This window comes from Bubalus bubalis, chromosome 14 (assembly GCF_019923935.1).
Source record: "Bubalus bubalis isolate 160015118507 breed Murrah chromosome 14, NDDB_SH_1, whole genome shotgun sequence".
Taxonomy (NCBI): Eukaryota; Metazoa; Chordata; class Mammalia; order Artiodactyla; family Bovidae; genus Bubalus; species Bubalus bubalis.
This window is the reverse complement of record NC_059170.1, coordinates 22,602,201-22,674,289: the sequence shown is the minus strand read 5'-3', so window position 1 is coordinate 22,674,289 and position 72,089 is coordinate 22,602,201. Positions and strand designations below refer to the sequence as shown.

General features: G+C 40.3%; 2 protein-coding genes across 3 annotated transcripts; both read right to left on the bottom strand.

The window, feature by feature from the left end:
• Positions 1-42,633: 42,633 nt before the first annotated feature.
• LOC102413260 (beta-defensin 119) lies at positions 42,634-52,962 on the bottom strand. 2 transcript variants are annotated; one of them, XM_006060677.4, is made up of 2 exons: positions 52,749-52,928; positions 42,634-42,884 (listed from the first exon to the last, which is right to left on the bottom strand). In XM_006060677.4, the coding sequence occupies exons 1-2, from the start codon at positions 52,804-52,806 to the stop codon at positions 42,691-42,693; spliced, it is 252 nt and encodes an 83-aa protein (XP_006060739.1). In that variant the 5' UTR covers positions 52,807-52,928; the 3' UTR covers positions 42,634-42,690. The 2 variants fall into 2 exon arrangements, with proteins under 2 accessions (XP_006060739.1, XP_025120495.1); XM_025264710.3 differs by lacking the exon at positions 42,634-42,884 and adding an exon at positions 51,305-51,573 and having other exon boundaries at positions 52,749-52,962.
• A 17,073-nt stretch (positions 52,963-70,035) lies between these two features.
• DEFB121 (defensin beta 121) lies at positions 70,036-71,328 on the bottom strand. Its single transcript, XM_006060700.1, has 2 exons — positions 71,274-71,328; positions 70,036-70,163 (listed from the first exon to the last, which is right to left on the bottom strand). Exons 1-2 carry the CDS (start codon positions 71,326-71,328, stop codon positions 70,036-70,038), a joined length of 183 nt encoding a protein of 60 aa, XP_006060762.1.
• Between the last annotated feature and the right edge of the window lie 761 nt (positions 71,329-72,089).

Genomic DNA, 72,089 nt, shown 5'->3' with positions numbered 1-72,089 from the left:
AATCATTCACTTTGTGGTTTTAATGCTAATTTTAGTCCTTGACGGAGTCAATAGTTTCTTTAGAATTTGCAAGATAAAACTCAGTAAAATAGAACTTTCCCTTATGAACTAGAGCTATTTGTTTACTAGAAATACAGCTCCTATTAGAGAGGCAGGATAAACACATAATTCATTCAAATTAGTTACCAGTTTCCAAAGAAGTTTGCTTCGTGGTTGCTTCAAATCATAACATATGAGCTTTCCTGGTTATCTATCTTTGGGCATCACTAGGCATTCATGTCTCTTCATTGATAAAATGTATTTCAACCCATTATATTTGGCTTTATTTTTGAAGCTCAAATCATCATAATTTTAACAAGTAAAATTTCTTCCAGCTGACTCCTGTGTCCCCTTAAATGATCCCTTTACTTTTTTATTGAAATAAAATTATAAATATTTATTAGTGTCTTAAATAAGTCCAAACAGTAAGTCTAATAAGTAGTGCAATTTCAAAATAGTGGTGAACATAAATGATATCTCAAGGTATATGCAATATTTTTAATATGATATAAAATTATTTTTCTTTTGGTGATAGAGTCAAGAGAATAAATAATAACTAAAAAAATTGTTGACCATATTTATAAATCAAGGAAATGCTCATATTGTAATTAGAGATTAGTGATAATAAAGACATCATTTCTCCATTCATGTACATAACTCTTAACTTATGAAAATGTACTAGTGGGAAAAACTTTGGTCTCGGCGTGAAAAAAAAAAACTTAGTTAGGCAATCTAGTGCTGCACATTCTCTCTCCGCCCCCACCCCCCACCCCGTCATTTTTGTTTAGATTCAATTGACATACAACATTGCATTAGTTTAAGGTGTTCAACATAATGCAGGCTTCCCTGGTGGCTCATGGATAAAGAATCCGCCTGCCAATGTAGGAGATAGGTTCAATTCCTGAGTTGGGAAGATCCCCTTGTTGTTCAGATGCTAAACTGTGTCTGACCCCAGGCTTCCCTGTCCATCAGCAACTTCCGGAGTTTGCTCAAACTCATGTTCATTGAATCAGTGATGCCATCCAACCATCTCATCCTCTGTCATCCCCTTCTCCTGCCTTCAATCTAGCTCCAATTCAACCCACTACCCTGCCTAATCCTTATGAAACCGTTTACCATAGACTGGGACTTGAATACACAGTGCCTGGTTTCAGGACCTAATGAAGCTCAAGTTCTTGATGTCTCATCGCAGAAAGAATTCAGTGAGAGACACAGTGATAGGTAAGGAGTGGATTTATTCAGACACAGAGAGAAGCACACTCCACAGACAGAGTGTGGGCCATCACAGAGAGCGAGTGCGGCCCTGAAGTTTGGCATGGTTAGTTTTAATAGGCTGTGTAATTTCATATGCTAATGAGTGGGAGGATTAATCCAACTATTTTGGAGAAGGGGTGGAGATTTCCAGGATTTGGGCCACCACCCACTCCTTGGTCTTTTTAACAGTGCCTTGGAACTGTCCTGGTACCTCTGGGTGTGTCATTTCACTTGCTGATTGAGGATCAAGGTCTTGTCTTGTCTGCCATCTTGGTCCCATTTGATTCTAACGGGTTTTATGTTGTGTCCTTGGGCTATGTCATTCTTTCCAAAGTTGTGCCCCGCCCCTTTCCCTCCTGTTACACCTACACCCAGATTCATTTGTCCTAAAATTCCATCCTTTCTCCAGACCACCCCACCCAATCCTATCTTCCCTAATACAGCTCCCCACCTAAGAATCATCCTGACTCTATCTCCCTTAACTGTAAGCTCCTCCACCCACTGTCCACCCCAATTCATCCCTTAATATACAATATCATCTCTCAGAGATCCCTCCCCTTTGAAACCTGGACAAAATTTCTTGCCCCTAACCATAAATCAAATTAAATTTTAAATCAGTCAAAGTCCTATCTGTTATTTTGACAGAGAAAATGTAATACTTAAATAGAACATTAATATTAACTAATTTAATTTTAAATGTAATATACATAATTGCTAACTAGGCATTTAAAAATTGAAAAAAATTAAAAAGATAAAATTTTGCAGAGACAGTAACTGCAGGAATCAGCTACCACTCCCAGGGATGAGATAACAAGAAAGGAGATTGGAAGCATTGAAGCTTTGAAACTTGGAGGAGAAACTGAAACTTGGAGCAGAGCTGAAACTCAAACCTCTAAGGCAAGAGCTCTGCTCAGCTAGAGGTGATATCTCTGTGAAGCATAAGGCTGGCTTTGTAAATGTTGGAAATTACAAACTGAGTCCAGCTGCTGCTGAGGGAATGCCCTGCCAGTGTTGGGGTGAAGAAGCAAGGCTAGGGTAATGCCAGTGGCAACAGGAAATAGATAGGAAGCCCTGAGGAAGCAAAGAGGATGGAGCAAGTCCTTCTTCCTTCTCCCACCTGGTAGTGTCCCTCTAGCAACCCCTCCTGGCAGAGCTTCAAGAAGTGACTAGCAAAGGAGAAAAATGGTTTGCAGCATGCTACCCTCCGCAATGCAGAGCAGACACACCAGTGCTAGCCTTGACTCTGACACATGCTCAAACCTTCAACCATTCCACCACTGCAGCTGCACCAATAAATCTAATTTGGCAGGAAAGAATCAGAAAGAGATGCTAACATGTAATGAATATGGGGGGAAATTCATCAAGATGCCTAAAACCGGGCTTCAGTTGCTTGCCATCCTAATATAAGACTAGTATCTTAAAACAGATCAGGACTACAGCACTACTGAGCGAGTCCCGTATTATTTGAGTTTCATGGGCAATTTTCCATGACAAAAATGACTTTCCATGACTTTTCCATGACAAAAATCAGGACATGAAATTCCATGACTGCAGGACCCCAGAAGTAGTTGGCTGATTCATGAAGGATGGAAAATTGTTTCAGTGGCAAAGCTGAACTCTAGCATTATTAACTGCTGAAGCAAGCTGGGTTTGTGTCAGTGAAGTACAGAGAGGGAGAAAACTTATCTGAGGCTGACTAGCAGACAGACAACATTTAATATATGTCCTTGCTAGATCCCATTTGGAAAGAGCTGGACATTGGCCAACATCCCTAACAAAAGGAGGCTCTCCCTCTTATTAAAGCAAACTGAGAAATGGAAACCATCTGTCCTTTATGTGAGACACAAATAATCATGGAAGTATTTTTTAAAGAAAAGAATTTTAAGTATTAATAATAAATTGTCTTTGTCCACCTGAAAGGAGAGAGTTATGGAGGACTTCATATGTACTCAGGCTCATGCTAGGCACTGAAGGAGCCAAGAAGACAGAGGGGCAATTAAAACTGTGGGAAAAAGGAAAGAAAGGAAAGGGGGAAAGTGAGAAGGTCAATTAATATTTATCAAGCAGTTATTTTTTGTCAGGTTTTGTTCTAAACAACAACATGTTCAGTAGATACAGATAAGGGAGGGGATGTTCAGAGATGGGTGTTAACTTTCCCAAGGTCATCAGCTCCTGAGAACAATGATGAGAATGCAGATATTTCTGAAGTCTTAAACAATGTATATTTTCTTCATAGAGATAGGGTGAAAGAGATATTTATAAAATGATACTGCTGAATCAATTATTTTATTAATGTGTGTGTTAGTAGCTCAGTCATGTCTGACCCTTTGTGATCCCATAGACTATAGCCCACCAGGCTCCTCTGTCCATGGGATTCTCCAGGCAAGAATACTGGAGTAGGTACCCATTTCCCTCTCCAGGGTACCTTCCTGACCCAGGGATCAAACCCAGATATTCCAACTTGCAGGCAGATTCTTTACCGTCTAAGCCAATTTTTCTTAATAGCCATCATTAATTCAAATATATCCAACTTTGGGTTTAGTAAGAAACCAGTGGGGTCACTTTATTTTTTTTGTTTCATTGTATGAGAGGAGTTGGAAGATCCAGTGATCCCCTTCTGACTTTTTATCTTTAAGAAAATATAAAATAGAACTCTTTTGTGACCCCATGGACTGTAGCCCACCAGGTTCCTCTGTCAATGAGATTTCCCAGGCAAGAGTGGGTTGCCATTTCCTTTTCCAGGGGATATTCCCCAACCCAGGGATCAAACCTGCATTTCCTACATTGCAGGTGGATTCTTTACCACTGAGCCACCCAGGTCTCCCAAATTGCAGGTGGATTCTTTACCAGCTGAGCCACAGGGAAGCCCAAGAATACTGGAGCAGCCTATCCCTTCTCCAGAGGATCTTCCTGACCCAGATATCAAACCGGGGTCTCCTGCATTGCAGGTGGATTCTTTACCAACTGAGCCACCAGGGAAGCTATGACAAGTATCATCAGTTCAGTTCAGTTCAGTTCAGTCGCTCAGTTGTGTCCGACTCTTTGAGACCCCATGAATCGCAGCACGCTAGGCCTCACTGTCCATCACCAACTCCTGGAGTTCACTCAAACTCATGTCCATCGAGTTGGTGATGCCATCCAGCCATCTCATCCTCTGTTGTCTCCTTCTCCTCCTGTTGCCAATCCCTCCCAGCATCAGAGTCTTTTCTAATGAGTCAACTCTTCGCATGAGGTGGCCACAGTATTGGAGTTTCAGCTTTAGCATCATTCCTTCCAATGAACACCCAGGACTGATCTCCTTTAGAATGGACTGGTTGGATCTCCTTGCAGTCCAAGGGACTCGCAAGAGTCTTCTCCAACACCACAGTTCAAAAGCATCAATTCTTCGGCGCTCAGCTTTCTTCACAGTCCAACTCTCACATCCATACATGACCACTGGAAAAACCATAGCCTTGACTAAACAGACCTTTGTTGGCAAAGTAATGTCTCTGCTTTTTAATATGCTATCTAGTTTGGTCATAACTTTCCTTCCAAGGAGTAAGCATCTTTTAATTTCATGGCTGCAATCACCATCTGCAGTGATTTTGGAGCCCAGAAAAATAAAGTCTGACACTGTTTCCCCATCTATTTCCCGTGAAGTGATGGGACCAGATGCCACGATCTTCGTTTTCTGAATGTTGAACTTTAAGCCAACTTTTTCACTCTCCACTTTCACTTTCATCAAGAGGTTTTTTAGTTCCTCTTCACTTTCTGCCATAAGGGTAGTGTCATCTGCATATCTGAGGTTATTGATATTTCTCCCGGAAATCTTGATTTCAGCTTGTGCTTCTTCCAGCCCAGCATTTCTCATGATGTAATCTACATATAAGTTAAATAAGCAGGGTGACAATATACAGCCTTGACGTACTCCTTTTCCTATTTGGAGCCAGTCTGTTGTTCCATGTCCAGTTCTAACTGTTTCTTCCTGACCTACATATAGGTTTCTCAAGAGGCAGGTCAGGTGGTCTGGTATTCCCATCTCTTTCAGAATTTTCCACAGTTTATTGTGATCCACACACTCAAAAGCATAGTCAATAAAGCAGAAATAGATGTTTTTCTGGAACTCTTTTGCTTTTTCCATGATCCAGTGGATGTTGGCAATTTGATCTATGGTTTCTCTGCCTTTTCTAAAGCCAGATTGAACATCTGGAAGTTCACGGTTCACGTATTGCTGAAGCCTGCCTTGGAGAATTTTGAGCATTACTTTACTAGCGTGTGAGATGAGTGCAATTGTGCAGTAATTTGAGCATTCTTTGGCATTGCCTTTCTTTGGGATTGGAATGAAAACCGACCTTTTCCAGTCCTGTGGCCACTGCTGAGTTTTCCAAATTTGCTGGCATATGGAGTGCAGCACTTTCACAGCATCATCTTTCAGGATTTGAAATGGCTCACTGGAATTCCATCATAAATGTAACCAATTGGAACTACAGACCTCATGGAGGTTAAGGTTAATTTCACAGGACATAGCAACAAACTTAGAAGTCTGGGTGGTTTACAAAACTTCTTTGTTAGCATTAATCCTCATAAGAATAGCTTTATCAAACTGGATATTATCTGCTTTCCTAGTAGACTGTGAGGGAGGAAGGAACATTTTCTTCTTATTTTGTTGAAATTTATTTCACCAACAGTGAGTAGGATTTACAGTTGCCAGGACAAGTGCTGGAACCTCAGTGATTACTGAGGAAGGGAGGGAAAAGCAAGTTTAAAACTTACAGACAGAGACAAAAGAAGTTTTTTAATAAGTAAAATATGGAGCATATAATGTTTTACATTCACAATTCCATTCTCTGTTGCCACGACAATTTACCCTAGCCTTGAATTTGCAGTAAATGCCTTAGCATCTTTTTACTGGCCTTCTTTTTCTAGAATGTATTGGAATCCATGTGAAAACATTTGTTACCTATTAGTTAAGGTTGCAAATAATGCAACATTCCATAAATGTCATTGCTTAATATAAAGTGTTTCTCCTAGCACCATTACCATCCTTCAAGTATTGGGTCCTTTTTTTGTTTGTTTTTTTAAGGAATTACCCTCTGTATATACTTTCCTTTTACCAGACTTCCAGATATCCTCACTCAGGCTCCCTTACACTTCTTTTCCTCCTCCACTTTCCCTTTTATACACTCAAACATTTCTGAAAATGTCTTAATTGTCTCTTAACCAAATGATAAGAGTCATTGCTATCTATCATTTATACATGAATTTGTACAAGAAATCAATGAATGGCAAGCCTCAATTCTGCTTCAAGAAACCCATTTTGAGTAAGAATTTATAAATTAAGGCTTCAAAGCTAACTCTTACCTGCAAGACTGATACCTCAGTCCAGCCAATAAATTATTACCTAATAAATTACTGTTTGCCTTTGAAAAGAAAATAGAGTTTAATCTTTGAGAATCAATTTCTCCTCTTAGTCTTCTTTCAGGCTCCTGGACAACACAAGTCTAGCACTCTGGTTACCCACAGCCTTTTTGATTTAACTGGTCAACATACAGAGGTGTCCAGAAAGATCTCAAAGCATACATCTCTTGGTGTATACTCTGTTGCACCATCTAGAATCCCCATCAAGACTGAAGCCATAATTCCCCTAGCTTCCAAGATGTTGGCTGCCAACAGCTGAGTCTCTCTCTGTCCTTATCCGCTATGGAAAGAAGCTGCCATACCCAAGGTAAGGTTATATGTCAATTATACCTCAATAAAATTGATTGATTGATTGATTAAAGGGAAAATAGAAAGCTATTCTAACAAAGAGACTTTTGTACAATTAAAAAAATGTTTATCTGGGCCACACTTCATGTATACATTTTAAAAAATCTGTCTAAATATTAACAATAGGCCTTCAAATGTAGGGGCTCCCCTGGTGCCGCAGATGGTAAAGAATCCACCTGCAATGCAGAAGACATAGGTTTGATCCCTGGGTTTGGAAGATCCCCTGGAGAAGGGAATGGCTACCCACTCCAGTATTTTGGCCTGGAGAATTCCATGGACAGAGGAGCCTGGTAGGCTACAGTCCATGGGGTCACTAAGAGTCAGACATGACTGAGAGACTTTCACTTCAAATGTAGGTATGAACTGCTTTCTTTACCTGAACACTATAAAAATAACCACGTTTTAAATAAAATAAATATACAATACGGTTGAGCAATTCTGAAAGAAATCTGAAACATACTAATCAAGACTAAGTGCTAAGATATTCTTTCTCTGTGTGTATCAATGTTATAGATTACATAAGCAAAGTGAGAGAGTAAATCTTTGGTGCAAACAAGCTTACTTATGAATACCAAAGCTGATGTGCATACAAAAGATGCCTGTCAGTTTCTGAAGGTCTGAATTGAGTCCTGATTTGGGCAAGGGTAATATCTGTGAGCACTGTCACAGGAGGTTTGTTAGTTGAACGTAAAAGCATAGGTTTTTAAGAGAAGGATCTTTGGAAATTTCAACTTCACCAGAAGTGAGGGACTCTTTATTATTTTTACAGTTGTCTAAGTCATAAAATGCTCTGAATCATAATGAGTCATTGCTCTTTTGAAATCAGAGAAAACACATTTGATGAAGGGAGAAAGGCTGTCACCTATATAAAACACCCAGGTAGCAAAATTTGCTAACTCATATTCGGAATAGACTATGGATGTGGAGTTCAATTTTCTCTTCTCAAGTCTACCAGTCTTCCTCCTTTATTGAATTCAAATGTCTTTTTTCATTAGTTTTAATATACCTTAATATATACTTATGTGTAGATATACAGTATATACCTAACCAAACAATGCATTACATGACAATGTGTACTCTAATGTTAAAACAAACTATCTTATCAAGTATATTCTACAACAATGTATATAATACTTTGATTATGACATCCACCCCAACTTGAATGGTTTGAAGAACAAATTTATTTATATCAGTAAAAATACATAAGTTTTAAAAGATTAGAACTGTGTGATAACTATAGACTCTATTTCCTCTCTCTCCAAATGTTAACTTTTTTTTAAGTATCAAGATAAACAAGGGTACCTACCCAATTGCCATAATTCTAAAGATCCTAATTCAATAACAGATTTCAGGAAACATATTTAAGTTAACTTTAAATCATAGTTCATAATTTGACAAAGGAATAAGGACATCATAAACTATACCCAGATGCTATAAGTGGTGAAACTATCAATCCACATAAATGGAATGTTATCTTAAGTTTACAAAAGACAAATTTATAAACACTATATGCTTAAATGAGTAAGAAAGTATTAGTCACTCAGTCATGTCCGACTCTTTGCAATCCCATGGACTGTAGCCCACAGGTTCCTCTGTCCAGGGACTTCTCAAGGCAAGAATACTGGAGTGGGTAGCCATTTCCTTCTCCAGGGAATCTTCTTCATCCAGGGATCAAACCCAGGTCTCCCACATTTTGGGCAGATTCTTTACTGTCTATGACTTATTTAATTGAAGACCAAGGTTTACATTTCATATCTTTAAATGTTATTATAATTAATAAAAACTGATCTACAAAGTATAAGGAATTTAGGTATTTAGTAAAATAATAAAAAGTCTTAGATAAACTAAAAATTTCATGTTTGTATTTTCATTTCCCACTGAGACAATTCAGAGAGAATAAGTATTGAGTTCTTTTAAACCAAAACTTATCAAAAAATAAAAATATTTTCCTGGCTTGGGAGTATTGATGGGAACTGGATGTAGCTATAAAAATCTCTCTCTTAACTAAGCAGTGTTAAAAACTTTACAGATGGATGAATCTTGTAATGCTGAGGGAGGAGGGAAGCAAATTGTTTATGATTTCTTTATACAAATATAATAGATATTTTTCTCACAGCATAGTTCTTAAACATAGGCAAGCTACTTCAACTGATTTCAGCTGAAAACAGCAAACTCTTCCACATTACAAAATATCCTTGGTTGTGTTGGATTTATTGCAAGATAGTATACTACTGTACTTTGTGGATAATTCAAAGTACTCCCAATGTTATTTTGAATTGATGTGATTTTTTGCTTTTAATGAGATTAGAATCTCTTGGAAAAAAGACTCTTTAGCTAAACTAAAAAAAAAAAAAAACTTTACAGAAGGTTTCATAATGCCTTTTTATGGTTACTCATTATTAGGCTAAAGTCAATTTGCATATCTTTTGTTCCTAATATTGTACTCAGCAGGAACACTTAGATCATTTAACTAAAATTAGATTTCCCCTTTTCTCATCCAAAAACATAGCTAAGTGAAAGTATTTATATTAGAACACAAGAAAACCATTTAAATCATTTTTAAGAACTTTGTGATTTTGCACATTTCTTTATACATTTTTATTTGTGTTTTTTTTAAATTTATTCCTGAAACAGTATATTATCCTTGGCCAAAATATTTTAAACAACTCAGTGATTTAATTTCTTCACTTGCAAAGAACATTTTCAAGAAGAAATCCATTATGAGATTCAGTCCTCAAAGATAGATTTCTTAATTATTTAATGTACTTAATGTATACCCACATGTTATAGGTTTAACTGATGTCTCAGTTCCTCAAGCACTTGCCACTTTCTCCTAGGCTGGAGAGCTTTATCTTGAAGTGCTAGCAGATTTAACACATTAGATTTTTCCTCCCCAGTGTTAACAAAAACCTTTATACCCTTTCCAATAACTTCCTTGGGCAACTTCACCTATCTAATGTCTAACATTTTAAAGGAAACTTCCTTCTTTTCTCAGTCATATCATATCTACGTCAACATTCAAATATATGTGGCTTCTACAACTGTGCATACTGAGGTAGCATCAGAAAGTATCAGAAAGACTCTAAAATTAAAGAATCTTATTGGATTCTCCACTCCTGGTCTCTCAATTCACATCATCTCACATATGGGGGAAAAAAATCTCACGAACAACAGAAGAAGATACAAATTATTGGCAAGCTGGATGTTGTAGAGCAACTCCTGTTTTTCAAGGAAAAGGGGAAAAAATGAACATCTATTCAGAAGAAAAAACACACAAAGCTGCTTTGAGCTTCAGTTCAGTTAATTTCAGTTCAGACGCTCAGTCATGTCCAGCTCTTTGCGACCCCATGGACTGCAGCACATCAGGCCTCCCTGTCCATCACCAACTCCCGGAGTTTACTCAAACTCATGTCCATTGAGTTGGTGATGTCATCCAGCCATCTCATCTTCTGTCATCCCCTTCTCCTCCCACCTTCAATCTTTCCCAGCATCGGGGTCTTTTCAAATGAGTCAGTTCTTTGCATCAGGTGGCCAGAGTATTGAAGTTTCAGCTTCATCATCAGTCCTTCCAATGAACATTCAGGATTGATCTCCTTTAGGATGGACTGGTTGGACCTCCTTGCAGTCCAAGGGACTCTCAAGAGTCTTCTCCAACACCACAGTTCAAAAGCATCAATTCTTCGGCACTCAGCTTTCTTTACAGTCCAACTCTCACATCCATACATGACTACTGGAAAAACCATAGCCTTCAGTAGACGGACCTTTGTTGATAAAGTAATGTCTCTGCTTTTTAATATGCTGTCTAGGTTGGTCATAACTTTTCTTCCAAGGAGCAAGCATCTTTTAATTTCATGGCTGTAGTCAATGGCACCCCACTCCAGTACTCTTGCCTGGAAAATCCCACGGACGGAGGAGCCTGGTAGGCTGCAGCCCATGGGGTCGCTAAGAGTCGGACACGACTGAGCGACTTCCCTTTCACTTTTCACTTTCATGCATTGGAGAAGGAAATGGCAACCCACTCCAGTGTTCTTGCCTGGAGAATCCCGGTGGGCTGCCGTCTATGGGGTCGCACAGAGTCGGACACGACTGAAGTGACTTAGAAGCAGCAACAGTCACTATCTGCAGTGATTTTGGAGCCCCCCAAAATTAAATCTGTCACTGTTTCCATTGTTTCCCCATCTATTTGCCATAAAGTGATGGGACCAGATGCCATGATCTTAGTTTTCTGAATGCTAGTTTTAAGCCAACTTTTTTACTCGCCTCTTTCACTTTCATCAACAGGCTCTTTAGTTCTTCACTTTCTGCTTTGAGCTTCCTGTGAATTAAAACTTGACCTCTAGGGGGCAGCAGTTCCCTAATACTGAGGACAGGCGACATTTCAGGTTGAGGGCTTCATTGCTGGGATGGTCCATACTCCAACCCTTGTTTCCCAACAGTAGAGGTGTATTCTCACAAAGTAAGAAAACTTATTTGCTTGGAGGAAAATAAAATGCAACACTAATCCGTGCTCAAACTTACAAACATTCACTGCAGGAGAACAGAAACAGGGAATCCTTCTCTAAGGCCATTGTTGATGGCTTCTCATGTAAAACTCTACCTATATGCCACAAACAAACGTGTGGCAAAAGTCATAAACCCGCAATCAGCAACAATTACAACATTTTAAAAAACTTTCCAGTGACTTTATAGATTCTCGGGAAATGGTTCTTTACAGTGTTTGTAAGACCCAAGTGGAAATAAATCTTACCTCTCTTTAGACAGCTTATGAAAGTGAAGCTTAGTCACTCAGTCATGTCTGACTCTTTGCAACCCCGAGGACTGAAGCCAACCAGGCTCCTCTGTCCATGGAATTCTCCAGGAAGGAATACTGAAGTGGGTAGCCATTCCCTTCTCCAATCTTGGATGAATATAGATACAAAAATCCTCAACAAAATTCTAGCAAGCTGAATTCAACAACACATTAAAAAGATCACACACCATGATCAACTCGGGTTTGTTCCAGGGATACAAGGATTCTTCAATATACACAAATCAATCAATGTGACGTGCATGCATGTGTGCGTGCTAAGTCATTTCAGTCATGTCTGACTCTGTGCAACGCTGTGGACTGTAGCCTGCCAGGCTCCTCTGTCCATGGGATTCTCCAGGGAAGAATATTGGAGTGGAGTGCGTTGCCATGCCCTCCTTCCTGACCCAGAGATCGAAACTGTATCTCTTACATCTACTTGCATTGGCATAAAAACAGATGCATAAGCCAATGGAACAGAATCAAAAGTCCAGAAATAAACCTTTGCATATACAGTCAACTAATATTGAACAGGGAGCCAAGAAGAGCCAATGGTGAAAATACAGACTCTTCAATAAATGTTGCTGGGAAAATTGAATATTCACTTGCAAAAGAATGCAACTACACCCTATCTTACACCACTCAAAAAATTAACTCAAAATGGATTAAAGACTCAAATGTATAATCTGAAAACATAAAACTCCTAGAAAAAGAATATAGGGGGAAAAACTCCTTGACATTGGTGTTGAGAAAGATTTTTTGGAATTGACCCCAAAGATATAGGCAACAAAAGCAAAAATAAGGAAATGGGACTACATCAAACTAAAAGGTTTCTGCAGAGCACAGAGGATATTCTCTTTTTAAAAGAATGAGTGTTTCACAGCAAGAATACTGTAGGGATTAAGACCGAAACCAAACAGACCTGGGTCTGAATCTGACTCTGACATTTATTACATGAGGGGCAGTATGGTCATTCATCTGTTTTAGATGCCTGAAATCTGCATTGACTTATATTTGAGTAATTTCCTACCATATGAGACAAGGTGAGAAAATACCTCTCTCTCTCTGCAGCTGGGAAGATCACAGTTTTGTTTCTTAGTCCCGCTAGGGTAAGGGCATGTGATCTCTAGCGCCAGTGTTCTCTTTGCTTAAGATCCTAGTTCCACTCAGAAGATCAATTCACCAGTTATTGGGTTATGGTTTTGTGGTTAGCGGGTCCAAGGGAGGCAGTTCGTCAGAGGGACATGCTGTACAGACAAAAAACAGTTTACTTCTACAACATTCTCTTTGAAGCAAAACTAATAGAAGAATCAGGTGAAATTTTAATTTTTTGACATAATGAAGACTTTCAAGGAAATAAAAATGGAACACAAAAAGAACCCTCTAGAACTCAAAGCAATATGATCGATTTAAAATTGTATCAAAGTAAGTAAAGAATGGTCACAAGAACTGAATTGGTGATCTGTATTGATGAAATAGAAGAAATATTTCACAATGCAAAACAAAATACAGTGAAATGAACATTGTTAGCTGGGGGATGCTTCCTGCACTTTGCTCATGCTTTCATGAAAAGACTTCTGCTACACACTCCGAGAGGGAAAAGTACCTCTCCAAATAATGAGCTCAAGAATTAGAAGGAGGACATGTACAAGTTATAATTGTTATAATTAGAAATTTCTCAAAACTGAAGAGAAATATGAATTTTTACATCAAAAGTATTCACCAAATCCCAGGCATATCCATGAGAGAAAACATTTATGTAGACACAAAATGGTAGAACAACAAAAAATTCCCAGGATAGAAAGGCATTATTAGGAAATCTAGGCAAAGATACAAGTTCCAACAAACGAAAGAGTATCAAGCTAACATTAGACTCTCAAACTAACATCTGATGTTAGTATCAAACTAATATCTGCAATTCTGGAAACTGGGAATGCAATACAATAACTTTTTTTCTTTTGCTGCGCTGAGTCTTCGTTGCTCTGACATGGCTTTCTCTAGTTGCGGGGAGCCAAGGCTACTCTGCATTATGGTGCACAGGCTTCTCATTGCTATGGCTTCTCTTGCTGTGAAGCCTAGGCTCTAGGGAGGCAGGATTCAGTATTTGCAACCCACAGGCTCAGTAGCTGCAGCATGCGGGTACAACAATTTTTATAAACTTTTGAAGCAACTTCAACTTCTGAATCAGATTCACAGACAGAGTGCAATTTCTATGTTAACACAAAAATTAAAGTGTAATTCAAGGGCAAGATGAAGTAAAATAGCCTGAAAAGGAAATGTCACAATCTACAGAGAAGCTGTAATGACTGATGCCATAAAATAAACCAACAAAATGGATTTTAGTGTTAAATTTAATATAAAAAGAATTTGATTAAATGCTTAATCATACTTTGGGGATTTTACTGCAATTATCTGAGTCTTTCACAGTTCATGTAAGTAGAAATTAAGTAAGAATATTGGAAATTGATTAAGAGAGCAAAAACTTAATTTAGTAGGGAACATGGTCCTAGATTATACCCCCTAAACCCCCAGTTCATTAGCAAAAGGAAACCTTTACAACAGTCCCCAAATTAAAGAATAGCAGGCCCTGGTTTCTGACCATGATCCATTGAGACCAGCAATAAACTACAAAAATAATAATAATAACCAAAAGAAATAAACCGCCTGGAACATTCAGAACAAGAATATTAGACACTTCCTATGAAGATTTATTAGAACTTCTGTGGCCAAGCAGGCATGTGGTCATAAAGTTATATGACTGTTTCTCCAAGGGCTGGCACAGGGCAAAAATAAAGCCTAAGAAAGACACGATTGAGCTGGATCCAGTATGTCAGCTGGGTCCAAAGCCAGAACTTTAGGTCAAAGTATTCAGGGAAGTTTCTGCGCTTTCCCAGGATGCCCGTGTCACAAGCAGTGTGGTGATTACACGTCACCCACTCTGTGCGTCTGTGTGTGTTAGCCCCTCAGTCGTGTCTGTCTCTTTGCAACCCCATGGGGTGTAGCCTGCCAAGCTCCTCAGTCCATGGGATTTTCCAGGTAAGAATACTGGAGTGGGTTGGCATTTCCTTCTTCCTGACCCAGGAATCAAACTGGGTCTCCTGCGTTGCAGGCAAACTCTTTACCATCTGAGCCACCAGAGAAGCCCTCATCCACCCTGGGAATAGTGAATTTCTGATCATATCGGGCCCTCTGGAAGGGGGCCAGGTATACAGTTGGAAGAGTCCTCTCTGCAACTCCTCTCTTGACCTCAGTGTTCCATGGATAAAATAAATAATTCTGACTACTTGATTCCAAAGATCCTAATTGTAAGAGTCTTTAGGATGTTATAATTTGTACTAAAAATATGTTTACTTACTTCATGAAACCATTGTTTTCTGTGTCCCTCTTAATCTAAGACCCTGGCCCTGGGAATGCAGTCGAGTCAGTTTCTGCCCACAATGCATTTTCAGTTGGTTTAATGCAGTGTGATGAGGACCCAGATAGTGGAGGAGGGTCTAGGAACAGAGACTATAACACTCCAATGAGCAGGGTGAGACGGGGGCAAGGAAGACTTCCTAGTGTGTGAATCCTCTTGTTATATACTGCCGTGATATTTTAGCTTTTTCTTCTGTTCTTCTGCCTTTCCTCAGAGTGCCTAGGATAAGGTTCTGAGTTGCAAGTAATCAGTTAGTGCTACTGACTAAAGTATCCATGTTCCTCTGTGCCTCTTATTTCACTGCCAGTGCCCCAGCCCCGAGCCCCGCCCCATGGAGGCAAATAAAAATCTGTATCCAGAGCTCCATCCGAGAAGTTCTGGACTCTTGGATCTGACACTTCTTTCTCAAAGACCATGAAATTCTTGCTCCTTACTGTCTTTCTGATCCTGTTCCAGATGTTTTCAGGTAACCAGAACCAGGAAAGAAGGAAAAGAGCACTAGGGTGGGGAACTGCCCATGAAAAGGATAATATCTTTCTGTCCATTCAGACAGGGTTTTCAGAGGCTTCTGAAATCTGCTTGACCTTATCAGAATATACCTTTCCCAGGACAAGCCTGAGGTTCCATATTAAGAATATGTGTTTGGCCAGAATCCCCAGACCCATGGAAAAGGGTTGGCTGGTACCACATAGTCCTTCGGTACTCAGGTGTAACCTTCGCAGGCAAAATTGACTTTGATACTTTGCACCAATCAATGTCCCAAGGGCCCGACTGAGCAGCTGTCTGGTTTCAGCTGTCTTTACGTTCTCTGCCAGATCATGGGTCCTGGAGCGTATCTTAGACATTAAGTTCTATTATCCCTTCATATGAAAGCCTGGGATGATAATAATGGAGCAGTCATGTGGAAGTGAGCACAGGTCCTTTCTGCTCCTTTCCAACTACTAAAGTCTATAATTTTGTTAATGATCTATAATGAGATTATACAAACACATGGCCAGAACTTTAAACTCCTGTTTATGAAGGTCTGAATAATTTTTAAGCAAGGTACCATTCACTTCATCTGTCTGATATTTGTAACCTTTTTTCTGTATATTTATAAATTTATATAAATACGTATGTACCTATAGTTCTTTATTAGCCAAAAAAAGTAGCTATATATTGCTCTAAAATTTTTTTATTCAACAGTACAAGGTGAATGTCTTTCTTGTCAGCACATAAAAATTGACCTGATTGCTCCTAGAAGTCTCTTAGTCCATCTTATAAAGAAATCATAATTTGTACATCTAACCCCTCCGAAGGGTAAAATGTGATTTTTTTCCCCCAGATCTTTGATAAGACTAACAAAACTGCAACTGACTTCTTGCACATGTATTTTTACTTACTTAGACAAAAGTTTCTAAATAAGTTCCTAGAGGTTAACTTGCTAGGTAGAATAAAAACAAGCTCTTAATTTAATTGATCTTGTCTGTTGCTTTTAATCTCCATTTTACTTCCTCATTGATCTTTATGTTCTTCCTTCGATGGGGTATGTTTTTGTCTGTTCTTCTTTTTCTAATTTTTTAGGTAATAGTTTAGGTTGTTTATTTGAGATTTTTCTTAATTCTTATAAAAGGCCTGCACCACTATGAACTTCCCTATTAGGAAGGAACTTCCTCTTAGGGAATTTCCTCTTAGGGAACCTTTTAGGGAAGGTTCTATTTTCATTTTCATTTGTCTCCAAGTATTTTCTGGTTTCTTCTTTGATTTCATTTTTGACCCATTGTTTTTTTAATAGCATGTTGGTTGGTCTCCATGTGTTCATTCTCTTCTGCTTTTCTTTCTCTGATTGATTTCTAGTTTCATACAATTGTGGTCAGACTTCCCTGGTGGCTCAGTGGGAAAGAATCTGCCTGCAATGCAGGAGGCACAGGAGATGTGGGTTCAGTCCCTGGGTTGGGAAGATCCCCTGGAGGAGAGCATGGCAACTGACTCCAGTATTCTTGCCTAGAAAATCTCATGGACAGAGGAGCCTGGGAGACTACAGTCCATAGGGTTGCAAAGAGCTGGACATGACCGAGAGACTGAGCATGCCTGCACAGTTGTGGTCAGAAAAGATGCTCGAGCCAATAAACACATGAAAAGATGCTCAACATCGCTTATTATTAGAGAAATGTAAATCAAAACTACAATGAGGTATCACCTCACATCAGTCAAAACGACCATCATCAAAAACTCTACAAATAATAAATATTGGAAAGGGTGTGGAGAACAAGGAACCCTCCTGCACTGTTGGTGGGAATGTAAACAAATACAGTCTTTTTGAGAACAGTATGGAGATTCCTTAAAAAACTAGGAATAAATCTTTAACATATGATCCAGTAAACCCACTGCTAAGTCGATTCAGTCGTGTCTGACTCTGTGCGACCCCATAGAGGGCAGCCCACCAGGCTTCCCCGTCCCTGGGATTCTCCAGGCAAGAACCCTGGAGTGGGTTGCCATTTCCTTCTCCAATGCATAAAAGTGAAAAGTGAAAGTGAAGTCGCTCAGTCATGTCTGACTCCTAGCGACCCCATGGACTGCAGCCTACCAGGCTCCTCCATCCATGGATTTTCCAAGCAAGAGTACTGGAGTGGGGTGCCATTGCCTTCTCCGGTAAACCCACTACTGGGCATATACTCTGAGAAAACCATAATTGAAAAAGACACATGTGCCCCCCAATATTCATTGCAGCACTATTTACAGTAGCTAGGACATGTTGATGTCCATCAACAGATGGATGGATAAAGAATATGTGGTACATATTATACAATGGAATATTACTCAACCATAAAAAGTAACAAATTTGAGTCAGTTGTAGTGAAGTGGATGAACCTAGAGCCTCTTATACAGAGTGAAGTAAATCAGAAAGATTAAAGCAAATATCATATATTAACACGTATATGTGGAATCCAGAAAAATAGTACTGACAAACCTATTTGCAGGGACAACATGGAGACGCAGATGTAGAGAACGGTCTTGTAGACAAAGAAGGGGAAGGAGAGAGTGGACAAATTGAGAAAATAGCATCAACATATATACACTATCATGTGTAAAATAGATAGTAAATCAACTATACTCCAATATAATATAAAAAGTCTTTAAAAAGAAAAAAAACAAAAATATAGCATGTACAGTACCTTGCTTTGCTTACAGAATCTCCTTTAATAGGGTTATTATGAAGCTTACAGACATGGTTGCTCTAACTGTTATGACTATCTTCCTCAGTATCTGGAGATAATTGCCCTCTTTTCACTCTTTTTAGTCTGCAGGGGCCGAAAATCTTGTTGGATCATTAAAGGACACTGCAGGAAAGACTGCAAATCTGGTGAACAGGTTAAAAAGCCATGTAGAAATGGTGACTATTGCTGTGTTCCAAGCAAAACAGATTCTCAACCACACAGACCAACTCAAGCAACTGCCAGAAAGTATCAAACTTTTACTGATAAGATGATAAGTAATGCTCTTTTGGAGCAAATACCAGTAATCTTCCAATAGAAAGCAGAAAGTAGAATAAATGGGGGACTTCTCAGACCAGGGATTGTTAACTTCAGTCTCTTTTACATGAGTCCATTAAAGCACATGAAAAACTCCCTGCTATCATCTCTGTCCTCACACGGCTGAATTTAATGGAAGAATCAATGCAAGTACAGCAAATGATATGTAAATGATATGTAAAATTGAGTAGAGAGGTTTTTACTTTTTTCTTTATAGTTATTGTCATCACCTTTTCCTAGAATGGCGTGAGGATGGTGAAGCATTCAGCAGTCACTTCCATCCATCTGCAGCAATACAGTTTTATGTCAAACAGTTTATGCTCAAGTCTGAAATGAATTATATTCTATGCCTGGGATTTAATAAAATGTTTTTGATCATTCAAAAGAAAACAAGATGTGAAGGTGTCCAAAACACTGAAAATACCCTGATGTCCCACTCCCACTAATAAATAATTCTAAACCAAACAATGATAAACGAATTAGTTAGAAGGAAATTCAGAAAACTTCCAATATTTCCCATGAAAACTTCTTCAAAGAATTCTTTTAAAAAGATCAAGCATCAAATTACTTCAGCCAATAAAAACACGTTCCATTTCTTTTGCACCTGCTTTGGTAGTGCCCCATGTCAGTGGCGCTATTCTCTCCATTTGGGCCTTGCTTTCCCAAAACAAGTTTGGGAAGCCTCAGGGAAATTTCTTGTTTTATGCTTGCCTTCTGGTCCAACATTAATACCTCCTAAGTTTTATTTTATTTTGCCAATAGCTACCAGGACACTAAGAGTTTTTTTCATAAGTTAAAAGACACCTCAGATAAATGCATCCTGTTTATCACTCAACTTTGGTTGTAAACTTCTATCTGACACAGGCTAACAGAGAAGAATACAGAGCCAAGAATTAAAACCCCTCACATATGATTAACTAATAATTCCACAATGGGGCCAAGAATAGTATATGCGGAAAGGATAAGTCTCTTCAATAAAAGAATGGTATTGGGAAAACTGGATAACCACATGCAAAAGAATGAAATTGGACCCCTCTCTTACACCACTCACAAAAATTAACTCAAAATTGATTGAAGATTTAAATGTTAAGAGCTGAAACTTTCGGAGAAGGCAATGGTACCCCCACTCCAGTACTCTTGCCTGGAAAATCCCATGGACGGGGGAGCCTGGTAGGCTGCAGTCCATGGGGTCGCTCAGAGTCGGACACGACTGAGGGACTTCACTTTCACTTTTCACTTTCATGCACTGGAGAAGGAAATGGCAACCCACTCCAGTGTTCTTGCCTGGAGAATCCCAGGGACGGGGGAGCCTGGTGGGCTGCCGTCTGTGGGGTCACACAGAGTCAGACACGACTGAAGTGACTTAGCATAGCATAGCTGAAACTTTAAAATTTCTAGAGGAAAAGCTGATTGGTCTTGGCAATTTTCTTTTGTGATATGATACCAAAAGCCCAAAAAACAAAAGTGAAAATAAACAAGTGTAAGTACCCCCAACTAAAAATCTTCCACACTGCCAAAGAAACCATCAACAAAATGAAAAGGCAACCTATAAAATGGGAGAAAATATTTGCAAATCATGTATTTCACAGGGGTTAAAATTATAAGGGACACATACAGTTCAATAGCAAAAAAAAAAAAAAAATCTGTACCTGGAAACGTGGCCAACATCACTAATAATCAGGGAAATTCAAATCAAAATCATGAGATATTACCTCACACCTATTAGAATGGGTATCACCAAGAAGATAAGAGAAAAAAAATGTTGATGAGGATGTAGAGAAAAGTGAATTTTTATGCACTGTTGTGGGAGTGTAAACTGGTTCAACCACTATGGATATATACCTAAAGGAAATGAAAACAAGGTATCTAAGAGCTATTTGCTCTCCCAAGTTTATTCCAGCGTTAGTCACAATAGCCAAGATACAGAAACAACCTAAGTGTCCCTCAAGGATAAATGGATAAAGATGTGGTATCAGATCAGATCAGATCAGTCGCTCAGTCGTGTCTGACTTTTTGCGACCCCATGAATCGCAGCATGCCAGGCCTCCCTGTCCATCACCAACTCCCGGAGTTCACTCAAACTCACATCCATCGAGTCGGTGATGCCATCCAGCCATCTCATCCTCTGTCGTCCCCTTCTCCTCCTGCCCCCAATCCCTCCCAGCATCAGAGTCTTTTCCGATGAGTCAACTCTTCACATGAGGTGGCCAAAGTACTGGAGTTTCAGCTTCAGCATCATTCCTTCCAAAGAAATCCCAGGGCTGATCTCCTTCAGAATGGACTGGTTGGATCTGCTTGCAGTCCAAGGGACTCTAAAGAGTCTTCTCCAACACCACAGTTCAAAAGCATCAATTCTTCGGCACTCAGCCTTCTTCACAGTCCAGCTCTCACATCCATACATGACCACAGGAAAAACCATAGCCTTGACTAGACGAACCTTTGTTGGCAAAGTAATGTCTCCGCTTTTGAACATGCTATCTAGGTTGGTCATAACTTTCCTTCCAAGGGGTAAGTGTCTTTTAATTTCATGGCTGCAGTCACCATCTGCTGTGATTTTGGAGCCCAGAAAAATAAAGTCTGACACTGTTTCCACTGTTTCCCCATCTATTTCCCATGAAGTGGTGGGACCGGATGCCATGATCTTCATTTTCTGAATGTTGAGCTTTAAGCCAACTTTTTTACTCTCCACTTTCACTCTCATCAAGAGGCTTTTTAGTTCCTCTTCACTTTCTGCCATAAGGGTGGTGTCATCTGCATATCTGAGGTTATTGATATTTCTCCCGGCAATCTTGATTCCAGTTTGTGTTTCTTCCAGGCCAGTGTTTCTCATGTTGTACTCTGCATATAAGTTAAATAAACACGGTGACAAGAGCCTTGATGAACTCCTTTTCCTATTTGGAACCAGTCTGTTGTTCCATACATATATAATGAAAAAGAAAAAAACTCCTGTCACTTAGGACCTCATGGATGGACCTTGAGGACATCATGCTAAGTAGATAAGTTATATAGAAAGAATGTGTTAGTCACTCAGTCATGTCCAACTCTTTGTGATCCCATAGACTGTACACCACCAGGTTCCTCTGCCTATGGGATTCTCCAGACAAGAATACTGGAGTGGGTTGCCATTCCCTTCTCCAGGGAATCTTCCTGACCCAGGGATCAAACCCAGGTCTCCCTCATTGTAGGTAGCTTCTTTACCATCTGAACTACCAGGGGAACCCTCAGATAAGTCATAAAGAGAAAGATAAATACTGGAGGATATCACCTATATGTGGAAACTAAAAAAAGTCAGACTCATAAAAACAGAGAATAAATTGGAGGTTACCAGGGGCTGGGGGTTGGGAGAATAGGAGAGATGTTGTTTAAGGGTGCAAATTTGCAACTAGGAGACAAATAAGTTGGAGAAGGAAATGGCAACCCACTCCAGTGTTCTTGCCTGGAGAATCCCAGGGACGGGGGAGCCTGGTGGGCTGCCGTCTCTGGGGTCGCACAGAGTCGGACACAACTGAAGCAACTTACCACTTAGCAGTAGCAGACAAATTAGTCCTAATGTATAGTATAATTAATATAGATAACAGTAGTGTGACGCTTACTCCTTGGAAGGAAAGTTATGACCAACCTAGATAGCATATTCAAAAGCAGAGACCTTTGCCAACAAAGGTCTGTCTAGTCAAGGCTATGGTTTTTCCTGTGGTCTTGTATGGATGTGAGAGTTGGACTGTGAAGAAAGCTGAGTGTCAAAGAATTCATGCTTTTGAACTGTGGTGTTGGAGAAGACTGTTGAGAGTTCCTTGGATTGCAAGGAGATCCAACCAGTCCATTCTGAAGGAGATCAGCCCTGGGATTTCTTTGGAAGGAATGATGCTGAAGCTGAAACTCCAGTACTTTGGCCACCTCATGTGAAGAGTTGACTCATTGGAAAAGACTCTGATGCTGGGAGGGATTGGGGGCAGGAAGAAAAGGGGACAACAGAGGATGAGATGGCTGGATGGCATCACCGACTCGATGGATGTGAGTTTGAGTGAACTCCGGGAGTTGGTGATGGACAGGGAGGCCTGGCGTACTGCGATTCATGGGGTCGCAAAGAGTCGGACATGATTGAGCGACTGAACTGAACTGAACTGAGTGTATTATAATTATCAAACTTGATGAAAGACTAGATCTTAAATGTCCCCATTACCAAAAAAAAATGGTAATTATGTAACATGACAGAGGTGCTAACTATCACTATGATGGCAATCATATTACAGTATAGAAAGGGATCAAATCAACATGATGTATACCTTAAATGTGTGCAGTTTTACATGTCAAATACATTTCAGTTAAAAGATAAAGTTAAAATCTCCCTAAATAAATAAGTAACTTCTGTCTGATGTCCTGCCCTAGAAAGAGGTGAGCCAGGGGTATGCGATCCTTCTGTCTCCTTTGCTTAAGGACCAGACAACAAAAACAGCCTTGTTGGTTTACAGGCTCCAAGGCCTTATTTCTTGACCCAAGCTCTAGCCATATTTGGCAATCCAAGAACCTATACGGGAAGTAGCTAACCCTGTATGATACTTGCTTTCATGAAGACATACGCGTTAGGGAAAGAGGACTCAGAAAAGAACCAAAAGAAGTTCTAATTTATGTTCCAGCGTAAGCACCAAAGGGAGGAGAAGGCTCAATATCAGTTTTATTGTGTACTTTTTGTTACCTCTGTTAAGAAGTTCATTCCCCAGGTCCATGCCTCAAGGATTCTGGATTGGTTTTGATCTCTGCACATGTCTGTTTTCTTGGAGACTCAACAAAGTGAGAAGCCTTGAGTTCCCCTTCATGGTCTGAATATGTGATAATCTCACATTATGGGAAATTGTAGGAAAATCTTATCCTGAATAAAACGAGTTTATTTATGGCTGCTCCACATGAGGTTAAGCCCAGGTGTGCTGGCCACAGTCTCGCAAACATTTCCTAGCCCAGTAGCCCTCATTGAACCAGTCCTTGTTAAATCATTATAAACTCCCAGCTGATGTGATTCTTTCTAAACTTCAGATGTTAAAACATTAGGAGCTCTATTTCCCTTTTGAATTTAACAACAATTAAATATGAGTTCTAAGAACAAATCACTACTCAAACATAGCAGCACTAAAAAAAATTTTGTTTTTAAACTGTGACCTAGAAAATTAACACTATTACACTTTATAGATGAGAAAACTAAGGCCCAAAAAGTTTCATTTGGTTAACTTATTTAACAAATGTTTTGAAAACATTAACAAATGTTTTTATCTATCATTTTGAAAGACATTGTGGTTGACACTGGAGCTACGGTATTGCATATGCCAGGCTTGTTATCTGATCTTGTAAAACTTGCTTTCTAGTAAAAAAAAAGTGGAAAGTAAACAAGTGAAAAATAAATATTTTGTGATTGCTGCTATCAATGAGATAAGAATGGGACTCATACCAAATAACAACTTAAATAAGATTGCTGACTTTAGATGGAGTATTCAGAGAAATCCCTTCTGAGAATGTGACAGTCAAGACAAAACCTGAAGCAAACACCCACAAAAAAATATTGTAGGAACAATGTTCTAAGAAAAGAATATAAATATATATATATATATAATAGATGGTATATAGTCAGGATAGGATAGATTCTATTGCAATAGCAAATAAACCCTGAAATCTCAGTGGCTTAACGATAGCAATTTATTATGCAAAGTTTAATGTGGTTCACTCAGACCTTCTCCTCTCAGTTACTAATGGCATCTGAAAAATGTGGCATCTAAGATAAACACAGCAAAGAAAAAGGGGGCTGGATAACCATATAAAGTGTCTTTAAGTAAGACAGGAAGGCTTACATCATTTTTCTTGTTATTCCATTGGTCAGAGCCCAGTCACATGACACCAACTTAGCTGCAAGAATGTCTCTAAAATGAAGAAGCCCATAGAAATTCAATGAGTCTACCATGGTCTCAAATGGTCAGATCCTCTTAATCTCTTCTTCCTGCATATGGAACACATTCAGTTCCTTTCCAAGAGGCACAATTCAAAGTTCAATCCAGCTCAAAGCCCAGTATTCTTGAGTGATGCATGGCTCTCACCATCAGATCTGAAAGTGAGTTTTCTCAATCTGACAGCCTACGAACTAAAAAGACAATCTGTATGCCAATTCACACATATAAATGTTAGATCAGAAATAAAGTAACTAGACTTCCCTGGTGGCACAGTGGATAATAATCCTCCTGCCAACGCAGGGGACACAGGTTCAATCCCTGGTCTGGGAAGATTCCATATGCCGTGGAGCAACTAAGCCCGTGTGCCACAACTACAGATCCTGCACTCTAGAGCCCAAAAGCTGCTACTACTGAGCCCCCACGCCACAACTACTGAAGCCTGCACACCCTAGAACCAGCAAACTACAACTACTGAGCTGGCACGCTACAACTACTGAAACCCATGAACCCAGAGCCTGTGCTCCACGCAAGAGAAGCCACCTCCATGAGAAGCCCATGCACCACAAATAGAGAGTAGCCCTCACTCTCAGCGACTAGAGAGAGCCCATGTGCAGCAATGAAGATCCAGCACAGCCAAAAATAAATTTTAAAAAGTTTTTAAAGAAATAAAGTAACTATAATAAATATTCTCTGTTAGAAAAGACCAGCAGCCTTTGGTTCATACCAATGCTGAAATGCCTTTAGGCCTAAATTGTAAGGCTCTCACCCTGTGCCTAAGGGAAAGTCCTTGCCAACGCCATAATTCTGTACTCTGAGATGAATTCCCTTGCCCTTCATTCTCTGTGATTCCCAAATCCATTTCTTGGGAGCTTCCTTCACAACTACACATAATTCTTGTACATTCTTCCTCCTGGTGCATAATTCTTGGTCATGTCCCAAACTGTGTTTGAAAACTTGCCTTTGAAGCCTGCCTCCTTCAAGGAGATCAATGGAATCACTGAAGATCAGGATCTTCAGTGGAAGATCAGAGAATCAAAGATTGTTTGCCAGCTCAGACAGAGGCTTTGTTGATCTGGGGTTAATGGTTTCTTTGGCAATATGGCAGTATTAGAGATTTAGTAGCTTCCTAATCCATTTGCTTCCAGTCAGTTCTATCTGCAGCTAACCGAGTTCAATGTCGCTTCTAAACTTATGCTTCTTTGTGCTATTGTCTCTTTCTCTTTCTCCCTCTCTCTCTCTCCTTCATTGAGTGGCAGCTACCTTGAGACTCTCCGGCTTCAGTTGCAAGTCCACATCCCTAACCTAATTGTTTCTCTCACTTCATCCAGAAATGAAACATTTTGCTAGATTTAGTTGTTCAGTATCTTTTTAAATTCTATCCCTAAATATTTGGGAACCCAAGATAAGTCTACTTTTCTAACCCTTCAAGGCCCTCAATTTCTGGACTCCCTTTATTCCAGATTATTTTCTATTTGCAAACTGGCCAGTTCTTTCTTGAAGTTGTCCTCTGGGAATACCATACCAAACACAGACACTATCACTATGTACCAGCATACACCACAAGATGTGTTTGTTCTCCATATTTTTCCCCTGCTGCTGCTAAGTCGCGTCAGTCATGTCCAACTCTGTGCAACCCCACAGATGGCAGCCCACCAGGCTCCCCTGTCCCTGGGATTCTCCAGGCAAGAACACTGGAGTGGGTTGCCATTTCCTTCTCCAATGCATGAAAGGGAAAAGTGAAAGTCAAGTCGCTCAGTCGTGTCCAACTCTTCATGACCCAATGGACTGCAGCCCACCAGGCTCCTCCATCCATGGGGTTTTCCAGGCAAGAGTACTGGAGTGGGGTGCCATTTTTCCCCTAGAGGTGGGAGATTAGCAGACATGTGATCTCCAGCCCTTGTTACAGGTAACAGCTTTACCAAATATTCTGCCATGTCACAGTATGGATAACCACCTTTCCAGCCTCCAATGTCAGTTCTCTCCCTGCCTACTGCTGGACTATTGAGCCAAAGCAAATATTTTGAGTTCCTGTTAGGGTATCAACTTATTTCTTATAACAATTCCTAAATTAGTTAGGACAGGAAAACCTCTACCATGGTAACAAATAAACCCTCAAAATCTCAAATAAAGTTTTATTCTCATTAATGCAGAGTCCAGTGGGCCTTAGGAAGCATCACTATGAACAAAGCTAGTGGAGGTGATGGAATTCCAGTTGAGTTATTTCAAATCCTAGAAGATGAAAGAATCCTAGAAGAGGGCTGTGAAAGTGCTGCCCTCAATATGCTAGCAAATTTGGAAAACTCAGCAGTGGCCACAGGACTGGAAAAGGTCAGTTTTCATTCCAATCCCAAAGAAAGGCATGCCAAAGAATGCTCAAACCTCCACACAATTGCACTCATCTCACACGCTAGTAAAATAATGCTTAAAATTCTCCAAGCCAGGCTTCAGCAATATGTGAACGGTGAACTTCCTGATGTTCAAGCTGGTTTTAGAAAAGGCACAGGAGCCAGAGATCAAATTGCTGACATCCGCTGGATCATGGAAAAAGCAAGAGAGTTCCAGAAAAACATCTATTTCTGCTTTATTGACTATGCCAAAGCCTTTGACTGTGTGGATCACAATAAACTGGAAAATTCTGAAAAAGATGGGAATACCAGACCACCTGACCTGCCTCTCGAGAAACCTGTATGCAGGTCGGGAAGCAACAGTTAGAACTGGACATGGAACAACAGACTGGTTCCAGATAGGAAAAGGAGTATGTCAAGGCTGTATATTGTCACCCTGCTTATTTCTTATATGCAGAATACATCATGAGAAACACTGGGCTGGAAGAAGCACAAGCTGGAATCAAGATTTCTGGGAGAAATATCAATAACCTCAGATATGCAGATGACACCACCCTTATGGCAGAAAGTGAAGAAGAACTAAAGAGCCTCTTGATGAAAGTGAAAGAGGAGAGTGAAAAAGTTGCCTTAAAGCTCAACATTCAGAAAACAAAGATCATGGCAGCCGGTCCCATCACTTCATGGCAAATAGATGGGGAAACAGTGGAAACAGTGGCTGACTTTATTTTTCTGGGCTCCAAAATCATTGCAGATTTTGGTGATTGCAGCCATGAAATTAAAAGACGCTTACTCCTTGGAAGGAAAGTTATGGCCGACCTAGACAGCATATTAAAAAGCAGAGACATTACTTTGCTGACAAAAGTCCATCTAGTCAAAGCTATGGTTTTTCCAGTGGTCATGTATGGATGTGTGAGTTAAACTAAAAAGAAAGCTGAGCATGGAAGAATTGATGCTTTTGAACTGTGGTGTTGGATAAGACTCTTGAGAGATCTGCAAGGAGATTCAATCACTCCATCCTAAAGGAGATCAGTCCTGGGAGTTCATTGGTAGGACTGATTTTGAAGCTGAAACTCCAATACTTTGGCCACCTGATGCAAAGAGCTGACTCATTTGAAAAGACCCTGATGCTGGGGAAAATTGAGGGCAGGAGGAGAAGGGGACAACAGAGGATGAAATGGTTGGATGGCATCACCGACTCAATGGACATGGGTTTGGCTGGACCCCGGGAGTTGGTGATGGACAGGGAGGCCTGGTGTGCTGCGGTTCATGGGGTTGCAAAGAGTCAGACACGACTGAGCGACTGGACTGAACTGAATGCAGAGTCCCACGTAGATCAAATGGTCCGTTCACAACTTGTAGCTATATGTGGAACACAGGGCCCCCAAGTTCACCACGGCAGGGGGAATGAAGACTGACTAGACACATGGAATGTGCCACATGCCAGGCCTGGAAGTGACACACAGCACTTATATGAATCCTATCAGCCACAGCCCAGTCAAATGGTCCCATGAGAAGCTGAGGAGTGCAGAGGAGCACTTGAATATTTGGTGAACTCTAACAATTTCTGCTCTAGTAGGAACGAGATTTTGTGTAGCTATTGTGATGACTAAATTAAAGTTGGGAAACATGGAAAAAGAAAGATGATTTAGGAGGCATTTGAGGTGGCCTGATCAGGATGTTCATGGTAGAGAAAAAAAAAAGTATGTAATTGTGATATCTATTTTATTTCATTTTTTAATTTTTATTTTGTATTGGAGCATAGTTTATTAACAATATTGTGTTAGTTTCAGGTTTACAGCATTTACATATTACATGTACATATATCTATTCTTTTTCAAATTCATTTCCCACTTAGGTTATTATTCAACAGCATTCCCTGTGCTATATAGCAGTGTGTACATATCAATTCCAAACTCCCAATCTATTCATTCCCCTTACTCTTTCCCTCCGGTAACCAAAAATTCATTCTCTAAGTCTATTTCTGTTTTGTAAATAAGTTCATTTGTAGGTTTTTTTTTTTTTAGATTTCACATGTAAGCAATATGTTTTGGAGGTGGAGGCACAAAAGGAATGATTTGCTAATAGACTAGGTGTGAAAAGTGAAAGTGAAGTTGCTCAGTCGTGTCTGACTGTTTACGACCCCATGGACTGTAGCCTACTAGGCTTCTCCATCCATGGAATTTTTCAGGCAAGAGTAGCAGAGCAGGTTGTCATTTCCTTCTCCAGGGAATCTTCCCAACCCAGGGATCAAACCCAGGTCTCCCGCATTGCAGGCAGTCGCTTTACCCTCTGAGCCACCAGGGAAGCCTTGTGTGGATTAGGTGTAGTTAGAAAAAATGAGGCAGAGAAATGTCAGGATCAATAATGACTCTGAAGATTTAAGCACTAATGTGAACAGTGATGCCATTTACTGAAATGGGGAAGACAGAAATGGAAGCAAGTAGAATGGGTTTAGGGACAGAACTATAACAAATCCAAGTGGAGTTGACCCACATACAATTTGATATGCGAGACAGTAACTCAAAGCAAATTTGAAGCAAAGGATATAAATTTAGAACTTTTCAGAACACATAGCTCATCAGAAATGTAACTACAGGATTCCTCCTGAAACCCTTAATAAGTTAACATGTTTGCAGTTTGTCACTTAATTGCTAGGTATATTTTGCAGTAAAAATTTCCAATATAAACTTAAGTATTTGTTCTACCTATCTTTTCCTTGAAATCTGGTCTGAGTTTCATACTTGGAAGGTGTTTTCCCCACTGAAAGATTATAAAAATAGCTATGTATATGTTCTAGTACACTTGTGGGTCCTAAGAGAATGAGCTTTCATTTGCAAGATAGTTGACTTGGATAAGGTTATTATGTTGTTGTTCAGTCGCTCAGTTGTGTCCAACTCTTTGTGACCCGATGGACTGCGGCACGCCAGGCTTCCCTGTCCTTCACCATCTCCTGGAGTTTGCTCAAAATCATTTCCATTGAGTCGGTGATGCCATCCAACCATCTTATCCTCTGTAGTCCCCTTCTGTCTTCAATCTTTCCCAGCATCAGGGTCTTTACTAATAAGTCAGCTCTTCAAATCAGGTGGCCAAAGTATTGGACCTTCAACTTCAGCATCAGTCCTTCCAAAGAATATTCAGAGTTGATTTCCTTTAGGATTGACTGGTTTGATCTCCTTGCAGTCCAAGGGACTCTCATGAGTCTTCTCCAGCACCGCAATTCGAAAGCATCAATTCTTTGGTGCTCAACCTTCTTTATGGTGCAACTCTCACATCTGTACATGACTATTGGAAAAACCATAGCTTTGACTATATAGACCTTTGTTAGCAAAGTGATGTCTGCTTTATAATATGCTATCTAGGTTTGTCATAGCTTTCCTTCCAAGGAGCAAGTGTCTTAATTTTATGGCTTCAGTCACCATCTGCAGTGATTTTGGAGTCCAAGAAAATAAAGTCTGTCACTGTTTCCATGAGTACCTATATGTCAAAATTATCAAATTGTATACTTTAAATATGTACAATTATGGTTTGTTAATTATAACTCAATAAAGCTTTCACAGGTAACTCTGTCAATGGCCTTTAGGGTGGCCTTGTCAAAAGTAACATCCCAAGCTACCATGGAGCATTTCTGGTGACACTGGGTAACATCCCCCTTTTAGCCCTGTTTTAAACAATCTCCCCAAACTCTGCAGCAAATCAGCTTTACTATCTTAGACAAGTAACTTCCCCAGGTAGGCACATATGTGAGGGACTAGAAATTGACACATGTTCACTATGTTTTATTCCACAAACCTTTACTGAGAATGTGGTTTGTATCTTAAGAGTTCAAAAATGAGAGACACAGTCCTTATTCTCAGGAATCTCACAATCCAGCTGGGAGACAGACACAACTAAATAGTGTAAAAGCAGGTTTATCCTGGAGTGAGAGGGACTGGGACCAGAGAAGGCAGGACCCTGATGAGAGGTCTGCGAAAGCCAGGGACAATGTCTTGGTGTGCAATTCCTCTGTCTCCATTTCTCCAAACACTTCTTAAAAGCCTATAACTTATTAAACCTCTGCATGCCCTCCCCGTGTCTGTAACAGATGCTTGATTGATGTACCAGCCAACAGACTAATGTTCTGCATGGATTAACATTTACGTATCTGTCCAGTTCAGTGCCCCATCCATCTGCCCCCACTCCAGAGAGGCCAATAAAACTCTATTTCAAATTCATACTGCACAAAGTGTTCTTGACTCCTGGATCCACTGCCTCCAACTTCCTAAGGACCATGAGACTCCTGCTCCTGACTTTTACTGTCCTTGTGTTCCTACCACAAGTGACCCCAGGTAATCAGAACCCAGGGAAGCTGCAAAAACGGAGGTAGACTAGGTTCCGGCCCATGTAAATTTCCAATGTGGCATGGTACTCCCCCAACCTGAGCAGCTCCGTGGTCCCCATGTCGGAACCATGTCCCTGGCAAGGGTAGACCCTAAGGGTAAGACAGGTTGTCTGCTGTAGACAGGGGTGATCCCAACCTCCAGAGTTGTCCTTGGTTCTGTGTCCCAAGTTGCTACCTAAGGAACCAGGTGGCAGCTTGACTCAGTTCAGTTGTCCTTCCAGTTTGTGCCAGCTCTTGAAAATAATTCCCCAAGCCCACTTTCCTGTTTTCCTGACCCTAAAATTCCTGTTATAGCTTTAAATGAGTTTATTTTTTTCTTTTCATAGTCTGGAATTTGGCAAACAGGTCAGAAAGTATCTGCAGAGCTGTTATTCAAAAAATAATACTGACTTTCATTCTCTCTTCTATGATTAAAGTCTAGGCTTTTAATAATTACTGCTTTAAGATATAGAGAACAGACTTGTGGACACAGCAGAGGAAAGAGAGGCTGGGACAAATTGAGAGAGTAGCACTGAAATATATATATTACATATGTAAAATAGATAGCTAGCGGGAAGTTGCTATATAACACAAAGCTCAACCCCGTGCACTAGGTGTCAATCTAGAGGAATGAGATGGGGGGTGGGGGGCTGGGGGTGGGAGGAAGGTTCAAGAGGTGGGAGATATATGTACACTTGTGGATGATTCACATTGTCATATGGCAGAAACCAATACAATATTGTAAAGCAATTATCCTTCAATTAAAAATAAAAACTTTTAAATAAAAAAATAATTACTGCTTTATTAAGTATATCTAAAGTCTGACCAAAACTTAGAAATTGTGACTGAAGGGTTTTTTTTAAATTAATTTATTTATTTTAATTGGAGGCTAATTACTTTAGAATATTGTAGTGGTTTTTGCCATACATTGACATGAATCAGCCATGGGTGTTTGTGTGTCCCCCATCCTGAACCCCCTTCCACCTCCCTCCCCACCCCATTCATCAGGGTCACCCCAGTGCACCAGCCCTGAGAACCCTGTCTCATGCATCGAACCTAAACTGGTCATCTATTTCATATATGGTAATATACATGTTTCAATGCTATTCTCTCAAATCATCCCATCCTTGCCTTCTCCCACAGAGTCCAAAAGTCTGTTCTTTACATCTGTGTCTCTTTTGCTGTCTTGCATATAGGGTCATTGTTACCACCTTTCTAAATTCCATATATATGTGTTAATATACTGTATTGTTATTTTTATTTCTGACTTACTTCACTGTGTATAATAGGCTCCAGTTTCATCCACCTCATTAGAACGGATTCAAATGCATCCTTTTTAATAGCTGAATAATATTCCATTGTATATATGTACCACAGCTTTCTTATCCATCCATCTGCTGATGGACATCTAGGTTGCTTCCATGTCCTGGCTATTGTAAACAGTGCTGCAATGAACATTGGGGTACACGTGTCTCTTTCAATTCTGGTTTCCTCAGAGTGTATGCCCAGCAGTGGGATTTCTGGGTCATATGGAAGTTCTATTTCCAATTTGAAATTGTGACTGAAGAGTTTTTATACAAAGTACACTACTTTCTACTTTATTGTATATCTCTCAAGATATACATGTATATCTTGTATACATGTATACACAAAGCTTTGTATACACAAAGCTTTGTATAAACAAAGCTTTATAAAAGTTAATCCATATATTTATTTTTATTAAAAAAGCTAACACACTATATGTATAGTTACGTGGTGTTCATCTTTCATTAACAATATTTTGTGACCATCTTTCCCTGTCACCACCTAAAGATCTGCCTCATTCTTTGCAATGTTGTAAAATTCCACTGTGAGATAAGCCATAATTGTTGAACGGTTATTTGGGAATTTCCTAACTTTGTAATGAACACATCATGAACATACTTGTATACATATCTTTACATATTTGGATCAGGATTATACAAAATAGATTCCCTGATGTCAAATGACCTAGAAGTCAAAAGTGTAAAAGATCTTATTCCATTAATTCCTTCCTTATATGCGTGGGGGGTGTTAAGACCAGGAAGGAGACAGAGGTGAAAGATTTTGTGAAAGCAATCCATAAATCTTGGAAACTTAGAGCACGTGGGGAGTGAAGGAAATATTACATGTTCTGAGGTTTTAAGTCTGAGTGTTCTGGTAAGAGATATAAATTTAACACCATCCCTTTAGACAGAACAGTTGAGATGATAAAGGAAGCATGAGGTCTTCATGTTTTATCTTGGACAGCCCCTATGTTTAAGAAAGAAGAATAAAAATCAGTGACATTTATAGGAACAGGAAAATCCTTCTACCTCTCACCAACATTGTACAAGGGTCACCATATCACCATAATCCCTCCAGCACTCAGCATTACTTTTATCTGAGTATTAGCACTCTGTTGGGTTTTTATGGGTTTTTTTTTTTTTTTGCACTTCTCTTATCCACATCACCAGATGGTCAACACTGAAATCAGATTGATTATATTCTTTGCAGCCAAAGATGGAGAAGCTCTACACAGTCAGCAAAAACAAGACCAGGAGCTGACTGTAGCTCAGATCATGAACTCCTTATTGCCAAATTCAGACTTTAATTGAAGAAAGTGGGGGAAACCACTAGACCATTCAGGTATGACCTAAATCAAATCCCTTATGACTATACAGTGGAAGTGAGAAACAGATTTAAGGGACTAGATCTGATAGATAGAGTGCCTGATGCACTATGGATGTAGGTTCATGACATTGTACAGGAGACAGGAATCAAGATCATCCCCAAGAAAAAGAAATGCAAAAAGGCAAAATGGCTGTCTGGGGAGGCCTTACAAATAGCTGTGAAAATAAGGGAAGTGAAAAGCAAAGGAGAAAAGGAAAGATATACCCATTTGAATGCAGAGTTCTAAAGAATAGCAAGGAAAGATAAGAAAGCCTTCCTCAGCGATCAATGCAAAGAAATAGAGGAAAACAACAGAATGGGAAAGACTAGAGATCTCTTCAAGAAAATTAGAGATACCAAGGGAACATTTCATGCAAAGATGGGCTCAATAAAGGACAGAAATGGTAGGGACCTAACAGAAGCAGAAGATATTAAGAAGAAGTAGCAAGAATACACAGAAGAACTGTACAAAAACGATCTCACAACCCAGATAATCACGATGGTGTGATCACTGACCTAGAGCCAGACATCCTGGAATGCAAAGTCAAGTGGGCCTTAGGAAGCATCACTACGAACAAAGCTAGTGGAGGTGATGGAATTCCAGTTGAGCTATTTCAAATCCTAAAAGATGATGCTGTGAAAGTGCTGCACTCGATATGCTAGCAAATTTGGAAAACTCAGCAGTGGCCACAGGACTGGAAAAGGTCAGTTTTCATTCCAATCTCAAAGAAAGGCAATACCAAATAATGCTCAAACCACCGCACAATTGCACTCATCTCACACGCTAGTAAAGTGATGCTTAAAATTCTCCAAGGCAGGCTTCAGCAATATGTGAACAGTGAACTTTCAGATGTTCAAGATGGCTTTAGAAAAGACAGAGGAACCAGAGATCAAATTGCCAACATCCGCTGGATCATGGAAAAAGCAAAAGAGTTCCAGAAAAACATCTATTTCTGCTTTATTGATTATGCCAAAGCCTTTGACTGTGTGGGTCACAATAAACTGTGGAAAATTCTGAAAAAGATGGGAATACCAGATCACCTGACCTGCCTCTTGAGAAACCTATATGTAGGTCAGGAAGCAACAGTTAGAACTGGACATGGAACAACAGACTGGTTCCAAATAGGAAAAGGAGTACGTCAAGGCTGTTTATTGTCACCCTGCTTATTTAACTTCTATGCAGAGTACATCATGAGAAATGCTGCGCTGAAAGAAGCACAAGCTGAAATCAAGATTGCCAGGAGAAATATCAAACCTCAGATATGCAGATGACACCACCCTTATGGCAGAAAGTAAAGAAGAACTAAAGAGCCTCTTGATGAAAGTGAAAGAGGAGAGTGGAAAAGTTGCCTTAAAGCTCAACATTCAGAAAACTAAGATCATGGCAGCCAGTCCCATCACTTCATGGCAAATAGATGGGGAAACAGTGGAAACAGTGGCTGACTTTATTTTTCTGGGCTCCAAAATCATTGCAGATGATGATTGCAGCCATGAAATTAAAAGACACTTACTCCTTGGAAGGAAAGTTATGGCCGACCTAGACAGCATATTAAAAAGCAGAGACATTACTTTGCTGACAAAAGTCCATCTAGTCAAGGCTATGGTTTTTCCAGTGGTCATGTATGGATGTGTGAGTTGGACTATAAAGAAAGCTGAGCACGGAAGAATTGATACTTTTGAACTGTGGTGTTGGAGAAGACTCTTGAGAGTCCCTTGGACTGCAAGGAGATCCAACCAGTCCATTCTGAAGGAGATCAGTCCTGGGTGTTCATTGGTAGGACTGATTTTGAAGCTGAAACTCCAATACTTTGGCCACCTGATGCAAAGAGCTGACTCATTTGAAAAGACCCTGATGCTGGGAAAGATTGAGGGCAGGAGGAGAAGGGGACGACAGAGGATAAGATGGTTGGATGGCATCACTGACTCAATGGACATAGGTTTGGCTGGACTCCAGGAGTTGGTGATGGACAGGGAGGCCTGGAGTGCTGTGGTTCATGGGGTCGCAAAGAGTCAGACATGACTGAGTGACTGAACTGAACTGAAATGAACTATCCTGTATATATCCAAATATTTATGAACAGCCTGCTTTCAAAGACCTGTAAGACCCCGTGAGATCTCAACCTCCATTACATTTCTCCATTACTCTCCACCTAATTTATTCTACAGTCACCATGACAACCTTGTCTTCAAAAACTGTCTTCAAAAACTTTGAGATAAATCCTGCCTCTTGGCCTTTGTTCTTGCAGCTTCCTCTGTCTGGTACACTCTTCCTCCAGTTAGTATCAAAAGCTCACTTTCTCACTTCCTTCTCAATGAGGTCTTTTACTACTTCTCTTCCAAACACATGCTTCCTGTTCCTCTTTCCCTGTTACAATGCTCTTCAGAATACTTTTCATCTATATCTAATGGCATCTTAAATAAAGAACATTTTACTTTCTCTCTTACTTACAGTCTCATTGTTTCTCGAAAAGACAAATCTCCATGAGAGCAGAAAGCTTAGTTTATTTTGCTAACAGATATATCTTCCTGTATCCTGAATGGTGCCTTCAACATTTGTTGAATAAATAAACAAGTTACATTTGTTGAAAGAATAATCAGATTCCACTTCTGTTAATTGCCTATTTATATCCTTTACTCATTGTTTCTATTTGGCAGGTGATGCTTTCTTGTTGATAGGCAGATCTTTATCTATTTTTTATATTATTCCCTAGTCAGGTTTAGTCACTGAGTATTATTCCTTATTCTGTCATCTACATGTCTATGAACTTTGCCCATTACATGTCCTTCAACTGAACGGAAAATTTAATTCTGGTCTAATCAAATCCAACAATATTCTGCCTTGTGAGTCGTGCTTGGTGATTTTCTTCAAGTTTTTCCTCTTCTTAGGTCTCAAAGGAAATCTCTGATGTTATCTTCTAATAACTTTTCAGCCTTGCCTTTCACATTTAAATCTTTAAGCCACAAGAGGAATGTGTAAACCCACTTTTATTTTTCTCATGGAGTTGACCAGTTTTCCCAGTACTGTATGCTAAATAATGTATGCCTCTTCATTGATTCACAATGTCATTGTTAGAGCGTATTAAGCTCTCCATGGATCTATTGCAAACTGTCTCCTCTGTTCTATTGGTTTATTTGTTCTGGTGACAAGCTGCTATGTATTTTTTATTACAATGGCTTGATAGGCTGTCAGTGCCTAGAAGGGTAAGATTTTATCTTGTTTCTTTTTTAAAGTAATATTAGCTATTGGTGGCCTCTATTCTTAATTATAAATTTTAAAGTAAAACGATGACATTTCCCAAAAATCCCACTGGGATTTTGATGAGAATTTCATTAAATTTGTGGATTAATTTACAGGAAAGTAAATCTAGATAATAATTGTCATCTCTTTCAAGATCACACTTTCTGTTATGGTTTTAAAATATATCCCATAGAGGTCTTCAGTTCGGTTCAGTTCAGTCGCTCAGTCATGTCCGACTCTTTGCGACCCCATGAATCGCAGCATGCCAGGCCTCCTTGTCCATCACCAACTGGCGGAGTTCACTCAGACTCACGTCCATCGAGTCAGTGATGCCATCCAGCCATCTCATTCTCTGTTATCCTCTTCTCCTCCTGCCCACAATCCCTCCCAGCATCAGAGTCTTTTCCAATGAGTCGACTCTTCGCATGAGGTGGCCAAAGTACTGGAGTTTCAGCTGTAGCGTCATTCCTTCCAAAGAAATCCCAGGGCTGATCTCCTTCAGAATGGACTGGTTGGATCTCCTTGCAGTCCAAGGGACTCTCAAGAGTCTTCTCCAACACCACAGTTCAAAAGCATCAATTCTTCGGTGCTCAGTTTTCTTCACAGTCCAACTCTCACATCCATACATGACCAAAGGAAAAACCATAGCCTTTAGCTATTCTCAGTTTAAAACAAGATATTTCATGACTATGACATATATTTTATTATACTTTTTAGTCAGTTACTGTTGGTGTAGAAAAGTGCCATTGAGTCTTGTAAGTTGATATTGCATCTGACATAACTCCTGAACTCCTGTTAATTGTAATAATTTGTTGGTTACTTCTTTATATTATAATCATGACTGCTAGAATGAATGACAATTTTCTCCCTTTCCTTCCAATCCTTATACTCTTGTTTGGTTTTGGTTTTTTCCTTAAAACATTAGCCAGGCCCCCATTATTATTTCAAAAGATAGTAGTAATAGAAGAGTATCTTTGTTTTCCTGACCTCAGAGGGAATTAGTTTCTCCAATAGATAATGTTATTTCTAGAATTTGATATATAACCTTCACCAAATTAAGGAAATCTCCATTATGCTTGTTTTGCCTAGTTTTCGTCATAAGTAAGCACTGAATTTTATCAAGTAATTTTTCTGTATAAAATAAAATAATTTTATTATTTATCTCCTTAATTCTATATAGGTAGTGAATTTTACTGGAGGAGTTCATAATGTTGGATGGTAATTTGGCTTTTGGGGTTAAACTCCCCTTGATCATGCTGTATTTTAATACATTGCTGAATTCAGTTAACTAATACTTTATTTAGGATTTTTTAAGTCTATATTTAAAAAGAAAATAGACCTATTATTTTCTAGTTTTGAATTATAGTTGTCTCATAAAATGATGTAGACAGCTTTCCTTTCTCCCTCCACCTCTATTTTGTGGAACATTTTATACAAGATTAATACTTGGATCTTCTGTGAAATTAGTAGAAGTCACCTTGAAAGTCATCCAGAATAACAGCTTTACTCACAATAGCTAAAAGGTGGAAGCAATCCAAATGTTCATTAGTTGGTGAATAGATAAGTAAAATGTAGTACATATATGCGATGGAATATTATTCAGTTTTAAAAAGGAAAGGATTCTGATGCATGCTGCAATGTGGATGAACATTGAAGACACAGTGTTAAGTGAGATGTCAGTCACAAAATGACAAATACTGTATGCTTCTACTCATATGAGGTATTTAGAGTAGTCAAACTCATAAAGCAAAAAACAAAATGATAGTTGCCAGGGGAATGGGGGTGAGGGTTTTAATGGGCACGAAATTTCCACTGCAAGATGAAAAGTTTAGTGGGTGTATGTTGGTGATGACAACACAACGAAGTGAATTATACCAACGTGGGTGTGTGTGTGTGCACGCGCACGCCCACACGCGGGCGCTTAGTCAGGTCCGACTCTGTGACTCTGGACTGCTGTCCGCCAGTCTCCTCTGTCCATGGGATTCTCCAGGCAAGAATACTGGAGTGGGCTGCCATTTCCTCTTCCAAGGGATCCTCCCGACCCAGGAGTCAAACTCGTGTCTCCTGAATTGGCAGGAGGATTCTTTACCACTGAGCCACCGAGGAAGCCCTGAATTATACCAAACTGTACTACTTTAAAATGGTTAAATTGCTCAATTTTACGTTATATGTATTTTACCAAAATTGTAAAAATCATCTAGGACTGAGTCTTTGGGGAAGAAGAGTTTTTTCACTACAATGTCAATTTCCAAACACCTTTTGATTTATTGAGGTTTACATTTTCTTCCTAGGCCATCACTGGAATACTTTTAGAAATTTACACATTTCATCTAGGTTTTCAATTTTATTAGCGTATAGTTGTTGATCATTCCTTTCTGTTGTTTTTAATATGTTGTATCTGGTTTTATTTCACCATTTCACTAGGGATGTCATTTTTATTTTCCTCTTTTTTTTCTTGATTGTTCTTTCCAGTTTTCTGATTTCCTTAACTTCTAACTTTATCATTTCTGATTTTATTACTGCCCTTCTAATTTGTTTAATTTTTATTATATTGTTTAATTTTCAAATACATGGGGTTTTAATTCTGATTTTATTGCATTTGATTGGGAAACAGATCATCTGATATTAAGCAAAAAGAACTTAATAAGGTTTTTTTAATGGCCTGAAACCTTGCTACATAAGATGTAGTCCATGGACTAGTAGTACTGACACCTTCTAGAAGATTGTTAGAAAAGCAGAAACTCAGGTGTTTTCCCATCAACTGAAATAAAAATTGCATTTTACCAAGACTTCTATGATTTGTATGAAAATTACAAAGTGTAAGAAGTACTGGCCTCAAATTTGAGCAAATGAAGCATCTCACTTAGGAATATCTACACTGTTCTGAGGTCCTATTTCTCAGTTGCTCAGTCGTGCCTGACTCTGCAACCCCATGAATTGTAGCCCTCTGGTCTCCTCTGTCCTATCCCTCTGGTCTCCTACCTGGGATTTCCCAGGTCAAAATACTGGAGTGGGTTGCCATTTGCTTCTCCAGGGGATCTTCCCAATCAAACCTGCATCTCCTACATTGGCAGGCAGACTTTTTACCACGGAGCCACCAGGAAAGGGTCTAGTAATGTTCTATTTCTCAATCAGAATGCAGGTATATGGGCATTCATTTTATTATTTTTTAAGTACAGAGATACATTTTATATACTTATTTGAATGTATATTTTGAATGCATTCAAAGAAATTTAGCCGCGTGGGGTATGAGCAATGCAAATAACCCAATCACACCTACGACAGGATGAACTTGTGTTATGCAGATTGCTTCACACAAGCCCAGGGGACTTCGTTACTAGTTCCAATTCCTTGTGACTAACAAGCTGCTTTTTATTTATGAGATGCAAGATGCATCTCTACATTCAGAAAAAATTTTTAAATGGGCAGATATGAGGTTCGGAACAGGTATTTTTAGAAACATGGTATTTACCAGGCCTGAGCTGGGAATCTTGCAAGTTGCTGGTTGCCAAATATACAGTCATGCTTGTTAAGTTGAGAGCCTCAAACCTAAAATCAGTGATCTTTCCTTTTATTTTTCAGCCTATGGGGGTAGAAGAAGATGCTGGAACAACTCAGGGCACTGCAAGAAAAAATGCGCTGCTGATGAAGTAGTAAGAGCAGTATGTAAGAATCGTCAATCCTGCTGTGTTTCACGGCAAGGACTAGTGGTTTTCGTCAAGGAAACTATCACTTCTTCCCCATCCACGAATGGTTGGGAAGAAGAGGCTATGGATAGAAGTGTATCAGTAGCATCTACTTCAACCTACTGGGAATAAATAACAGGAATAAAGAAGATTAAAAGTCTGACCCAGCCCTGAAAACCATATTTCTCTCCCACATGTTCTTCAAAGCTCACGACTTCCTCTTGACCATCACTCTCCCTATCTTCAAAGTGATAGCTTAAGTCGTGTAGATCAACACATTGAAAAATATCACAGTCACCCACTCCCACCTTCCATCAATGTGTAATTCTAGAGTAAAAGGCTGGGTAAAGAAGTCCCCCAAATTTCCAGCATTTCCAGTGGATAAACTCCTTGGTGCTTTTCTTGAAATTTCAAATTATTTCCACAAGTTTCAATCAATTTTTAGTGTTTCTAGTTTGTAGTTTACCTATGCACAGCCTTAATTACTTGAAGTATTCCAATTCTGATCTTCCCATTTGTCCTTCTGCCTTCTCAACAAGTGTTTTGGAATACCAGAGGCATTCCTTGTGTTAGTCCTGCCTCTTGATGGCAGCATAAATGGTGACAATAAAAATTCCAAGTCCTTGTGTTTAGGAGAGTAGTTCTAGGACACCAAAGGCTTTCTTTATAACAGCAGATACCTCAGATGAAAGGATGCATTTTATAAATGCCTTAACATTATCACTCACTGTAGGAAACTGGCTAGCTCAGGTATGAGCTATGAGAACTCCTTTTTACCCCAGTTGCTTCAAGGTTGGAGTAGAAGTTATTGAAAAGCTGGCTTCATAGACCCGTTTCCTTAACCAAGCCTTATTCACATACGGACATCCAAGGACTGGGATGATCCCTTAACTAGGGGTGAAAAGGTGGGTCCTTTTGTCCACCTTATTGCTGAAAGCTTTGTCTCCCCTGTTGGCACAAACATATATTCACACCCTATCTCTTCTCAGAAAGGTCCATGAAAAAATAAAGTGCGGGCCTTGTTAAAAAAAAAAAAAAGAAGAAAGAAAGGTCCATGAAACTACCACATACTTCTACTTCTAATATTTTAAGTCTTTGAAAGGCTGAACCTCTGGTCTTTGGTTTCTGCTAACTTAAATTTATGGTGCCTTATTTCCTTGTGTGTTTTACAGTCTGGGGGGCTTCCCTTGTGGCTCAGCAGGTAAAGAACTACCTTCAATGCAGGAAACCTAGGTTCGATCTCTGGGTTGGGAAGATCTCCTGGAGAAGAGAATGGCTACCCACTCCAGTATTCTGGCCTGGAGAATTCCATGGACAGTATAGTCCATGGGGTCACAAAGAGTTGGATATGACTGAGCAACTTTCACTTTCCTTCCCTTTTTACAGTTTGGGGCTCTAATCTTTGCATTTTCCTTTATCTGAGTAAATTAGTTGGGTAGTGACCTAAAAGATTTCCCAGGTGTTTCAGTGCTTAAAAAAGAAAAAAATCCACCTGCCAATGCAGGAGCCACAGGAGACATGGATTCAACCTTTGGATTGGGAAGATCCCCCAGAGAAGGAAATGGCAACCCAGAATAGGAAAGATATCTTACCATGCAAAACTTAATCTCTCACTATGTTTTCCAATGGATGAGAAACACACAAGAGTGACAGGTGCATGAATTTTAATAAAGGAGTATTGGCAGCAGGTTGAGGATAGTGGACCACTAGCATTCAAGATACTTTTGGCCAGCGATTCTCTCGGCTCCAGTCATTTTTCCCTTCTTTGCCAGAAATGTCTATCCTTACAAAGAAAGGGAGGCAGCAGGGTTGATAATTTCTACAATAGAGGTAGGGCTCTTCAGACTGTCTGCAAGAAGGTCTACAGATTCCCAAGTCACCCATGCATCGAAGCATGTGACGTCTGCCTGGCCAAAAAAAAAAAAATACAAATAGTTAATTTCTATTTAGCAGTAACAAATCTGACAAGTCAGGGAGCCTAGTGAAAGCATAAAGAGCTAAAACAGTAATAAGTACCATTTCACACCTGTTAAAGTGACCCAAACTCAGACTATTGAAAACAGTAAATGCTGGCAAGGAAGTGGAGCAATAGGAAGTCTCACTCATTGGTGGTGAGAAAGAAAAATGGTATAGCTTGGTGGTTTCTTACAAAACTAAGCATATTCTTACCCATGTGATCCTGCAATTGCACTCCTTATTCTGTACCCAAAGGACTTGAAACTTTATGTCCAGACAAAAATCTGCACACAGCTTTGTTCATAAATGACAACATTTGGAGGCAACCAAGATGCCCTTCAGTAGGTGAGAAGATAAACTAAGACACATCCAGACAATGGGATATTATTCAGCTCTAAAAAAAAAAAAAAAAAAAAAAAAAAAAGAGCTATCAAGCTATGAATAGACACAGAGGAAGCTTAAATGCACATCACTAAGTGAAAGAAGCTGAACCAAGAAGCCTACCTACTGTATAATTCCAGCTATGTGACTTTCTGGAAAAGGATATGATAAAAAGATCATTGGTTGCCAGGGGTTGGAATGGGGGAAGAGATGAGTATGTAGGGCACCGATGATGTGGGGGGTGGTGAAGATAGTCTATGTGATACTATAATAGTGGATTCATGTCAATATACATTTGTCCAAATCCATAGAATGTACAACCCCAAGAGTGAATCTTCATGTGAAACTATGGACTTGGGGTGATTATGATGGGTTAATGTAGATATGTCAAGTGTAATAAATGCACAACTCTGGTGGCAGATGTTATAATAGAGGAGCCTTGAATGAGTAAGGGCAGACAGCGTATGGGAAATTTCTGTCCCTTCTTCTCAATTTTGCTGCGAACCTAAAACTGGCTTAAAAAAATAGAACCCGTTTTAGTGAATACCTTAAAATAAATAAAGCTGCTATAAACACTTGTCTATAGGTTTTTGGAACAACAATTTCATTTCTCTGGACTATATGCCCAAGAGTGCATTTGCTGTGTAGTATAGTCATTATATATTTAGTTTAGTTTTTTTTTTTTCTATTTTATTTATTTATTTTTTTAATTTTATTTTATTTTTAAAATTTATAAAATTGTATTAGTTTTGCCAAATATCAAAATGAATCCGCCACAGGTATACAGTTTAGTTTAAAAAAAAAAAAAACTGCCAAACTATTTTCTAGAGTATGGTTGTACCATTTAACATTCACTCAAGCAATGTATAAAAGAATCAGTTTCTCTGCATCATGGCTGGCATTTGGTATTGTCACTATTTTTAATTTTAATTGTTCTAATAGATATGTAAGGAATCTCATTGTGGTCTTAATTTAATTTGCATTTTTCTAATTGCTAGTGATGTTGAGCATCTTTTCATGTGCTCCTTTGCCATCCGTATAACCTCTTTAGTGAAATATCTTTTCACGTTTTTCTTCCAATTGGATTGTGTACTTTTTTCTGTTGAGTTTTGAGAGTTGTTTCTATATTCTAGATACAAGTTCTTTGTCACATATGTGGTTTGCAAATATTTCACCCAATTTTTTTTCCAATTTTTAATTTGTCTTTTCATCTGTCCTTTTCATAGGATCTCACAGAGTGAAAGTTTTAAATTTTTATTAAATCTATTTTTTTTTCTTTTATGGATTATGCTCTTCATCTCTAAGAACTCTTCACCTAGCCCTAGGTCTGAACATTTTTCCCGTGTTTTCTTCCAGAAGTTTACATTTTACTTTTAAATCTATGATACACTTTGGGTTAATTTTTGTGTAACTTGTTAGGTTTAGGTTGAGAGCCTTTTTTCTCTGCCTACAGGCTTCCAATTGCTCCAGCAATATTTATTGAAAAAGATATTTTCTTCTATTGAATTACTTTTGCACATTTGTGAAATATCAATTGGTTGCACTTGTGTAGGGCTATTTCTGTTCAATTGAACTGTGTGTCTATCCCTCCACCATGACCACACAGTCTTGGTTACTTTAGCTATGTAAGTCTTGAAATCTGGTAGAATAATTTCTCCACGTTTGTTCTTTGTTTTAGCTATTCTCATTCCTTTGCCAATTTCTCTACAGATGAAATATAGAGCAGACAATCTTATCTATATCCACAATAAACCTTATTGGAATTTTGATAGAAATCGTATAAAACGGATCTATAAATTTAAGGAGAATTTACATCTTTCCTATCTGAATCTTACAATCTATAATCACAATGTGTCTTCATTTATTTATATCTTCTTCGATTTTTTATCTACATTCTGTAATTTTTCAGTAAAATTTCTGTACATGTTTTATTAGATATTCACTTAAGCATCTTATTTTTTGGAATGATTGTGACTGATGTGTTTTTAATTTCAGTGTTCATATGATCTGTGATAGGACATAGCAATATAACTAATCTAATTTTAAAATTTTATTTATTTTTAATTGGAGAATAATTTCTTTACAATGTTGTGTTCATTTCTGCCATACATCCACAGGAATCAGCCATAGGTATACACGTGTCCCCTCCCTCTAGAACTTCCCTCCCATCTCCCACACTATCCCACTCCTCTAGGTTGTCTCAGAGCACCATGCTGAGCTCCCTGTGCTATACAGCAACTTCTCATTAGCTATCTGTTTTACAAATGCATGCATGTATGCTAAGTTGCTTCAGTCCTGTCTTACTCTTTGCAACTCTACAGACTGTAGCCCACCAGGCTCCTCTGTCCATGGGATTCTCTAGGCAAGAATACTGGAGTGGGTTGCCATGCCCTTCTCAAGGGGCTCTTCCCAACCCAGGGATCAAACTCGCATCTCTTACATCTCCTGCATTGGCAGGTAGATTCTTTTCCACTAGCGCCACCTGGAAAGCCCAGTTTACAAACGATAATGTATATAATATTTTACAAATGGTAATGTATATAAAAATGAAGATTAATCCTTTGTCAGTTGCTTCATTTGCAATTATTTTCTCTCATTCTGAGGGTTGTCTTTTCATCTTGTTCAGTTTCCTTTGCTGTGCAAAAGCTTTTAAGGTTAATTAGACTCCATTTATGGGCTTCCCTGGTGGCTCATATGATAAAAAATGGCCACTCTTTCAGTTTGTTCCACCCTCTCCTTCCCTCACTGTGTCCATAAGTCTGTTCTCCATGTCTGAGTCTCTATTCCTGTCCTGCAAATAAGGTCATCACTACCATTCTTCTAGATTCCATATATATGCGTTAATATACAATATTTGTTTTTCTCTTTCTGACTTACTTCACTCCATACAACAGACTCTAGGTTCATCCACCTCACTGGAACTGACTCAAATTTGTTCTGTTTTACGGTTAATACTCCATTGTATATATGTACTACAACTTCTTTATCCATTCATCTGTTGACGGACATCTAATTTGATTCCATGTCCTGGCTATTGTAAATAGTGTTGCAATGAACATTGGAATACATATGTATTTTTAAACCGTGGCTTTCTCAGCTGGGTCATATGGTAGTTTTATTCCTAGTTTTTTAGGACTCTCCATACTGTTCTCCGTAGTGGCTGGAGCAATTTACATTCCCATCAACAGTGCAGGAGGGTTCCCTTTTCCCCAAATCCTCTCCAGCATGTATTTTTTGTGGATTTTTTTATGATGGGCATTCTGACTGGTGTGAGGTGACACTTCACTGTAGTTTTGCTTTGCATTTCTCTAATAATAAGCATTGTTGAGCATTTTTTTTTCATGTGTTTATTAGCCATCTAGATGTCTTCTTTCAGAGAAGGCAATGGCACCCCACTCCAGTACTCTTGCCTGGAAAACCCCATGGATGGAGGAGCCTGGTAGGCTGCAGTCCATGGGGTCCCTAAGAGTCGGACACGACTGAGCGACTTCACTTTCACTTTTCACTTTCATGCATTGGAGAAGGAAATGGCAACCCACTCCAGTGTTCTTGCCTGGAGAATCCCAGGGATGGGGGAGCCTGGTGGGCTGCCGTCTATGGGGTTGCACAGAGTCGGACACGACTGAAGCAACTTAGCAGCAGCAGCAGCAGCAGATGTCTTCTTTGGAAAAAATGTCTGTTTGGGTCTTCTGCCCATTTTTTGATCGGGTTGTTTATTTTTCTGATGTTGAACTGCATGAGCTGCTTATATATTTTGAAGATTAATCCTTTGTCAGCTGCTTCATTTGCAATTATTGTCTCTCATTCTGAGGGTTGTCTTTTCATCTTGTTTACAGTTTCCTTTGCTGTGCAAAAGCTTTTAAGTTTAATTAGGTTCCATTTATGGCCTTCCCTGGTAGCTCATATGGTAAAGAATCCACCTATAATGCAGGAGACCCCAGTTCGATCCCTGGGTTGGGAAGATCCTCTGGAGAAGAGAATGGCTACTTACTCTAGTATTCTTGCCTGGAGAATCCCATGAACAGAGGAACCTGGAGGGGTTCCTCTAGCCTATGGGGGACCCCCATAGGCTTTGCGACCTATGGGGTCACAAAGAGTTGGACATGACTGAACAATTAATATTTTCACTTTCAGCTTCTATTTGTTTATTTTTGCTTTTATCTCCGTTACTTTGGGAGGTGGATCGTAGATGATCTTGCTATGATTTATGTTGAAAAGTCTTCTGCCTATGTTTTCATCTAAGAGTTTTATAGTTTCTGGTCTTACATTTAGGTCTTTAATCCATTTTGAGCTTATCGTTATGTATGGTGTTAGGACGTGTTCTAATTTCATTCTTCCACACATAGCTGTCCTGTTTTCCCAGCACCACGTATTGAAGAGACTATCTTTTCTGCATTGTATGGTCTTGTCTCATTTGTCAAAGATAAGGTGCCCAGAAGTGTGTGGTTTTATCTCTGGGCTTTCTATCTTGTTCCATTGGTCTATATTTCTGTTTTTGTGCCAATACATACTGTCTTGATGACTGTAACTTTGTAGTATAGTCTGAAATTAGAAAGGTTGATTCTTCCAGCTCCATCTTTCTTTCTCAAGATTGCTTTGGCTATGTGGAGTCTTTTGTGTTTCCATACAAATTGAGAAATTTTTTGTTCTAATTCTGTGAAAGATACCACTGGTAATTTGATAGGGATTCCACTGAATCTATAGGTTGTTTTAGGTAGTATCATCATTAGAAATACAACTAATGTTTGTATGTTTATCTTGTATCCTGTGACCTTACTAAACTTACTCATTGTTCTAGATTTTTTCGTAGATTCTCTTGTATTTTCTGCATAAGTCATTATGACATCTGCAAATACAATTTTATTTCTTCTTTTCTAATCTATATGCCTTTTATTTCCTTTTCTTGCCTTAATGCACTATCTAGAACTCCCCAGAATTAAAAGGAATGAACCATTGATCCATATAATTTGGGTAGATCTCAAGAACATAATGTTGAGTGAAAAAAAAGTCAGTCTCAAAAGATCAAATATGATTCCATTTATACAAGTCTTGAAATGACAAAATTATAGAGATGGGAAACAGATTAGTAGTTATCAGGGATTAGGGGTAGTGACAGAAGGTGAGGGCAAAGAGGAGAGTCTGTGCCACTAGAAAGGAATAGCAGGAAGGAGATCTTTTTGGTGACAGAAGGGTTCTGTAATCTTGATCATAATAATGGTCACATTATTATGACCATTATTATGACTTGTGATAAAATGTCATGGAAGTAGGCACATTCATTGCACCAGTATCTGTTGTACTGCTGTACAAACAGAGGCTGACTTGAGCTGAAGTTACACCAGCAGGCCTATGTATCAACCTGAAAAAAAAGTCCAGGATGGACACCCAGTCTTCCTTGCTTTGGGGTCACAATGCTTCTACAGCTGCCAGGTCAACCCCCACACACACACACCCCAGGGGGCTCTGCTCTCCCCTGCTAAAGTTCCTATTCTTCCTCCTCATCTCTCAACCTACAAGGAATAAAAAGAAAGATTCAAGTAGGCCTTCCAAAAGCAAAAACAACTCTTTCTGCCATATCCCCGGAGAAAAGATCCCTTTCCATTTTCCTTGAGAAGAAGGGCCAATGTGAGATTTACATCCAAAAGTGTACACAGAAGAGTGCATTTGACATGGTAAAGCAAGCAGGCCAGCCTGCTTCAACCTTTCTCCCCTGGAGAAAGGCCATGGCACTCCAGAAAGAAGTTTCAAAAGTGCTCAAACTACCCTCAAAGCTTTTGTTGGGGTCTTTGCACCTCTTAGCACCTGCACTCCTACTAGCCCCCATCACTGTGCCCCACCACTCTCTTATCACCATGGCAACCTAACATCACCTTCAGTGTCCCCGCAGCCCTCTCACCAGCAGCCAGAGAAAATCTGCTTATTTATCCCAGTATTGTCTTGGACCCACTTCTGAAAATGGATCACTTTTCCTCCTTGGGCCTCAGTTTCCCAATCTGTGAAATGGGAAGACAGAGGAAAGTTGCCTAGACCAGAGATTCTCATAGTTTTGGAGCTATCTGGAATATAGGACGGGGAGTTGTGGGGTCTAGGGTTTTATTTCCCAAAAGAATAATCTAAGAGAATTTTCAAAATTTCACATGCCCAGACCCCAGAGACTCAAGTTCAGAGATTCAGACAAGAGAGTTATGTGTCTTCTGAAGACTTATGGTGACTCAACAGTGAGTTCCAAGCCCTTTTTTCATCCCACCATCATATCACTCCCCATGGCTGTCTCTACCTAAAGTACAGAGGAGGTTCTTAATAAATGTTGTTGACTGAGTGAAAAAGCCATGCCTCATAGTGAATTAATTTGGTGAGAGTATGACTGGCTGTGTGTGAAGAAGTTAACACCAGGCCCCAGGTATTGGGGAATCCCTAGGCTCTTCCCTTTCTAACTGTGAAACCTGTGTATTTTAAGAGCAAACTAATGAATAAATTGTAAGAATCCCCTTGAGCAAGGCTCCAGAGCTGCTCTGCAACCTTCCTAATATGCCAGCTGGAGCCAAATTCACCTGAGACAGTGGGACTCTGATCCCTCTAGCCCAGAAAGGATCCCACCCTGAATGATGCTTGATGCAGCAGCTATTTATAAAACTCCCCACACACACCAAATCCACTTGTACTTTCACATATGAATTCATAATTCACCTATTCATTCACCCAGGACACACTATGTCAAATCTGACCCAAGTGCTGGACTTAACAACAAGCATACTGATGTAAATAAGAGTGATCTCAACCCCCAAGGCTTTCCATCTGGTGTGTGTGTACTTGGGGATTAGTGAGAAGGGAACAGTGATGAATAATTATACAAGAACACAATACGTGCCCTAAGAATGGCTTGCTGTGGGCATCTGAAAACAACCTGGGACGAAAGGACTGTGTTGGTCCCTGCGGCTCTGCAGATACCTACCTCACAGAGCTATTTCAGAGGAGTGACAGTTTGGTTCAAACTTTGTGATTTAAAAGTTTGTCAAGTAGTTATTCTTTTAAATAAAAGCAACATATCTAAAATTAAAAAGTAAAAAAAGATGAATACTTTGTGAAGCTAGTCAGAACTCAGTTTGAACACCTCCTCTATCTTAATGTTGCGCAACCTTGGCTAATTATATCACCTCTCTAAACCTCAGTTTCTGCATCGGTAAGATAGGGATAATAAGAGGGTTGTGTAAGAATAGGATGATTTCAAGTCTATAAGCACCCATCACTGTGCCTGTCACATAAGAAGTGTCAATGACAACTATTTTATAGCTACTGTTATTGTAATCGTTAAGAAACAGTGAGACAGAGCTCCTGTGCACGCTTTTAATGGTAGGGGCTTTAGTTGGGCTTTGAAGGATGAGAAGGAGTTTATCACAGAGATGAGCCTAGAGATGGGGACAAGGTGAAGGGAAACCATGGACCAAGGCAGCAGGAGGGGCAGGGGAGGACGGTAAGAGCTGAAAGAGAAAGTCTGTGAGGAGCAGCCATGGTAAATGAAGCTGAGTTATCATTTCAATGAGTAAATTTATGTGCTTTATCCTTCTTTAGTACTTGGAAACCTTCTGATTCTTTGGGCTGTGGTCTCTTGAGCATCAAAAGGCATGTCAGCCAGCTTCCTTAGAAATCCAAGGATTTGGGCTCAGCTAAGTCCCTGTCCACCACAGCTCATTCACTCCAAAACCAGGCCAACTGTCTCAGCCTAAAGAGGCTCCCACTCACTAGGGATTAAGTCTCTTGGCTTCCCACACATGCTCTTCAGTCCATTCCAGCTCCAACAGCCTTCCCTGCAGCTGGCAGATGAAGAATTATGTTCAGGACTGCAATAATTACCCAACTGCCGCAGCCAAGCCCCAGAGACATCTCTTTGCTAACTCTTAACACCCTTCCTGCCATTTCCCCACCCTCAATCCATTTGGAGTATCATTCCTCATGATTGACAGACACAAGAAACAGATTTGCAAGTTTTAATGGAATGTAGGAACTAAAGAACAGGAAACAAAGTCATTTCTATCCACGATTTCCACGTATCTTCCCTGTGTTGACAAGTTTGGCCTTAACTGTCTCCTTCTTGTTTCACTTGAGGAGTGGTCCAAGGGAGGATTTGATCAATTGTCATTGGTACGATTGTCAAATAACGACTAAGGATACAGCATCGTTTACGATTGGAGCAGCGTGTGACACTGTCTTCATCATTTTTGCACACCAACCGGCATTTTCCCTTCATCCAACATTCTTCCTCTGGACATAGGAACACCCATTAAGTAGATGTTAGTATTCCTCAGCTGGATAGACAAGGGGAAGCAGAGGAGGTGTAGGAGTTCAGGGGAGGAGTGGAGGGAGAGAGTTAATGCTAGACCCAGTCCCAGGAAGGGAGAGAAGAGACCTCACAAGGGGAGAGAATTGAGGCAATTTTTCCAAGGTTGGGAACTCAAGGGTTTTAAGAAGCCTTTTTCATAATCTCACATTTCTGTCTTCCTATCCCCCCACCTCCTGCTCCTAACTTTGAGATCAAATGATGCCAATAAAGTTCCCACCTAACAGAGCTTGGGAATGATGGGAAAAGGACAGTGAACATCTGTCTTATTAGGGAATGGAAGAGATTCCCTCACATTTCCACAGATTCAGCTCTTTATCAGTTGTCTAGCTTGAACCCAACAAATCCCAACTCCAACCCAACTCAATCTCCAATCCTCCTTGACCAATTCAAACTCAAAATTGAATTCACCAATTTAAACTCAAATACCCAGGCCAATTTTAATTAGAACTCCCAGCTTTACCCAACTCAATGCCCCTGGAGCCCTAACTCCCAGTCAAACCCAAGTCTAATCAAGTCACCAACTTCAATCCTAAGCAGCATTCCATCACCTAGCTGAACCTCAGGCACCCGGGCACCATCCAGTACCAACTGTCAACCTCAGTCCAAGCCCCAATCTAATTCCCAACACCAAATCCACTCAACTCAAAATTCCATACCCCCTCCAGCCTACTCCAAACCATCAAGGAAGCCCAACTCCTCACCTCTGGCTCTTCCTCATTTTCCCGCTATCACTCCAATCCAAAGTCTTGCCACCCCATCACAACTCACCCTCAACCTTCAATGTAATCTCCCAAACCCCTAAGAAGTCCCCAACCCGCACCAGACCCTTTACCCCTAAGCCCTCCTCCATAATGCCAGCAGAATACCAGCCTTCCCTTCAGTGTTAGGTACTCCAAATATCTCCATCCCCCTACCTTGGCAAAAAAAAAAAAAAAAAAGAATCAGGGAGAGATGTGAACATGAGATGATTATGAGAAAACGTCCCAAAACCACATGAATTGAGAAAGGGCTTCAGATGCTGTCCACAGCGAGGGGGAAGAGGAGGGAGAGACATTTATGACCAAGATCCCAGACATTTGAGAGACACCCGAATTACCTGATACCACTGGTTCCATGACCAGAAGGATGGCAAGAAACAGGAAAAGAAACTTCATGACTGGAAGGTCACAGGAGAAGGACGTGGTTGTGCTGCAGGCTATGGAGAATAGAGCTATCCTCTGCAGGGATGAGTCTTGTTTTCATTGGCAGGACCGTGGGCAGTGAATTACAGCAGAAGAGGATTTATATCAGATCAAACAAGCCAAAGGACAATGTGTAGCAGATTCTGCAGCAAAGAACGAGACGAGAGCGTGGGAAACCGGCCAGCATCCGTGCCAAAAGGGCTTTTCTCTCCTAGTAAGGAGACAGGCAAATTAAAGCTGTTTGGCCTTTTGAGATCCACAAAGGGATTAATCAATTAATGCATATCAAGACACATTTAATTTTTTTCTTTTTTTAATTAAATTTATTTGTTTTTAATTGAAGGATAATTGCTTTACAGTATCATGTTGGTTTCAGCCAAATATCAACATGAATCAGCCATAGGTATACATGTGTCCCCTCCCTCTTGAACATCCCTCCCACTTTCCCCTGCATCCCACCCCTCTAGGTTGTTACAGAGCCCCAATTTGAGTTCCCTGAGTCATACAGCAAATTCCTATTGGCTATCTATTTTACACATGGTAATGTATGTTTCCATGTTACTCTCTTCATGCATCCCACACTCTCCTTACTCCCTGCCCCCTGCCCTGTGTCCCTAAGTCAAATATTTAATTTTTTAAAAATTCTTATTCTCAACTTTCTAACAGAAAATTCACACGTGTATGTCTTTCTGAACTTTGAACTTGCCAATCTCATTCTCAGCTCAGACCCTTAGCATTTATAACTTGCTCTTCCTATAAAGTTCTTCCTTCAGACTGGCTCCTGTTCACAGTTCAGTCTCATCTTAAATGTCACTTCTCGGAGAGGCTTTTCCTGGTCACCTTAGATTAAGGGTACTCCCACACACACAGTCACTCTGTATCATAATAACTTGTTTTGTGACCTTCATATAGTTACTTGTTCCTTTTCAATTTATTCTACATGATTAATCTTTGCCTCTCCCATTAGAATGTCAGAAATTTGCTTTGTGACTCCAGTGCCCATAATAATATCACCTGGTGTATTAATCAGGATATTAATTCAACTGTTTTAATACATTACCTCCCCAAACAGTAATTCGAAGAGACAGACATTGATTTCCATCTTATGTAAAAGAAATTTCTTTCTTATGTAAAAAGCTTCATCAGTAAAAGCAAGGGCTTCCTTGGCAGCTCAATTGGTAAAGAGCCAGGCTACAATGCAGGAGACCTGGGTTGAATCCCTGGGTTGGGAAGATCCCCTGGAGAAGGAAATGGCAACCCACTCTAGTATTCTTGTCTGGTAAATCCCACTGACAAAGGAGCCTGGTGGGCTACAGTCCAAGGGGTCACAAAGAGTTGGACATGACTTAGTGACTAAACTAAAAACCATGCCATTAAAAGTAGGGCACAAGATTCCTTCTGATTTGATGCGGTGCCATTCCTATCAGGCAGCTTCATTTGATGCTCTGGTTCTCAGGAAGAAGAGAAAGAAGGAAAGGAAGTGCACCATTTTTCCTTTAAGGATCCCATCCAGAATCTGCACACATCACTTCCATTCCAGTCCATTGGCCAGAGCTCATTCAAACAGATATATCTAGCTGGACGGTAGGCTGGAAATAGTTTCTTTATTCTGGGCAACCGTGGCTAGCTGAAGTTCAGGGGTTGTCTTACTAAGAAGAAGGGGAAGACAGATACTAGAGAAGAGCTAGCAATTTCGGACACACTTAGCACATTGCAGGTGCTTCAAAAATGTTGTAGACTGAGTAAATATCTTACACATTGAATAAGGTTATAAGAAATAATCTAAAGGGGAGGCAACTCAAGTCATTCTAGAGTGTAGAGAAAGCATATGGACTGTGCCCCTTCAGTCAAGCTTCAGAAGAAGCTGAATAAGAGCTGGACCCTTTAAGATACTATACACTGTTATAAACTAGATAACTAATAAGAACCTACTGCATAGCACAGGCAACTCTACTAAATATTCTGCAATGACCTATATGTGGATAGAATCTTAAAAACAGTGGATACATATATATGCATAACTGATTCACATAAAAGGTGTGAGAGAAGGAAAACACCACTGAAAGTTGGAGTCCTCAGAGAAGACACTCTCTCCCAAGCTATGGGAGTGGCCACAATAACCAGCTAATTAGCACTGACCCTCTGCTAGGTTGGGCTTCCCTGGTAGCTTAGATGGTAAAGAATCCTGCAATGTGGGAGACCTGGGTTCGATCCCTGGGTTGGGAAGATCCCCTGGAGAAGGGAATGGCTACCCACTCCAGTATTCTGGCCTGGAGAATTCCACGGACTGTATAGTCCATGGGGTCACAAAGAGTCGGGTACAACTGAGCAACTTTCACTTTCACTCTGCTAGGTTGGTGACAAGTATTTCACAAGTATAGTCTCACTTCATCCTCACAACACCAATAGAGTTCCTGCCTCGTTGTTCTAGCTTGGACACTAAATACAGAAGCACAAGCAATTTGCCCAACTCTGACCAAATGGGGATTTCAGGATTTGAACTCAGTTCTGACTGGCTCCCAGTTATGGTACTTCTATCCACAACCTGGTCTCCCATTGTTTCTTCAGACTTGGAATAGCAAGGGTCCCTTCTAAGTGAGGAAGCCAGTCAAAAGGAAACCTCTAGTGATTCTTGCCTAGAAAAATTTGAAGAGCTCCTGCAGAAAGTAGGCACAGGTAAGATCAGAGAAATGAGGGTCACTTGCTTGTGACCCTCCTTATTTTATAACAGGTTTATTGAAGTATACTTTACATGCCATAAAATCCACTCATTCAGTGCAAAAAGCAATGAATTATGCAGAGCTGTACCTCTGTCACTATTGTCGAATCTTGAATATTTCCATCACCCCCAAAATATCCCTCACACCCATTTGTAGTTACTACCCGTTCCCACCCCCAGCCATGATGGAACCACTGTTTATAAGAATACCATCAACTATGTATTAAATATCATCTGGGGTTAACCCTCTCAAGGAAAAGGTATGTATGACTATGGATGAAGCCATGGCTCAGGGGATAACATGAATAAACCAGGGCCACTGAGGCGGTCAGGATTCAAACTCAGAACTCTCTCCAAAAGGGTCCAGATCAAGGGGAAGATCCTGAAGAAATATATTTGTAAAGAGTGGGAAATGTATCATTTTTTAAGCTGAGGTGAAATACACTGCATAACAAGAGATATTGAAAATACAAAAGAAGACAGAGTTTCTGGTGGAGAAAAATTCTAGACAAGCCAAAGGGAATGGAGTCAAAGAATTAGATAAAAACACTGGACCTTAATAGAGGAAGACTTCTTTTGAGAGAAAGGGGGTTTATAGAATGACTTCATAGCATTGCTCTTAAAACCTGAAACTTTTATGTCAAAAGTGAAAGTGAAAGTCACTCAGTTTGTGTCCAGCTCTTTGTGACCCCATGGACTGAAGTCCATGGCATTGTCCCATCCAGAATATAGGAGTGGGTAGCCTTTCTCTTCTCCAGGGGATCTTCCCAACCCAGAGATTGAACCCAGGTCTTCTGCATTACAGGTGGATTCTTCACCAGCTGAGCCACAAGGGAAGCCCAAGAATACTGAAGTGGGTAGCCTATCCCTTCTCCAGCAGATCTTCCCAATCCAGGAATCAAACCAGGGTCTCCTGCATTGCAGGCGGATTCTTTACCAGCTGAGCTATCAGGGAAACCCTTTTTTTGTCAAACAAACCTGAATTCAAATCCACCTCTGCGAGTTGCTCTCTATGTGACTACTGTAGAGATTTGTCTGTTTGGGGTTTTTTGTCTTGTCTACCATTCATGACAGTCTCATCTTGTCTCATCTTCCCATTTGGAGGGAATCCTGTCACCATAGCGGTCTTGTGGAGGGACAGTGTCACCTCCCATTGTTCAAATACTTGTTTTCCTGCCTCTCTTGCAGCTGAGGTGTGAGCACGTGGCCTAGGCTCAGCCAATTAGATTCCCTTTCTGTTCTTTGAATCAAGTGCTTGGGATTCCAGGGAGCGGTAACAGTGGAGGGCTTACCTTAGCAAAAGAACCCACCCACAATGAAAGCCAGTGCCCTGGTCAGTAGGGAAGCATAGTAACGAGGAGTGGAGTTCAGGGTCCCAAACAATGGGGTTCAACAGCAGCTCTATCCTCACTACTGGGTCTGAAGGCTGATTCTTCCCCTTGGCTCCATCTACCCCACCATTTTCTCAGCTTGACTCCATGCATCCTCTGAGCTGCCAAATAGTCAAAGTTTCATTCGCTAAAAACCCTAACTGATGCAGTGAGCATGGGCAAATTGTTTAACCAATTTGGGGATGATTATCATATGTACCTGATGGTTTGCTGTGTCCTTTAAGTGGTTAAAAATGTCTATCCAGTGTTTAGTGCAGTGCATGACTGGTAATAACACACTTTACTTACAATTTTTTTGTTTTTCTTTTTAATATTTATTTATTTATTTTTGGCTGCACTGGGTCAGCCTCACTGCACACAGGCTTTCTCTATTTGCCACAAGCGGGGGGTACTCTTCATTGCAGTGCGTGGACTTCTCACTGCAGTGTCTTCTCTTGCTGCAGAGTATGGGCTTTGTTGCTCCATGGCACGTGGGATTTTCCCAGACTGGGGATCGAACCTATGTCCCCTGCATTGGCAGGCAGATTCTTAACCACTAGATAGCCAGGGAAGTCCCAATTTCTTTGTTTTGAGGTGAGAGAGAAAGGAATGGGAACCTTGAGCGGGTTCAGCTTCTACAGTCTCAGTGACAGTGGAGCTAAATTCCTCAGTGGGGTGGAGAGATGGGACTTGCAGAAAATGAATAGAAATGAATAGTCTTGAGAGGCCACCATGGGTGATGGAGTCTGAGAGGGAAAACCCGTGAGCAGGGCCAGGGCTGGAAGGCCCAATAGGAAAACTGTACATCCTCAGGAATCACGGCAAGGCATAGGCCAAAGATAAAGTCAAAAAATCTGAAAATCTGTTTTCGCTTCAGCCTAAGAATATGTTTTGTGTCATTCTTCAGAAGTACACTCTTTTTCCAGAGTTGACTGTTGCTTGATTTTGAAAGCCACTTGGGCAGCACCATGAACTCTGTGCTTAAGGTCACTGGCTCTAGGTGTTGGCAGGATTTGCTCAGTGGGCAATGGAGCTGCTCAGGATGAGGGAATGTGGGGGCAGTATCCAGCTATGTGATGGAGATGCCAGGGGTTGGGTTTGGCTCAGGGTTAGGAGCTGAGCACCTTATTCTGTATCCTCAGTGATATCAGTCAGTGAAAAAGATGGTTTATTTCAATGCTGCAGAACTCAGCATTGAATGAGACAACATTGCAAAATGTTGACAAACTTGTATTCTGAAGTAAGATTCCTGGTTGCATCATCTTGGAAATTTTCATTAACTCTGTACCTGTTTCCTCAGCTATACAGTGGGGTAGTAATAGTATTTTTTTCTTAAGGTTGTTAATGAAGATCAAATGAGTGAATACTATAAAGCACTTAGAACACCACCTGACATTTAGTGACTGCAGTATTTGCTGTGATTACTGAAATAAATCAGAGGATTCCAACCCAGATTCCAGGCCCTTCCTCTTTGCAATATTTCATAAGCCACCTATGAATCCTTGTATACACAGATTGCCCAAGAAGCTCTGCAATGATTCAGAGAAATGGCCTTGACTGAGATAAGGAGAAATTGAAAGAGTTGGTATAATTGCTATGGCACATTCATATTTGGGTGTCTGCATTTATGTATTACATTTTTTTATATTGTAAGTGGCTCAGGTGGTAAAGAATCTGCTTGCAGTGCAGGAGATGCAAGTTCAATCCCTGGGTCAGTAAGATCCCCTGGAGAAAGAAGTTGCAACCCACTCTAGTATTCTTGCCTGAAGAATTCCGTGGAAAAGGGGCCTGGTGGGCTACAGACCATGGGGTCGCGAAGAGTCAGACAAGATTGAGTGACTAACAATTTCAACTTCAATATGTACACATATAAAATCTAAAAATAGCTGTGTATGCTCAAATATATATATTATGTTTATTTTGTGCATGTGTTGTTTGTATTTTGTATACATGAGTATTTGGATGTGCAAGAATGTTTGTAGTTGCCTGCAGTTTGTGTGTAGATGTGTAACTGGTATGTGGGCAAGTGTTTGTGTACTTCTGAGTATATATGTGCTTCTGTGTTTCTTCTCAGATCTTCAAATGCCATGGCCTAGAGCTCCATCCGTGACAGTTGCATGATGATTTTTCTGCTGATCTGGGAAATCTGGGCCATGGCTAAGGGGGCTGAGGGGGAACAGGGAACAGGGGCTGTCGAGATGGCCAAGCTCAAGCCGCTGTGGGAGAAGGTGGCAGGAGACAGGGAAAGAGGCAGGCTTTGGTCAGAGTCAACTTAGACCCCGGTTATTGTATGGTATTACCTGGGACCCGCCAAGACCAGAACAAACTGTAGTCTTGGCCTTTGTAATGCCTCCCACATGGGTACATTCCAGCCTGGCCAGTGCTCTGAGACTGGCACCACCCACCCCTGAAATCTTTACAAGTTGCATTTTGAAGTTTTTGAAGGGACTGCCCACTTCCTACAGCCTGAATCCCACGGTAGAGAGGAGGAGGGAAGTACCAATTATCAAGTTCCCAGGGCAAGTATTTTTACCTGATCTCATTTATTCCTCCCACCAACCTTGTTAATAACATAACAAGAAGGTAAAAGAAATGAGAATCATAGAATCACCACCTTTTACAGACATTTCTCACTCTCATACATTTATATCATTTCCTCATTTCCCAGCAAGGAAGGTAAAGTATCCAGGTGAACATCTGTAGCTCAGAGAAGGGTGATATGAATGTCAAGGCCATATGAAAGTGTGTGTTTAGGAGGCGGGCTACTAAAGAGGGTGTGGATGCTAGAGAAACCCCTACAGCAAGATAGCCCCAACTATGTCTCGTTTCAAGCAATGTTCTGTAAAAGAAATAGATACTAGTAAAAAAAAATATTCTAAAATTCTTTAAAATATTAATAGTCACATACCAGTTATGAATGCCCCACTACATTCAAGACTTGGGAAATGCTGCATTTCTTTTTTTTTTTTTAATTTCACTCCAAGATACCACTTGCAAAGTAAGTGAGATGTCCAGAGCCAGTTGTTACTGGGGTTTCCTGATCTTCTCCACTTGTTCCTCATGGTTCTGGGAAATGAGGAAGGACCTGATTTCTATTTCATGATGATGATGTTCATTTCTCTTTTCCTCATGTCAGGATACTGCTGATGAACTCTGACCAGTTACTCACTGGGCAGCTGGAGAACTGCTCACCACCATGGCTTTCTCCACTGACCTCAAGTCCAACCTGGAGGCCTTTGCTGCTTCTCTCAGGACCACGAACCTAGTGGCTGGGTCCACAGCCTCTGCCTGCCATGCTGGCAACCCCATCTGAGTACCTGTCACCTTGGAGTACTTTATCAAACACCCATGAAACCAAACCCCATCTCTTCTCCCAGTCAAGGAGATTCAACACCCCCAAATGATGGGCTTCTCTTCCTCTCTTGACCCTAAGACAAAGTCTTCATCCCACTTCTGAGACAATCCAACCTAACTGTTCTCTTGCACCGAGGCCTCCCTAACAAAGATGAGGGCAGAGGGAGAGACAAGGTTGGCTTCAGAACACAAACTCACACACACACACACACTCAATTCTCCAGTGAAAAAGGAGGAACACAAAGTATCCTGGCTTTCCTACCAATAACTGGGCAGAAAAAAAAAATTATATTTGTACTCTTTTTGCTGACGCTTTAAGAAAATGGATAAATAAATTATCAGGTAATTGCTGATAATCTTAATTTATCACTCTGCCACAATGTTTGTTTAAAAATTCTAATACATTTATATTGCTAATCTCATTAATGTGCAATAATGGTTCTTTTAGGGAAAGGCATGCTGTCCTCAAGAACTCTCGATATTCACTTGACTCACAAAAGCATACCTTTCAATCTGCTCAGCAATAATAGAAGGATTGACCAATGTATGACAGCAATGGACAGTGTCACCCATTCCTGTTAAGCATCTTGCCTTATTATCTCAACATGTATTTTTTGTATCATTTCATGCTTATTCAAGGCTTCCTTGGTGGCTCAGACGGTAAAGCATCTGCCTGCAGTGCGGGAGACCCGGGTTCCATCCCTGGGTTGGGAAGATCCCCTGGAGAAGGAAATGGCAACCCACTCCAGTACTCTTGCCTGGAAAATTCCGTGGACTGAGGAGCCTGGTAGGCTACAGTCCATGGGTTCGCAAAGAGTCGGACACGACCGAGCAACTTCACTTTCACTTTCATGCTTATTCATATCAGACACTTACACTATTCTAATGTGAAGCTATGCCTAAAAGAAGGAATTTTCTTGCAAGGCCATTTCTAACATCTATTTTAAGCCAAACATATAAGTAATTAAGTCAGACAATTGCTAAAATAATATTGGTTGAGTCCCCAGTTTATGCCGATTCTGTTCTGGGACAGAAAATGAATCAGCTGTGGTCTCTGTCTTCCTGGAGATTACTGCTGCTGCTAAGTCGCTTCAGTCGTGTCTGACTCTGTGCGACCCCAGAGACGGCCGCCCACCAGGCTCCCCCGTCCCTGGGGTTCTCCAGGCAAGAACACTGGAGTGGGTTGCCATTTCCTTCTCCTATCCTGGAGATTACAGTCTATCATAAAGACAAACATTGAACAAACATAAGTACAGGTGTGGTGGGTGCTGAAAAAGGGAAATGCAGGATGCCATCGACAAAGTCGGGATTAGGGTGAGGGGAAGGAGGTGCCTAGTGTGCAACATGTAAGGAGACACTTGCAAGACCTTGATGGTGAGTGCCTCCTTCTAGGTTGCACTCTGGGCACCTTCCTCTTCTCTCCCTTGTCCTGGCCTTGGCAATCAGAAAGATCAAAGTGGAAGAGAAAACACTCCAGGTAAGAGGAAAGGGTTGAGGATAATAGTCCCTAGTAGTGATCGCTTGGTGCCGCATCTTTGGACACTCAGCATCTGAATCCCTTTTCATCTGGGAATAATTCTCCATTCTTTGGATCTTGATGGAAAGGAGGGCTGATCTTCTACTACAGAAAGTTGTTGTTGTTGTTCAGTTGCCCAGTTGTGTCCGACTCTTTGTGGCCCCATGGACTACAGCACGCCAAGCCTCTCTGTCCCTCACCATCTCCCAAAGTTTGCCGAAGTTCATGTCCATTGCATTGGTGATGCCATCCAGCCATCTCATCCTCTGATACCCTCTTCTCCTTCTGCCCTCAATCTTTCCCAGCATCAGGGACTTTTCCAATGAGTTGGCTGTTCACATCAGATGACCAAAATTCAGCCTCAGCATCAGTCCTTCCAATGAGTATCCAGGGTTTATTTCCTAAAGATTGACTAATTTGATCTCCTTGCTGTCCAAGGGACTCTTAGGAGTCTTCTTCAGCACCATAGTTCGAAAACATCAATTCTCCAGCATTCTGTTTTCCTTATGGTCCAGCTCTCCAATCATATGTGACCACTGGAAAGACCATAGCCTTGACTATATGGACATTTGTCGGCAGAGTAACATCTCTGCTTTTCAACACACTGTCTAGATTTGTCATAGCTTTCCTGCCAAGAAGCAAATGTGTTCTGATTTCATGGCTGCAGTCACCATCCACAGTGATTTTAGAGCCCAAGAAGAGGAAATCTGTTACTACTTCCACCTTTTCCCCTTCTATTTGCCATGAAGTAATGGGGCCAGATGCCATGATATTAGTTTTTTTTTAATATTTAGTTTTAAGCCAGCTCTTTCACTCTCCTCCTTCACCCTCATCAAAAGGCTCTTTAGTTCCTCCTCGCTTTCTGCCATTAGAGTGGTGTCATCCACGTATCTGAGGTTGTTGATGTTTCTCCCGCCTAACTTCATTCCAGCTTGTAATTCATCCAGCCTGGCATTTCTCATGATGTGTTTAGCATATAGATTAAACAAACAGGGTGACAGCAGACAGCCCCGTCCTACCCCTTTCTCAATCTTGAGAAAGATTGAGTACTACAGAAAGTACTAAGGGCGAATATTTTTGTGCCACCTTGGGAGTTAGCAGGCAGACACACAACCCAGGCTCAGCCAACTGGATGCTCCAATGGAAAAAATCTGAATTTATGAACTAAATCCAAACCACAGAGAAAGTGTAGAAAATACTTATGTATGCACAGCAGGCAGAGCCACTGTGGGAGAAGTTCAGGCAGATTTGATGTTGGTGTCCAGTCCCAGGACAACAATGCTGGGGCCGGGACCCTGGTACATTTTTTCTGTTCCCATACCCGCTTTGTCCTTCCAAGTACAATTGTCTACACTTCCAGTCAGTTCTGTGAGTTCCATGTTTTCCTTCCTGCTATCCTTCCTTTCTTTCTGCTTAAGCTGGTCTCTGATGAACTCTAATCATTATATCCAATAATAAATTTAAGGTGTTTTATCATCAAATATGTTGAGAAAACATTGCTCTATTATTCAACAAGGAACCCCTGTGAGGTTGGATGCCAGAATATGACCTGGCAGGGAGGTAAGAGATCAGCAGCAAAACTCAGGAGAGAAGGTCTGGAGAAAAGAGGAGAAAGGATGCTAATGAGAGACTGACGTGAAAGGGCAGCCCTGACAATAGTGAGGGAAAGTGGAATTTGTACAAAGATATTGTGGAGGAAGAATCAAGAAGCTGTGAGTGCTGACTTGACGTGAGAAGTGAAGAGGGCAGCATCAAAAGGCTTACATCTCAGACGATGGTAAAGCATGAGAACTTGGGAGGGGATACCTGTTCAAGTGAAAAGGTGACCTTCTTGAGCTTCAAATATTCATAGAGTTAGCAAATATTTATTACATTCCGGATGGAGCGAAGGGTGAAACTGACAAGAAATCCAAATTCTCCTGATAGACAAGAAACAGGTAAATGCACAAAATAATTACTGATTTTTGAGAAGTGCTAAGAAAGACATGGCAGTGACATGAAGAACTTTGTTAGCTATGATAATCAAGGATGATATTTAAACTTAAGACCTGAACACCCAGGTCAGGTGGGAGTGATGATGTCAGTGATGAATGATTAAGGAGGGCCAATACCTGGCTAAGGCTGAGGTCATAACTGGGGCAAGTATATTCCTGGCTCAAGTTTAGCTAGGGCTAGAGGGTGGGAGCAGGAGAAGGCAATGGCACCCCACTCCAGTACTCTTGCCTGGAAAATCCCATGGACGGAGGAGCCTGGTAGGCTGCAGTCCATGGGGTCACTAGGAGTCAGACACGACTGAGCGACTTCACTTTCACTTTTCACTTTCATGCATTGGAGAAGGAAATGGCAACCCACTCCAGTGTTCTTGCCTGGAGAATCCCAGGGACGGGGGAGCCTGGTGGGCTTCCGTCTATGGGGTTGCACAGAGTCGGACACGACTGAAGCGACTTAGCAGCAGCAGCAGAGGGTGGGAGCAGGGATTAATGGCAAATGACTACAAAGGAAATTTGGGAGATGATGGAAACATTCTGAAACCAAAAATCATTGAACCATACCACTTGGCGTGGATAAACTTTACATGAAATTTATGTAGTGGTAAAACTTCTTTTTAAAGCTATATGCAAAAAGGGAAACTTGCTAGGGTAGAAGAAAAAGTCTAGATCTACAGCTATAATGAGCTTGCCATGTCCCTGGCAAAAATTAATTTACTCCATCTTTAACTTGTCTTAGTAATAGTTTTATTTGAAGCTAACACAATATTGTAAATCAACTACCCTTCAATATAAAATTTAAAAACTAAATTAAAAAAAAACATGATGTATGGCAAAACCAATACAATATTGTAAAGTAATTAACCCCTAATTAAAATAAATACATTTATATTTAAAAAAATAATAATAAAAACTGTATAAGAAATATGATCTTATCCATGCAGGAAAAGAAAGTCAGACAGATTACTTGCAAAGAAAGAACAGTCACTCTGAATTCAAGCATCCCAGGTACAAAAGTAAATGTCATAATAATAAAAGGAAGACGTTTTTATAAAATTTTAGTAGGTCAAATTAAGCTCTCAAAATTATATGTCACGCTAAGATGTAGCTCTTGTCAAGGCAATAGAATTAAATCAAGTGTGCTCATTTGATATACAAAAGAGGTTGTTTATGGTTACAGTTGATTTCACTGAATAGCAAACTATATACAATTCAGATGTGGTTTGATTTATAAATTATATTTCCCCCAGTACTTCATAGAAACACATCTATTGCAAATTCAAAGCCCCAAGTTCAGTTGCCTTTGGGGACAGGCAAGTAACACAAATGAAGGAAGAAGGCCAGATGTACTACCATGGTATATCAGAGTCTTCATTTGGGGTTTTTAGTACCACTCTTGATATTTAGCTTCTGCATCAGGGAAACTTCAGGTGAGGATTGTGGCAAACTGAGAAGGATTCCTGAAGATGGACACTTTTCAAGAATGAGAAACTGTTGCTGAGTCTTTAAATTTTTTAAAAAGAAATCCGATTATTAAAACCCAGAGGGATGGTATGGGGAGGGAGGAGGGAGGAGGGTTCAGGATGGGGAACACGTGTATACCTGCGGCGGATTCATGTTGATGTATGGCAAAACCAATACAATATTGTAAAGTAATTAACCTCCAATTAAAATAAATAAATTTATACTTAAAAAAAATTTTTTTTCAGTTTACTCAAATGAAAATAGGGTTTGTCCAGAAGAAAAGACATAAGGCCTGGAAGATGAGACCAAAACACAACTACACACATATCAGAGGCAGAGCTTTCTTAGGCAGAAGGAATGGCACGCAGCAAGGCCCTAGGGAAGAAAAAAGATTGTTGACATGAGCGAACAGAAAGGAGACCAGAATGACCTGATTGTAAGAAGGAAGGAAGATGCCAGAGAGGTAAGCAAAGTCAGATTGGGCGGGGCCTCACCAGTTATAGCAAGGAGCTTAGATTTTACTCTTCGGGAAACAGGAAGCCATAGTTTGGGGTAAAACAGAACAGAGTTGTTGTTTAGTCACTAAGTCATGTCTGACTATTTTGTGATCCCATGGACTGTAGCCCACCAGGCTCCTCTGTCCATTGGATTTTCCAGGTAAGAATACTGGAGTGAATTGTCATTTCCTCCTGCAGGGGATCTTCCCAACCCAGGGATAGAACTAGTGTCTCCTGCATTGGCAAGTGGATTCTTTACCACTGAGCCACCAGCGAAGCCCAAACAGAACAGTTACAGGATATAATTTATCTTTTGGTTGTGTAGAAAATTAATTAGGGGATTAAACAAGAAATCAGCTAGGATATTACTGTATAAATTCAGATTAATAGTGGCTTCGTTGTAGCACTATTTACAATAGCCAAGACATGGAAGCAACATAAATGTCCATTCTCAGAGGAATGGATAAAGAAGATGTGGTACATATATATGATGGAATATTACTCAGCCATTTAAAAGAATGGATGTCATTAGCAGCAACATGGATGGGCCCAGAGGTTGTCATATTGAGTGAAGGAAATCAGAGGAAGAGAAATATCGTATGATATCCTTATATGCAGAATCTAAAAAGAAATAATACAAATGAACTTATTTACAAAACAGAAACACACTCACAGACTTATGGTTACCAGAGGTGAGGGGTGGAGGGAGGGATAGTTAGACAGTTTGGAATTGACATGAATGCACTGCTATTTTTTAAATGGATAACAACATGAACCTACTGTATAGCACAGGGAATTCTGCTCAATATCATGTAACAACCTAAATGGGAAAAGAATACAATACATATATGTGAATCACTTTGCAGTTCCCCTGAAACTGTCACAACATTGTTAATCAACTATACTCCAATATAAAATTAAAAGTTTTTTTTTAAAAAAAGAAAAACTAGGCAAAGAAGCTAATAATAGCTTGAACTAGATGGAAAGACATGGATGGTCTTGAGACACATTTTTAGAGTAGAGCCATAGGATTTGCTGATAAATTGAATGCAATGAAGCAAAGTAAGGAACCAAGGATGCCTTCTAGTTTGGAGCACCTGGGTACATATTGTTACTATTTACTGAAAAGGGAGATAATAGGGTAATAACAAGGCTTGGTGAAGCGAGGTCCTCACAAAAAGGATACATTAGGCATCCAAATGAAGAGGTCACTTAAGAAGGCAGATATATCAACTAGAGGTTTGAGAAAGAATGGGGTCAGAGATATGAATTTGGAAGTGATCAGCACATGGAAGGTGTTCAAAACACCCAGTGTGGGGGGTGGGGGGTGGGGACAGAAAGAAGCCCTGTGATTAGGCAGGAGTGAAGGAGATTACATAGAAGACTGAAAGGAAGTTGCTTGGCCAGTTAAAGGCAACCTAAGCATCCGGTAACTTAGACATCAAGAAAAGAAAGCATTTCAATGAGCAGGTAGTGGCCCCGATGTCAAATATTGCCTAGAAGTCAATGAAAGGAAGATAGGGATGCCTCTGTTGAGTTTGACAACATCAGTGATAGTTAGGACCTCTACAAGAAAAGTTTCAATGGCAAGGTTAAAGCCAAATTGAATTCATTTGAAAAGTGAATGGGAAATGAGGAAGTAGGAAAGTGAAGGTAGACAGCATTTTGAGAAATTTTTCTTTGAAGAATTGCAAAGAAATGGGGCATAGTCCTGAATGGGACCAAGGGATGTTTTGTTTTAAGATTGGAGGTATGAGAACATCTTTGTATAGTGATATAAATGGTCCAGAAGAGAAGAGGGAGATGAAGAGAAGAATTGGAAATGAAATCCTTGCATAGGGAAGGAAAAGAGGAATATGGACAAGTGGAGGGGTTGGTTTCTCAGGAGCAGGCAAAATTGTTCTATCCAAAAGGAAGACAGAAGTTATAGAATTGAATGAAAGAATAGGTAGATCTATTCAAGAAAAGTGGAGAAGGAAATGGCAACCCACTCCAGTATTCTTGCCTAGAGACTCCCGTGGACAGAGGAGCCTGGTGGGCTGCTGTCCATAGTGTTGCACAGAGTCGGACATGACTGAAGCAACTTAGCATGCATGCATGCATTGGAGAAGGAAATGGCAACCCACTCCAGTATTCTTGCCTGGAGAATCCCAGGGATAGAGGAGCCTGGTGAGCTGCTGTCCATGGGGTCACTCAGAGTCTGACATGACTGAAGCGACTTAGCAGCAGCAGCAGCAGTCAAGAAAAGATGAAAGAGTTGTTGAGGAAGTAGTAGAAAATTGAGGAGAGAGAAAACAATCATGGAATAGTGATTTCAGAGAGTGAGAAGCCAAGCTTCGTAGAAGAAAAGAATAAATTAGGTGTAGGAGAGTTGAATGCTATTTGAGGTTTGAAGCCCTGAATTTCCTATGAAATCACTGAAGCCAGGTAGATAATTTTCTCCAAAAATAACCAGCTGATAAAACATACATATGGAGAAGCCAAACAAGTGGTTGCATTCTGCTAGACTGGAACTATTTCAAGCAGCGTGGAACATGGGTATTGAGACTGTCTGCAAAAGAACTGCTACAGGGCTAGATCATTATCTCCAACCTGAGCACAGAGGGAAGTGAAATCAGGAGATTCAGATGGTCAGTGAAAACGTAGTGAGGTTAAGGCTTCATTTCAATTTTAAGACTGATTCATTCTGGCAAGTAGGAGTTGGGACAAACTGGAGAAGGTGGATCTTAATTTTTGACAGGCAGGGTATTTCTATGCAGAGTCTAACAGGAGAAAATTAAGGAGTTGATCAATCTAGATTGGAATCAAATGTGTGTTAGACTCTGTACTGGGCACTTTCCTGTTATTTTATTTAATCCTCCTAATAACCCCATGCTTTGGGTAAGATAAATGCTTGTTTTATAGATGAGAAAATAAATTAGAGAGGATCGAATGGTTTGCCCAGAAGCATCTGATAAGGATTTGAAGCCAGACCTTCTGATCCTGAATCGAATGCTCATCCTTTGACAGCAGCAGTAATACTTAGACTCTAGGGTTAGAGATAATCATCAAATAGGCAGGCTGGAGATGACTGAATCAAGCCATAAGGCCGAGGCAAGATTCAGTGTTCTCATATAAAGGGACTGAATAGTAGACAGGTAGCTCTGAATAGAACTTTCCGACTCAGGATAAAAAATCAGTTCTTTCTGATTAGCCAGATAAGTAGCAATGGGTTAGGGCTACTTGGACCATGACCCAAATCATGGAGCTGAAGACAGGAAAATCCTTGTTGTCTCAGTTCCAACTCAGTCCTGGAAAAGGACTGGCTAGAAGTTCAGTAGCAAGCAGTGCCAACCAGGGAGAAAGGGAAGGAAAGAGATGGAGCAGGAATCCACATTGGGCCTGATATCAACTCTCTCCAGGGTGAATGACACAATCCTGGAGTCCCAAACAGGACAGAACTGCAAGTATTATCAAGGGAGAGTTGCAGCCCTTGGCATGAAAATACAGAAAGGGAACCGGCAGGCTAAGAATGGGTTCTTATGTTCTTCGCAGATCCTAGCTGGCCTCCTTTACTTCACCTAAAATACCTGAGGCTGAGCCCCCAGCCTGTCTCTACTTTATATCTCTAGACTCTAAAGCTACACTGTCCAATACAATAACCATAGCCATAGTTGGCTATATACATTGAAGTATAGATTAAATTAAAAATTCAGTTCCTCAGTCACACTAGCCACATTTCAACTGCTTAATAGCCATACGTGGCTAGTAGTTACCACATTGGACAACACAAATAAGAAACCATTGTTTTGATGCAGAAAGTTCTGTTGGCAGTGCTGGTCTAGAAAACAAGAATCAGAGAATAGAATGAACATTTCTTATTTACATCATGTGGGACCAGCCATGGGCCAGCAGGCCGAGAGACGTGCAGAAGACTGAAATTATTACCAACAAGTCCATCGTGTTCTCCACAATACCCATACGCACCTTACTCCATTCCTTATTTATTTCTAAATATAATATACATTAATTATATACAATATAAGGATGGGGAGCATATGTACACCTGTGGCGGATTCGTTTTAATGTTTGGCAAAACTAATACAGTGTTTCAGGTTTAAAAATAAAATAAAATTTAAGAAATTAAAAAAATACATTTCTAAATATAATATAGCTGAATAGAACCATCAGACACAAAAGTACAGGCAAGAATGATTTACCAGAACCATAGGGTCCAACGACGTTAGACTCAAGTTTGGATAAGGTGTGTCAGACCACAAAAATTTATCTCCATCTTCCAGCTATGTTTGAAGATTCAGTTTCTGGCAGGCAGGTGCTTGGGAGATATACAGCACATAGCCTCATTCTTGCACATTATATAGAACACTTCATTCTGTTCACACGTTTCTCTGCATCTTCCCAACTTATTCCAACACTTCATGGCTGAAATTAAAAGGAAAAGGAGAGGGGTGGATCAGTCTAGAAATAAGCAGCAGGTTGGGGAAGGGGGAGGCCAAAGACCAACAGAAAAGACAGTTATAGGGAAATAAGGGGACATGTGAAGAAAAAGCCCTCCTAAGGCATCCTCCAGGTTTAAGGGAGATTATAGTCACTGTCTTTTCTTTTTTCTCACTTGTGTCCCCAGTCACAATTCCAAAATTCTCCCCACTCAGTGACCTGGGACCTACTTGGCCGCTTCCTCACCCCAACCAGCTCCCTTTGGGGAGGCAAGAGGGCCCCTCTCTCCAGGGTTTCATCTCTCCCATATTATAAGGTACCCAGGTAGGGTTTCATTCCCCCCCACCCATTATAAGGTACACAGGTGCCCTGGTGTCAATAACCATCTTTTCCCTTTACTTTTGGGTACCCTCTCTGACCATATCAACGAAAAGGGACAGGAATCTGAAATACATCCATAAGAACATCTGCAAGTTTTCTTTGTTGTTGTTTGTTCTCTCGGTCATGTCTGACCCTTTGCGACCCCAGGGACTGCAGCTCGCCATCTATAAAACTCTTTTCCACAACATTCCAGAGCTTTTCACTGGTCTTGACAGGTCAAGATAATTAGAAACAGCTCTCTGGTACAACCTCAAGTAGCCCAGGAAAGTTGAGGTTGCCTGAGAGAGTAGAATCAGAATCCTCAAACAATGAGAAATCAAGGAATCGTTTTCATAGAGGCAACAATACATCAAAATTCAAATTATCCCAAGGAATGTTTTTGGAAAAACTCCCATTTCCTCCATACTCTGTGTCCAAGTCTCTCCCCTCCAAGTACCCACCCTGTCTTCGCCATCATCATGTTCAACTTCTCCAGAGCCAACCGTAGAGAGAAGGTCAGAGTGGTCAACTAATGCCACTGAAAATCAGCACCAGGGAACTCAAACTTCCCCTTTTGAGTTTGAGAGATATCCTAGATATGGTTAGAGAGATATCCAAAGGCCATTCTCCCTGCCCAAGGCCATTCTCCCAGCCCAAGCTATTAGAGCCACCAGAATTCCCTAAATATGCATCAGGTTCCCTGACCCACTTTCTCTTGGGAAAGATCCTGGTTACCTGGGGTGACCTGGGCCAGGAGCAGGGTAATGGTCAAAATCAGAAGGAACTTCATGAATTATGGATAGAGATAGGAGGCTTCTAGGCTGGCAAGACAGTCAGAGGACTCCATGCTGAGCAGTCCAGACTGGTATTTATTGCCCCAGTGAGCATGGTAGAGCCATGATCAGTGAACCAGAAAGGGAACAGTCATTTAAGATTAGACAGACAGATAAGTAATCAACCACAGTAGTAGAATGGCTGTTGGACACGCCACCTTCTTGTGCTCTTCCAGCCATACATATATATATTTGTCCCACTACTTCCACCCCCAGAGTTTGGCAATCACCATTCCATTCTCTGTTTCTATGAGTTGGACTTTTTAAAAAAATTTTTTAGATTCTACAAAGAAGTTATATCATGCAGCATTTGTCTTTCTGTGTCTTGTTCCCCAAATCTTTTGTTGAGGTTAACTTTTTAATTACATTATATACGTTTTACATGTATTTTAACTTCTGTATACACTACAAGATGCTTACATGTACTACTGGAAAAACCATAGCTTTGACTATATGGACATTTGTCGGCAAAGTGATGCTCTGCTTTTTAGTACGCTGTTTAGGTTCGTCATAGCTTGCTTTCCAAGGAGCAAGTGTGTTTTAATTTTGTGGCTGCAATCACTGTCCGCAGTGATTTTGTAGCCCAGGAAAATAAAATCTGTCCCTGCGGCTTCCACTTTTTCCCCTTCTCTTTGCCATGAAATAATGGGAAGGATACCATGATCTTAGGTTTTTTAATGTTGAGTTTTAAGCCAGCTTTTTCACTCTCTTCTTTCAC

What these genes read in the sequence shown, in the direction of transcription:
- LOC102413260 (XM_006060677.4), bottom strand. Translation starts at nt 52,806, where the DNA reads ATGAAGTTTCTTTTCCTGTTTCTTGCCATCCTTCTGGTCATGGAACCA. An exon ending in CATGGAACCAGTGGTATCAG is followed by an intron (nt 42,885 to 52,748) that starts GTAATTCGGGTG and finishes TTTTTTGGCCAG; the next exon opens with GCAGACGTCACATGCTTCGA.
- DEFB121 (XM_006060700.1), bottom strand. Translation starts at nt 71,328, where the DNA reads ATGAAGTTCCTTCTGATTTTGACCATTACCCTGCTCCTGGCCCAGGTC. An exon ending in CCTGGCCCAGGTCACCCCAG is followed by an intron (nt 70,164 to 71,273) that starts GTAACCAGGATC and finishes TTTTAATTTCAG; the next exon opens with CCATGAAGTGTTGGAATAAG.